Source organism: Castanea sativa, chromosome 11, assembly GCF_040712315.1.
Source record: "Castanea sativa cultivar Marrone di Chiusa Pesio chromosome 11, ASM4071231v1".
NCBI classification, from domain to species: domain Eukaryota; kingdom Viridiplantae; phylum Streptophyta; class Magnoliopsida; order Fagales; family Fagaceae; genus Castanea; species Castanea sativa.
The window spans coordinates 68,222,868-68,289,462 of record NC_134023.1 but is presented as its reverse complement, the minus strand read 5'-3'; the positions used below and the strand labels follow the sequence as shown (position 1 = coordinate 68,289,462).

Sequence of the window (66,595 nt, the reverse complement as noted above, 5' to 3'; positions counted from 1 at the left end):
CTCAAATTGTCATTGCTTATCAATTTTAATAAAACCAATGACTATGATTTTGTATAAGTTCCAAAATATCATTATTGTTGTCTTAGAATTGGAGAAATGCTTTAGATTTTTTTTATATAATAAAATTAAAGGGCAAATGGGTCAAAATATGTTTCATCATTCTATGCCGAAAAATAACCTTAAGAAAACATAATAAATTAAATCAAAAGGTTATAAAAGATGATTCATGACCTCACACAACTTTTGAGCACGACGGGCTTTGATGAAACCATCCATAAAGCTTTAATATATGCTTAGGTGCGGTTTGGATACGGATTATTGTTGCTACGTTTTGCTTTTCTGCGTTTTGTCCTTTTTTTTTTTTTCAACGTGCATGAACAGTAATCGGTACTGTTCATGCACGTTATTTCACTGTGCAGGAGACCAATTTCACTGTTCCCGCACTGTTCATGGAACTCACAAGCACTTTATTTAGAAAAAAAAAATATTAAAAATAGGTCCCACAACACTATTCACACATTTAAAAATTATTTTGCTACAGTGTTTTCAGTTTTCAGCAATAAGCTCTATCCAAACGGGCTCTAAAATGTTTACCAAAAATGCTATAGATTTGACACGATACTTTGGGAACTAATATAAAGAAACCAATGCAATAATCTAATGATACCTGTTGCATCATTACATGGTGTTGAAATAGACCATAACATTTAATCTAAAGCTCCATTAAGTGCATGAAAGCATATCTCTTTTAGGAAACGCGTAGGAAAAACAATAATGAACTATATCAGTTGGAGGTGAAGCCTCAATGTCATCCTCTGCAGCTCAAGGGTGCATAAAGTTTAAGAGAACTTTCTAAGGGATACACATTGGAAGCTTATTTGCTCTAATACAATTACAACATTACTCTATGCAGAGACCCCAAATATTTATATTAGCTCGGGACAAACTGTCAACTCTCACTTAGCAATGGTGATTCATTGTCATCCTCTGAAACAACAATTGTTAGCAATACATATGAATTGATTCTAACACTCACTAAACAAAAGATGAGTTAGTCCACTCAAAAGTCAATAGACTCATTACAAGCGATGATAACAAACTTGATAATGATTCCACACCAACCACAAATCCTTGTGTTCTTCCCTGCACAAACAATTGAGCATGCATGTCAATGGAGTGACCATGGTTCAGGTGCTTTGTAATTTATTTAGCTCAAGAAGTAACTCAACACAGAACAAGTTATTTTGATACAAGAGAATCCCATATCTACTTTTATTTCTTTTTTGTTCGGCGTACTCCTAAAATTCTCTATCAGTCAAGTGAATGTAACAATTTCATTCAATAACCATAGATAAAAAATCGAAAGAGAAAAATAATTGGACCAATTTGCCAAAAAAGCCGCCACTTTAAACTCAAAACTCACTACTATGTCATGCTGACCTGATTTGTATTGAACACATGTTGATGAATCTACCTAATATTTCCCAACTGAGTTCAAAGTTCAATCTAATGAAGTAGAAAACATCCAGGTCTAGATGAGTAGTGTGACATATGAGATGATAGCATTAGCTTTCCTTAAACAACATTATCTAATTAAGCAACCTCACTTTACGTATGACAATATCGAGAATACAAAACTAGGTCTTTCTTTATATTGGCAGTAAGAGTAGAAGTTTTTTTTTTTTTTTTTTCTTGGTGGTGAAATCATAATTTTCCAGAAAGAATATCAAGAACTATGGAATGCAGATCTGTAGGTAATGGGATCATAGGCATTTTCCAAACCTGATCATTTGAGCTTGATGCTCTTGAAATAATGGCATAAGTCTACATGTAATTTGACAGGAAAAATTGAAAGACCATTATAATTAAAAGGTGAACTGAATAACCACATTGAATATTATTTTATGAAAGAATTGAGTATTAAGCTATTAGGATTATAAACTGAATTTTATCTTATCTTTAAAGACTTTGAAAGGATTATAAGCCATTAGGAATCAAGTATTAAAAGGCACAGTACACTCAATTCTAGAAATCATAAAATAAACTTCTTTGTCACGTCCCTGTCAGAAAAAAAAAAAAAAAAAAAAAAAAAATGGGAAAGGTCAAGTTTTAAGCCCTCCCACGTGCCCCCCACCTAACCCCACTACCCATCACTCTCCACCACTCATTTTCTCTTATTTCTTCTCCCTTTTTGGCCGGCTCTCATCTTTCTTTCTCTCTTTCATTTTTCTTTCTTTTCTCTTCACCTAAACATACTCATTCCTCACCTCACCCGCCGGCCTCCTCTCCAAAACACACCATTTCACCATCATTTTTCCGGCAAGATCACCGGAAAAATTCTTAGGAACCCATAAGCATCTTCATCATTTTTTTTGAGGTAAAAATTTCTAATCTTTTGGTAGGTTTTACACTTTTGCTTGAGGATATTTTTATCTAAGTTTTGATAATGATACCCATGTGATTTATGTGCATTGGAAGTGATATTTATGTGTTTTTATGTATGGGTTTTGTATTGGTGGAATTTTGATGAGTGGGTATATATATATTTTGTGCTAAAATGGCTATTCAAGGTTTATGTATGGTGGAAAAATTTAGGGGTTTTAAGATATAATGTATGATGGTTGGTAAATTTAATTTTGCCATTGTCATTGGGTTTATTTGGAGTTAGTGAAATTCTAAATTTCTTGTCTTGGAGGATATGTTGATTTTTGCCTACATGGGTCTCTTAATGATGTAGTGTAAATCTTATAAAAATTAGTCATAATGTTGGAGATATTATGAAATGGGTTAACTTTATAAATTGAAGTTGATACCTTGGGAATAAATTTGTTGAGAAACCTTGTGAATGGTATATATTATTTTTGATGAGGGTAAATTGTAGGCTTGCCTAATTAAGTGTTTATTTGGCAAATCCTAAATTTTGGTTAGATACAATTTCAAGTTTTGTACTTATTGTAATAGGTTTACTTGATAATTGTTTAGGTTCTAGCTAATCTCCTTGGAGCTTGGAGAGTTAGGATTTTGTGGTTGCGAGGTAAGTAGCTTCTTAATGGGATACTTTTAGAAAATTTCCATATTTCACAAACGATGTTCTTGGGTCAAACACATTTTGAAAAATTATATATGGATATATGCTTTCTTAAAATTGTCGCGTTGTGACCCTATTACATATTATTATATATAAAAATGCATCATATTTGGTATTACATTTGGGGAAATGCATGAATTGTTGATATAGAAAAATGAGCATCTTTTATTTAATCTTTGATAAGGAAATTATGGATTCTATGGTATAATAGAAAATTTAAAGATGCTTATCTTGTCTTAGTATTTGAGAAATTGATAGAAAATCTTTGTGGCAAGAATGAAATTGAAAACCTTACAAACTTTGTGGAAGTAGATTATTTAAGGTTTTTCTGAAACTACTTGAATATAAACTATGTGTTTCAAAGTAACGTAACTTGTGAGCATTATATAGTTTTAACACCATGCCATGTGTGATTTTCCGGTGATCACCCGATTTGGTTTTCGTAGTCTTTGTGACAACGGAATCAAATCTAGGTCAGTGCTCTTTTACTTTGGATGACGCGTTCTTCCCTGCTGTCCATGGGGGGAAGAGGTTCCTTAATTGTGTGTGGGTGAGGCTGCTGTCCATGGGGCCAAGAGACCACATGCAAGAGAGGGCCTATTTGACGCGCTCTCTCTGCTGCCCATGGGGGGAGAGAAAAACCTTGAGGGTATGGGTGAGGCCGCTGTCCATGGGGCCAAGAGTCTGCATACCAGAGAGGACAATATCATGCCAGTTGTGAAGGAGTGGATCCCCTGACCGGTATATATGGTAGTGTGGTATATTATTGTGATAATTTGTCTTATATTAGATATTATGGCTTTGAAATTTATATTGTTAGTGCTCACATATTATAGTATATTGTTTCAAGGTAGTTACTTAGAGAAATTTGGTATTTCATTAGTTAACCATTCTTGTCATATTATTATTATTGAAGTTGGAACTTGCATTTCCCCTACCCCCATTAATTATGCTACTTACTGGGCCTAGTCTCATCCCATTATTTTTATAAACTTTTCAGAGTAGGCAACAATATTTTGAGACAGCTTTTGGTGGCTAATAGTAGTTAGACTAACTACTGATGGAGGCTGAACTTTTGTAATGGATTTTATTTGATGATGTACATTTTAGAATAGGCTTGACTCATTCTTTTGTATATTATAGTGGTTGTGACTATGTTTCCCACTGATGGGACAAGCTGTTGAAATGTAATTATTCAGACCTCTATTCTTTTGTGGCCAATGGTCTTTGTAATTAATGCTTAGAGCTCTGACTTACCTTGAGAGTATATTCAATGAAATTATTAAGATAATTTTTGATGTTGATACTTGATAGGATTTATGTGGATTGAATTGTCGAAAAGAAAAAAAAAAAAAAAAAATTTACAGGTACTTGAGATGTCTTTCTCACGCTTTGAACCCTTTGGGATTTGGGGCGTGACATTCTTAATTAAAAATTTTCAAATATGAAATATGTTCTGCTCATTAAGAGGGAAAACAATAAAATAGAATACAACCCTAAGAATTGTTTCATTTTTATAACCACGATGCCTTAGCATTGCTTTCTATGCAAAAGACAAATTAACAACCATTACAACACAAACCGGAAGAATTCTTATTTTGATAACTTCAAAGCAACCAAGCAGAGGATTTGGAGAAAAACTATGGCATATGCCAGCGAAGCAGATAACAAAATAACATAGTAGCAGATATTGATATGCTACCTTGATTGATGGCTAAAGAATAATTCACATCTTCAGTATAAAGGTATATCAATCTATTAAGTAAATAAAAGGGAACTTTTGCTCTATAATACACTTCACCTGTGAAATTATTGAACCGAATCCCACAAGCATCAGAATTTCTAAGAACTCATTTTTGTCAAAACTAAAAGTTGCATTCAGATAGTACTGCACAAGTAGTAGCATAACCATCAAGTCATTGAATCAAAAAGAAAACATTGTTTCACGAACTATCATTACTCAACTTCATGGATTGATTACATTGCAATTATCTTATGAGCAGATAAATCTAGCACTATCTTATCCTAAACTATTGATTAATAAGAAAACCATCAAACCAATACTAAAAAACCCTTTCAACTATTTTGGATTCAAAACCAATAACCCAAATAGCTAAATGTAAAACAATTAACCCAAAATAACAAAAAACCTAAATAATATTTAACACATTTTTTGTTGAGAGATAAGAATGCGAGAAAGAAAAAATCAAAAGACTGTCATTTGTTTGTCTATGTGTTTCTTGCTTTTATACATTATTTGTCTAACTAGTTACTGTTATTCCATTAAAAATAAATGAATGGTCAGGATTAAAATGTGTAAATTTTATGGTCTAGATCTAAGTGGGTACCGTACCCCAAAAATAAAGAGGGGGTATGGTAGACCCTAGGATATTTATTCTTATCAAACCTAGAGATCCATTAGTCTCCATTGTTTCATTGTTTGACTCTCTTTATATGGAAATTCGGAAAATTCTCATCATGCAGTTCGATCATTTACACGTGTTTATTAAAATAATATCATATAATAAAAAAGAATCTCCATTATCACGTGGTTGGTTGCCAACAACCCACGGGACATTTCTAGAGGCGACAATTAGGAGCACAAATAGGGACTTTGTCCTTTTAACTTTAACACTATGTAAGGAAAAGTGGAAAGAAAGGAAACGAAAGAGACAAGAAAATATTTTCTTTTGATGTGTTTGGATATAAGAAAGAAAGGAAAGAAGAAAATCTAAAAATTCTATATCTCTCATTTGTTTGGTTTGCATAGGATAGAGAAAGGGAAAATGCATGTTTTTACCTTTATGCCCTCATTAATGATGGGGAAATTTATATATTCGAACACTTGCAATTTCTTAAAAGTGTTAAGGGCATATTAGTCATTTAATAGTATAAAGTTGTGAATCTCAAAAATTATTTCCATCCCTACAAAAACAGTGGGGTTCATGAAAAAAGTATCACTTCACCTCATCAACTTTTCTTTTCCCTTGGACAACAAAACAGTAGAAATGATCAACCTTCCTTGCATTTCCCTTCTTTTCTCTTCCCTTCCCCCCTTTCCAAACACATTGTAAGTCTCAACTCAATCACATTCCCTCAAATGGTAAGGTCCATTCCACACAATATGTGCAATACACTATTGTGTTATAAACGACACACATTGAGAGAGAAAGGCATATATATTTTATTCAGTATCAAAAATAATATAACATGGTTGATGGGCATTAGAAAGGAATAAATATAGATATAATCTTATGGGTTTTAGTTAGATTAACTGATATAAGTCTCTGACGATTGAATAAGAAATTTGGAGTTTAATCTCCGCTTGCACCAAAAACTTATTAGTATGTACTACAAGTTGAAACTCTTTTCTTTTTTTTAATCTTATTCTATTTTTGTTTTATTTTATAATATGTTATCAACACGAAACTTTAGTTAGAAGCGAACTTCATAAGTTGAAACTCTATAAATAAAATCTTATTCTCATATTACTTTTATTTTACAACACGAATCTCTAATCAAAAGTAGATGTCATATGCTGAAACTGTAACAAAAAAAAATCTTTTTCTCATATTTCTTTTATTCTACAACACATCATTAACACAAAATTCTAGTCAATTCTAAGATGACACTTGTCCTCATTTTGTCTTTCAAAATGAAAGGCTTTTTTTTTTTTTTTGTGTACGTATGATCCTGTAACCTACAGTAAGTTTTATGTAAAAATTGGTAATTTAATTATCTAACTTTTATTTTATTTTTTTTATTTTTTTGGACGGAAGATAATAGAAGTATGTTAAAATGAAAAAAGTACACAACAAACCCCACAGAAAAGTAAGCAAAAAGACAACCAACGCAATGGCTAGCTACCCATTGGGGGACAAAGAATAAAAAATACAAACAAACAAGTATATTATATAAAGTCTATAGTATAGGGAAAACACGCCAGAGGTGCTCGTCAAGGAGGGAGTGCAGCCATGAACCATTGATATTCTTCAAGGAGAGAAGACGCCCTTCGGACGATCATCGTGGGATGAGTTTGAAACTGCTCGAAGTGGAATTTGCTCCGAGCATTCCATAAGGACTAGGCAGTCATGGCCCAAGTTTCCAGTTCCTTCTTCGGGAGTCTGTCTAACATCCAGCGAGCTAGGAGGTAGAAACATGGGGCTTCAGAGTTACTCTTCTGGATTTTTCATCAAACTGAGGCCCATGTATGCAGGCAAAAGGGCATTCCCAGAGAATGTGGCCAGTGGTCTCCATGTGTTGTCCACAAAGGGTACACAGTGGATCAATATGCACTTTTCGGCAGAGTAGGTTGACTCTAGTAGGGAAAACGTTGGAGCATGCACGCCAAATGAAGTTGCGGACCTTTGGGGGAGTGTTCAAAGCCCAGATATTGTTCCACAGGTCGGTGAAGTCGGAGTGCAACCTGATAGGCCGTTTTTACAGAGAAGGTCCCATTCTTGGTCTCCAGCCACATGAGCTTGTCCCGAGACCTAGAGTGACCGAGCTGAATGCGCAAAATCTCATCTCTAGTGGAGTTGTGGAAAAGATCATGGATGAGAGAACGTTCCCACTACCTAGTCTCAGGATTGAATAGAGCACTAACTTTCAGGGTTCGATCTACACCAGGTTCAAATCTAAGCGGGTTAGGCAACCATTTATGGCTGTCTATACCATTATTTTTACCATCACCAATTTTCCATGTCAAACCCTCCTGAAGAAGCTCTCTAGCCTGGAGGAGACTATGCTAAACAAAAGATGGATTGCTACCCAATTCAACGTCCATAAACAAGCAGGTGGGGGAAATATCGAGCCTTATAAACACAATAGAACAAAGAATGCATTCCATGGATCAACCTCCAAGCTTGTTTAGCTAACATAGCTAAGTTGAACACATGGATATCCCAAAACCCCAACCCTCTTTTATTTTTTGGGGAGTAAAGTTTACCCCAACTAATCTAATGATTTTTTTTCTCATTTCGCATCTGTCCCCACCAATATTTCGCCAAGACTGAGTTTATCCCATTGTACACTGTCCTGAGGATCTTGAAAAGGCTCATGGAGTAGGTCGGAATGGCTTAGGCCACTGTTTTAATCAACACCTCTCTCCCTACCTTTAAGATGTGCTTTTCCTTCAACCCCATTATTCTATTGGCTATATGCTCTTGAATTTCCTCAAACGTACCTACCTTAGACTTTCCTCCCACCATTGGTAGTCTCATGTATTTTTCACAATCACTTATGACTTGAGCACCCAATAAGGACCGGATATCTTCCTTCACTGTAGGATTGGTATTGCGGCTAAAAAATAGGGTTGTGTTCTGCCGATTAATAGCTTGCCTAGAAGCTGCTTCATATTAAGCCAAAATGGATAAGAGAGTCTGGCATTCCCTAGTACGAGATTCACAAAAAAGCAAGGTGTCATCGGCGATCAAAAGATGGGATATACGGACACCTCCTCAACATGATAGAAGACCTTGTAATTGCTGAGTTTCTGTGGCTGTTTGCAGCATAGATGAAAGGCCCTCAAGACACAAATGGAAAAGATATGGGGAAAGAGGGTCACCTTGACAAATACCAAGAGATGGGGTGATGAAACCAATAGGTTCTCCATTGATGAGGATGGAGTAAGAGGCCGTGCATACCGTCTCCATTGCCAAGTCTACCCATTGCTCCGATAAGCCCAATCTAAGCATGATCTTTTTAAGGAACTCTCATTCCACTCTGTCATATGCTTTACTAATGTCGAGTTTCACTGTCATATGGCCAACCTTGCCCTACTGTCTATTTAGCATACGATGCAACATCTCAAAGGCCACAGTGGTGTTATCTGTGATGAGCCTATCTGGGACAAAAACACTCTGGGAGCCCGAGATTACCTTTGGGACGACTATTGTAAGATGGTTGGTGAGCACCTTAGAAACAATTTTGGAGACTACATTGCATAAGCTGATGAGGCGAAAGTCCGTGATGCATTAAGGATTTTTCTTTTTTGGAATCAACACGATATGCATAAAGTTCATCTTTCGAAGGCACCTCCCCAAGTGTAAGACTGATAAAACAGCAGTGGTGACGTTGGGCCTAACAATATCCCAATAGTTTTGAAAAAGCCGGATATGTTTTATTTTTTCAAAAAGATGAAACATCAGTATGATGGCCCTATGACCAAGATGTTAGAATTCTCTCCTCACACTCAGCATGGGCCACCCACGTTTCCTCAAATCTCTGTATCATCTTTTGTCGGGCTGGCCGTGGACCTTGATTCTCAAAACTCACTTGAATGGGGTCATGATCAGAATAGGAAACATCAAGATGAGTCACCTTTGCCCTAGGAAAGATGTTAGACCACTCACTGTTCGCACAAGCCCTGTCCAGTCGCTCCTCTACAAAGCCCCTCCCCTGTCTTCCATTTCTCCACATGAATATATTGCCTTGGTATCCCAGGTCAACCAAGCCACATTGGAGCAGTGTACTCTAAAAGGCTTGCATCATGCCTAAAGGTTTCAGAAGCCCCCCGTTCTTCTTAGTAGAGGACAAGATTTCGTTGAAATCCCCACTGCACACCCGTGGCAGAGAAGTCTGGTTGTGCAGATGCCGCATCAGGTGCCATGTTTCACATTTTCTCTAGTCCTCCAGGTGGCCATACATTCCTATAATCTCCATTGAACCTACATTGAAGTAGTAATGAAAATCAATATGGTTAGGAGAGACAGTATGGGTAGTTAGTGCAACCTCATTCTTCCACAAGAGTGCAATCCTGCCGCTCCATCTCATGCTTGGGACTGTAGTAATGGAATCAAACTGCAATTCCCATTGGATAGGTTCCATTTCACTTATACTTAATTTTGTTTCCATGAAAAACAAAATTTTGGGTCCTTTTATTCTCACTAGGTCAACGAGTACTTGAACTGCACGACAGTTTCCAAGCCCCAGTAGTTCCAGCTTATAATGATCATTGTGCTTGGTGGCCTGGATTACAGCCTCCACCATTAATGCATTTGGAGAACCAACGTCCTCAATAGGTTTAGGTCACTTCTATCTGTCCTTTTCTTCTATGGCACTCTCCCTAGAAAGAGCATGGAGACTTCTCTTCGTTCTTGTGCATGTCATGGCCATCTCCTCCTCCACGATGGACTCAGTCTGAGGTCGTACAATTTTTTTTAGGTTGGTTGCTTTGGACGTGCTACCAAGGGGCTATCCATGCCATGGATATACGTTGAAGCTTCGGCAGTAGGTAGTGGGTCAATTTGGTGGTCAGGCACATGATAAGCATTAGGAGGGTTCATACTCAAGGCTTGTGTACTAGTAGGGACATAATTTGAGATTATGCATGTATATTTAGGAGAATCCTCGTGGATCTTGGTTAAAATATTCACCATAAAGTCGTCCTTTTCTGACGGGATTTTCTTTCTATATGGGTGCACAGGTTCCAAAGTCAATGGTAGGGCCTGTGGTGAATACGTAGCTGGGTTTACGGCTGAAATCCTAGATTGTGTTGACTGCCTAGATGGCTCTGTTTCACTTGCTTAGTCATGCCATCGATGTGGTGGACTGGTCGGCTTATCAAACATGGGGTCCCCACGACGTCTTGCACCGGCTTCATCCACTCGCCATACAGGTTGATTTGTTGTTTCGGGCTGGTGTTAATCAAGGTGCAGTGTTTCTTCTCATGACCCAAGTGTCCACATGCAAAGCAAAGGCCCATCAAATGTTCATATTTGAAAGCCACCAGAAATCTGTCCCCTTTCTAGGGTTAATGACCGGGCTTCCCCGCCAAAGCGGTTAGTTTAGGGGAATGTTAATACGGATGCGTTGGAACCTCGCTTAGTTAGACTCAAACGGCTAGCTATCCACCATAATCACGGTCCCAAGTTCAAACCCAATATCCCTGGTAGTTTCTTCAGTCATAAGGTCGAAGGGGAATCCCTAGACTTGAACCCATATTGGGACATGCTTGAAAAAGATATTGTGCGTCGTCATACCGATCTCCCATCTCCGTGTCACCAGTAGGTGGTTATTGAAGCTCCAAGGTTAAAGCGAAATAAGTATAGTCCTTCACCAACATCAAAAATCTGGAGATCGTTACCGAGCTTCCATACTGAGCGCAACAAGTTCTTCGCTGCCCTATGGTTGACGTCTCCCTTCATAAGAAAACGACCAACAAGACTGAAGGAGCAGTCATCCAGCGTCTGAGTTCTACGACTGGGGTTCAGAGCAATCGCCTTGCCCTCTGTCTCAATTAGTGAGATGTTTTGGAGCCTTTCGATGACATCAACATCCATGGGTAAAAGCAGTTCAGGGGGTATGAAGAGGGAGTGGGGGTATTGTGTGGAAGATGGGTAAGGAGGCAGCAGCAGGGAAAAGAAAGACTCACCCTAGGTGAGAGAGAGAGAAAAAAAATTAAACACACTAATTTATGCTTAAAAATTTTGCGCTTATCTAATAGATTAAAAATATTATGGATTTCATTCTAAACATAGCATATCTTGTAATATTGTTAAATATGGTTAGTGATAAATTAAGCAATGCCACTACACCTGTTACTTTTTTATTTTAAGCATATTAATATTAAGATTATACGTGTGCTTCTTTTCATGCTTTTATAGATTATTTTATTCTCATGGTAAGTTTACGTGTCAATAGATTTTTTTTTTTTTTTTTGGAGAAACTGTAAATAGATTAAAAAAAATTATGACAGCAAAGAGGTAGAAGTATATTGATATAGTAAAAAAAATACAAAGTAAAAGTCAAGAGGGATCTACCATACATAGAAAAAGCCAAACATAATGGCTGGCAGACCAAAGAAGAGAGTCACTAAAAGAAGCAAAATAAACCAACTACACATGAACGTGTTCATCGGTTGGGGAGGCGCACAGATAGTCGCTGGTACTCATCTAGCAAGGATGTGGATCCCCGAAGGATTGAATTGGGATGGGACTGTAAGTTCTCAAAGTGATTCTTGTTTCTCGAGTTCCACAAGGCCCAGGAAATCATCGCCCAGGTTTCTAGTTCCTTCCTATCAAGCCAATCAACTAGGTGACGAACCAGGAGGTAGAAGTTCGAAGCATCAACGCTACATTTCTACAACTTGCCTCTAACCAGAGCCCAAACATTTTGTGCTTGGGGGCACTCCCGTAGAATGTGGACTGTCATTTCATCATGCTGGCCACAGATGGTGCATATCGGGTCAACCTGGATTTTATGATGGAGAAGATTAGCTCTAGTTGGAAGAATATCGGAACAAGCTCGCCATACGAAATTCTGAACCTTAGGTGGAGTATTCAACGTCCAAAGCTTTGTCCACAGCTTGCGATCCTGGCCCGCCAGGGAGTGCTCACCACCAGGTGGCTTGGCCATTCTATCTGCAATATAGCATTACTTAGTCAAATTTGACATTATATAGATGCTTTATTTAATTGTTATTTACATATTTAATAAAAATCATGGATTCTTGATGAGATCCAATTTGATGCAGTAGACATGGGTATATGTACGTATTGTATTGTGTTTAGTGCCAAAATGCACTGGATACAAGCCCTATCCAATGCAATGAATTTTGGAGATATCATTATGTATATGGCAACCAAGCATACTAACTTGCCTAAAAGCAACAATGTTTTTTTTTTTTAATCATTTTCACGAAGAATAAAAAAATTGAGTACCTTACAATAAAATATCTCCTAAACTTATGGCATAATCTATGTTGGGTATTCATATATGAGTGAAGTCTCGCATTGAATAATAATTATAAAACTAAATAGATAATATAACATAGTTAGGCCTAAACTCATAAGCTTAAGTTAATTTATTCGGCTGAGGGAGACCTATAGCCGCGTTTTTAAAAACGCGGCTTTAGGTCCCTCTCTGGCTGTGTTCTAAAATGCAGCTCTAGGCCTCACTTTTAAAAAAAAAAATTATTCGGTTGGAGCTGTAGCCGCGTTTTTGAAAAACGTGGCTATAGATCAGCTATAGCCGCGTTTTTTTATAAATGTAGCCAAAAAAACGCAGCTATAGCCTGCTTTTTTGTAGTGTTAGTTCATTCAAAGTTGCAATATTTTAATAGTGCACCTAAAATTACAAGATTTAAAGTGTAAGTGAAAATCATTATGTATTTTACTAATTAGATTACAAATTTAAAGATGTATTAGAACATATATCATGCCTCGAATGTGCTCCTGCAATAGCAATATCAAGAACTTAAATAAAACAAATCTAACCCCAAAACTTGTCCTTGCTGGGACATAAAATAATTTCCCTTTCCATGGAATTATTTATAAATAAAAGAGTTTTATTTCTTATTTTGTTCCCTTAAAAAAAATGACATAAGTGGCTACTCTTACAATTTCTAAAAGAAAAAAAATCTTGATTTTTTAAAAGAAAATCCCAAAACATTTTATATTTAAATTTTAACACCATTGAAAGCTGCATGTGGATACCCAAAACTGTTAACTCCACTGGCAAACCAAATTCCAAAATTATTTTTCTTTATTTTTTTAACTAAAGTAAAACCCTCTTGAGGCTTCATGTGGTATTGTCCACAATGACTCATTGTTATTGTCTCATACAATACACCATTTGTATCCTATTGAGTACAAAAGGTACCATATCATTAGTATGTATCAATTGTACTTATGGATGATCAGGGGTATCAATTATATTTATGAATCGTACAATACATAAATGCTTATGCACCACTTGTAACACTTGCAAAATTTGTTGCCATTGATAATTCTTTGGATTATTAGGATGTTAGCCTTGTCCAAAGCATCCAACTGGGCTTCTAGAAAACAACTATGTGAGTTGTTTGTGACTATTTTGATGCTTTATGAAGTAGCTGATCCATCCAATCTATGGAAATCACATTGGAAAATATTCTCAAAAGACATACTTCATATTCAAAGGTGTATCTTGTAATTTAATGAGCTTAAATTATCAGAAACACAATTGAAAAATTATGTCTTATATGAAATTGAAAAATTACTTCAACAATTTGGGAAACCTCTTAGAGACTATCCATAAATGCCACAACCTGATATGAATTTGATTCAAAAGAGTACAAATAGGCTGATTCAAGATGAAATGTCGTATGACATCTTAGCTTTAAAAAAAGAACATGAATTTCTTCTTGCTAGTTTGAATACTGACCAAAAAAATTTTGATTCACTAATGCAAGCTATCTCTAATGACCAAAAAAATTACAAGTAAAGTGCATTTTGTCAAAGGATTAATCAATTAAATAAAATATGTCCCTAACAATCTCCCAATTTGGCAATCCGTGACAAAACCACAACAAAACAACTAATCATGAGAGAAGTCTTAAATTACTTACCTCATAATAACTTGTTGTATTACAAAATAAATCTATCCCTACTACAAACTCTTAAAAAAACTTTGCAAGAAAAGAGCTAATGGTATGATAGACTTTCACAGCCTGTCTTTTTGAAACACTTAAACAAAACTCATCAAGGCATCATGTGTGAAACAGAAATAAAAATTTCGTATATAAAGAAACATGCGTATAAAAATAAAGAAGAAACAACACATGTAAATGCATGAATGTAATGAAACAAGATGCTATGGATGACAAGATAAAAGAAAGATGCAAAACATGTGAAAAATAAAGCATGCAAGAGGGTCTCGACAAATCAAGAAGCTGTCAAGATACTATCGAGTTGGCAGAGAGCACATAAAATTACCTCGATAAATCAAGATATGTGTTGAGAAGCTATCGAGAAGCTTTCCAGAAATCTTGATGGATTGAGAATATGTCAAGAATGTATCGAGCAACTAGAGAGCACATAAATTTGGCTCGATGGATCGAACCTATCTGTCGAGAAGCTATCGAGGCCAAATCCAGAAAACTCGATAGAAGAAACTTGTGCCGAGCTACCGTCGAGAATGTATCGAGCAGCTGTCGAGAACATAGAAGCAATGTTTTTTTAGGAAAAACACACAAGATGAATGCAACAAGATAGCTACTCAAACGAGCATCCAAGCAGCATATTAAGCACTCAAACACAACTCAATTATAGATTTAAAGCATTTCTAGATCAAAAGACACACATACAAACTAAACAAGTTTAACCAATTTTATTTTTCAAAAATAAGTTCAGGCAGTTTTGCAAGCATATATTAACACATGTATCCTTTGTGATGGCCAAATCACATTGTACCTGCACATGTATCAAGAGTACTAAAGAATTTGCGTGTTATGTGTGAAACAAAACAAGAGTGCATAAGTGTCTAATATTATGAAGATTTAAGACATGAGAAAATCAAATTCACTCACACACAATCATAACTGTTTGATGGGGACTATCACCTTCGAGGTATATCCTATAACTCCCACATCTCCTAGAAACTCGTTTGCAACCATATTAAAAGCATTTTGATTCTTTGTTCTTTTTTTTTTTGCATATTTTTATTTTAAATATAGCATGCATGGGCATATAAGAGAGAAAAAGAAATACTCAATTATGTAAACCAAAACATCACAATTTTGCTATCCCGAAGCACATAGATGTTATACATGATTGGCAGGTTTTAGTGGTGAGATGGTTATTTATATTTTTTTCATAGGATTTTCTAGTCCTTCTTGTCAAAAAGAGTGATATGAGTATGAGACATAAGTGATAACTTAATCTTACTCATCACAAACACGAGCTACAAAGTTCACTTACTTAATTGTGCATAGAGATACTCATCTAAGCTACAAGAGATACAAAATTTAGAAACTTTGTTTCAATGGCCATCAAAGGTACATTAGTACAAAACCTTTGTCCCTAGACTTTACAATCCCTATAGATGAACTTACAACAGAAATCTTCAACCACTTTAGAACCTCTGAACTCTTCAATATATAAACGCCACCCTTTTTGCATGGATCATAGTACCCAACTAACTCCAACAACTTGAAGATGTTATTGGCTGCAAAGTTCTTCACTTCATCAAAAATGAAGATCAAGAAGTACTTGGTTACAAAACCCTATGGTGCAAAAGATGCAGTAACTTCTTGTAGAGAAAATAAGGCACTAGGTCACTTTCTGCATGTGTTCTCCATGTATAACGGCCTTTAAAATAAGTCTTATATATGTCTAAGGTTGTAAGAAAAGAAACCCTACACATACATGACAGCATGAGCTAAAAATCAAATCTGAAAATTGTGATTTCATAGATCTCAACAGATTCAGCTTCTGTCAAACTACGTTCTTAAGTCTCGATAGATACTATTTCTGTCGAGATATCTGTCGAGCTTTAATAAACAGCTTTTATTCACTAATTTCTTGGTCAAATCTTTATGGTTTTAATACTTGGCTTGAATAACATGTTGCTTAAAGTACTAAACTCATCATAAATCAACTCAATTACAAGTAAAATGCATTTTGTCAAAGGATTAACCAATTACATAAAATATGTCCCTAACAATAAGAATTTCCTTTATGTGATAATTAAATTATGTCATTTCACCGGGTACATGTAGCCACATTAAATTAGAGTTGCTTCATAAAAATAATATAATATAAAATTATTATAAGTACTATCACAATTCAAGGAAATAAAACACTCCCTCCCCCTTTGTGGAGGTCCGAACCCCTACGAGTGTGCAGAAAAGAGAGGAGGAAAAAGGCCTAGTAAACCATCATAATTAGTGAAAAAGTGTAAGCATTCGCTGCTCGACAGTATGAAGTACTGAATACACTAAGGGACAGGCCCTAAAGTGAAAGACAAGAACAAGTAGAATCAATGTGTTCTAGTTTTTGGCCTTGCACCGACCATCTAATGGACCATGGACTAAACAACCACTACTTGAAAGGGCGCGTGCAACAAGGAGCATGGTGAAGCACTGCACAAAGGTTTTTATCCAAACATTTGTGCTTATACCACAAAAGGAGTACTCAAGTTATAATTGAAACTCCTTGTAATCATTCATCACTCATGCTATCATGTCATGACCCAAGCTATCACAAATTCACAATGTCCCTCATATAAATTGAGAACATCCACCTCAAGCCCAAACCCAGTTTACCTTCCTAAAGTAATTTCATATTGATTATAAGTTGTTAATCTAATACTCCAAAATGAAAACGTACCACTCACATTACCAATGTCTAAGGGTTCATCACATGTAATAATATTAATTTAATAAGAATTTCGTTTATATGATAATTAATCGACATTGTTTCGTACATGTAGCCACATTAAATAAAAGATTTTTCCAGAAAATATAAAAATAAAATTATCAAGCATGTCACAGAAGATTGAATGTTACTCAAGGCCCACAACCAGTTTTGCTTTGATACAATTTCTCACAACCTAAGAAAAGCACTAACGTTGAAATGATCAAACAAAATGTAAATGATTCTTTCCCTTTTTTTAATATAATTTTACACCATTTTTTTATTTTTAAATCTATCTTAATTGATTGATCGGCAATCATCCTCAACCAAAATATTTTTAAATTAATAGTTGATGTCGTAGCTTTCAAGGTTGATAGGATACTTCCGCGAATAGTAGTGCATGAATTTGGAATGAACTAAAATATACATATTTTTTAAATGTTTCTGTGGCTGTTCAAAAATTGGGGGAAATTACGGATTATATAATTAAATAAATATTACACAATATATGATTGAAGTTCTAATATGACTCGCCAAGAGTCTTGTCGTTCTAATATGTATCGGCTTGATTATGTTACTGTGCTTTCTGTTAAAATAATAAACACACTTGTCGCAACACAATCCAACGCTCAAACACACGTAAAGGCTGTGTTCTTGAGCCTCCTTCATATGATTGATATATATATATACACACACACACATATATACACCTCTATTGCTTCCTTTGAATTAGAAAGACTCCAAATTTCACAACCAAAAGGCCATCTCTTCTAGCATACTTTATCACCAATGGCATTAAAACTACTTCACCTTCTCTTGGTTCTCTCTTTCATAGGTACAACAAAACAATTGCACCCACATAACTATATTTTTCGTTTTCCTTTCCTTCTTAATATATCTTGTAGTTCTTTTTGCATCAGGATATTATTCTAACACATAAATTCTTGGGGTGTTGATGCTGCCGTTTTTTCGTTACAAAACAACTGTGGGAACACCGTGTGGCCGGGGATCCAAGGTGGAGAGGGAAAAGCTCCACTAATGAATGGCGGTCTGCGGCTAAGACGTGGAGAAACTGTGAATATCAGTGCCCCAGAAGGGTGGTCAGGCCGGTTCTAGGGCCGCAGTTTGTGTTCATTTTATCAATCAGGCAGGGGTCACCGGAGACTGTGGTGGCAAATTACAATGTTCCAGGGCAGGCGGTGCACCACCTGCTACGCTAGCAGAGTTTACCCTAGATAGTCCTGTGGATTACTATGATGTTAGCCTAGTTGATGGCTACAATATGCCTGTCTCAATAATCCCTTTAGGGGTTTCAAGCTCATGTAAGCTTGCTAGGTGTGTTTCTGACTTGAACCAACGCTGCCCTAATGGCTTGGAAGTGAAGAGAAATGGACGTGTTGTTGCATGCAAAAGTGATGCTTGGAATTTAATAGGCCTCAATATTGTTGTACTGGACAATGCAGCAATGCTCAGACTCGCAAGCCTACAAGCTATTCGAATGTGTTCAAGGCTGCTCGTCCTACTGCTTATAATTATGCCTATGATGATCAGACAGGCCTTTTTACTTGTGATGGAGCTGATTACTTGATTAGGTTTTGTTAAATTTTGTGCAAAAAGAAAGAAATCTATATATATGCATATATATAGATTATACTTTCTGCTGATCAGCTTATACTATTGCAAGAGAGGTTGCTGGTTCTTTTTCTTTTCTTTTCTTTTCCTTCTCTCATCAAATTGTCTTTAAATTTTAGTAATTCTGCAAAAAAATGGGAAGATTCCCTTATTCACAATCCTCATGTTTCTGCCTTGGATGTATTTGATGAAGCAGTATCTCGTCGGTTTGCTGGGATTCATCCAGATGGCTCCTGGAAGTACTCTGACGACCCTGCGGGAGCAAGAACTTACTCAAGTGGTCACCGGTGTGGTGTCTGCCACAACGCCACCGATGATAAAGTCAGTACCAAGGAAGATAATAATCGAAATGTCAATAAAAATGATTCAGGTTGTGATGCTGTCTTTTCTTGTACCTTGTATTGGTGTTGTGAGGGTTTTATATACCCTTGGGGATTATAGCCGTTGGAGTGTTAATGACTCCCTGATAACGTCTCTGGTGGAGTTATGGACTTTAATGCGTTCCCATCGGTTCGTCCAGCTGGTCTTGTAACGGTTGGAGCTTTATTGGCAGCATTGAATGGCATTAATTCTTTTTGATGACGCGGATGCTAGTCATGTTCGTCCGTGAAGGCAGCTTCGTCTATACTTATCTTCGTCAGTTCCATATTCGTCAGTACCATCAGATGCCCCCCGGGCTTCATGGTCGTCAGTGACGATCGTGGAAGCCGAACAGTTTTTTTTTTTTTTTGCCCTTTGGGATTTCGTGCCGCATTGAATACGTTATGGCGGCGTTACGTGGGTTGTGGCCACGTGGCGTGATGTGGTTGGAAAGGGACTAACCCTTGGGTTTCCCGCCGATTTTCGGTTTTCACCTCTATTTGGTTTTTAAACTCCTTTCTTTGTACTTTACTTTTCATTTTCTTTCAAACTCCAGTTCTTCTCCTCTAAGCACCCTCTTCGTACATTTCTTTGCTTCTTTTTGGTTGTTTGCTTGGCTGTTGGGCTTCTCGCTTCTTCGAGGTAAGCTTCTTCTTCCTCTCCCTTCTTCTTTTTTCCTTCTTCGCAAGTATCTGATTTTTGTTTTTTTTTGTTTCTTGGTTCTTTCTGTGTTTTTGTTTGTTTCTCCCCTCTTTTTTGTGGGAATTTTAGTATTCTTCTTTTTAGACTGGGAGTTCATGGTCAGTAATTTAGAGGTTAGGGAAGCTTGTCCTTCAATTTCTTTTCTCTTTGCTCGCTTAGGGGGGTCTTTAGGCGCTTTTCCCAATTTGAGGGGTTTTGTTTCTGAGGGTAGCAGTTTAGGTGTTGTTTTGGGTGATTTATTTCCATTGCTCCGAGAGTCCGTCGATTGGTTTGAAGGCTTGGTGAAGAAGCTGCAGTTGATGTCTGAGGTTAGGTCTAGTGACCTCGATACTGGGTTGTCGTCTAGCAACGACCCTATGGAGGGAGATACGGCCGTCTCGACTTTTAGAGAGGTTAGGGCTTTTCATGCCCTCGTGGAGCCGTGCGGGTTAGATTCTGACGCCGTCAGTCGGTTTAGGGATAGGTTTCAGTTTCCAGAGCGGGTCCGTGTTCGTCGCCCCACTGACGACGATAGGGCTTGCCAGTTTTTCCCCGGTGAAGTGTGCTTCTACGAGGCCGCTTTCACTTGTGGACTTAGGCTTCCTGTCCACCCGTTTGTGATGGAGCTCCTGGCATATCTGGGGATTGCCCCTGGGCAGCTTATGCCCAATTCGTGGAGAATAGTGGTCAACTGTATGGAAATATGGTTGGCCGCTAACGGGGATATGATTAAGGTAAATGAGCTCGTTTATTTATACCGTCTAAAAGAGTCCAAAGAGTACGGGTATTACGAGCTAGTACCTTGGGAGAGAAGAACCAGGATCGTCAAGGGCTTACCTTCGTCCTTCAGGTACTGGAAGTCCAGATTTGTGTTTGTGTCTGGGGATGATTTTGAGACTCCCTCTAGCCAGGACTGGGGTGAGATCCCCAGGTTGCTTCGTCGGTGGGGAACCCCGACCTTAGGTGCGTCAGTCTCCTTTCTCGCTTTTTTTTTTTTTACATTTTTTTTTTTTGAGGTGATTGTTACTAATTTCCTTCGTTCTTGTGCAGCTAAACGAAGACCGAAGTTGAAAAGTAGGTACAAGGAGCGCGTCGAGGCGGCCATCACGTATTCCATGTCCATTGAAAACTGGGACGACTTGGTAGACCCGAGGACACTCACTTTCTACAACCTCGGCCCCGATCCGTCTCCCTACGTCTTTTGGAGCCTTGATATCGAGGGAAAGAAGAGTAAGCTTCTGAGTTCGTCGGTCTCGACCCTGAGGCTGTACTTGTTTGATTTGCTCTTTCTCTTATAAAATCTTTCCCTTTCGCAGAGATGACGACGAAATTCAACAAGGGTATGTATGAGAAAATGAGGTCCAAGAAAGACGAACCCTTGTCGAACCTCGGGAAGAAGGTGGTTCGTGTGAAAGGCAAAGTTGCTACCGTTACTCCGACGGCCTCGACCACACCCGTGGTTTCGGGTGCCGAGACGACGAGGACGGCTTCTCCGGCCACCTCGGTAGAAGAAATCCCGACACCTGCTTCCAAGAGGCCTCGTACATCGGATAGAGGAAAGGAGGCCGCCGGCTCGTCCACTATTTGGGATGACGAGAGGTTGGCGACGGATCGGGCTCATGGGGTCGTGAATGCTGAGGACCTGAAGGTGCTCTCAGGTTCGACTCCAGCTGAGTTGATGGGTCGTCACATCCATAAACTCGTCCAGGTAACCTGTTTGTTTCTCATGACGCCTCTACATATATGCCCCCCCTTTCTTATTTATTCCTTTGCATGCCCTTTTTTTTTTTTTTTTAGGTGTTGGGGGAAGCCGTCCATTTTTCAGTGGAGTATCAAGCTCAGGAAGCCAAGGTCGAGTCTTCGCTTTCTCGGATCAAAGTCCTAGAGATGGAGAACTCGAAGCTGAAGAGAGACCTGATAGCCGCGATGGAGGACGTTCACCAATACAAGGACGAGGTCAAAAAGCTAGGTGACGATCTTAAGGTTGAGCAGCAGCTAGTTCTGGAAAAGGACGAGCAGCTTGCAGCCGCGAAGGAAAAAATTAAGGTCGTCGCCTCTAGGGCCATCGAGGGCTTCCAGCAGACCGAAGAGTACAACTCCGTGCTCTTCAGTTGGTACTTTAAGGGGTTCGAGCTCTTGAGGAGGTATTGCATCAAGCATCCTTCCGGGGTAGATTTGGAGGCGCTGGATATGGAGGAGGTCGACAAGGAGATCTCCGCTGACGAGGCCGCCCAAGCCGCCGCCGCCGAAGCTCCTTGGGACGTTCCTGATGCTCGCGTCATCGATGCCCCTGCCCTCGATGCCCCAGCTGAAGACGATGCCGATCCGGATGTTTAAACCTGTTATTAAGAAATTTCTTTCTTTTTCTTTTTTTTTTTGAGGTGCCTGGCATGTTTTTCAGGCTCAATTTCCTGGACAACTACAAATTTTCATGTGTATTTTTAGCCCAGTGTTTATGGGTTTTTTTTTTTTTTTTGAACAATGGCCTTTGGTTTTAGGCTTTTATAATATCGTATCTACTTGGACATATTCTCCTGTATGTCAAAATTTTTTTTTTTTTGCATTCATCTTCAATGTATGTTCATCCGGTGGGAACGTCACTGCTTAAGCTTTCATCTGTACTTAGGCGCATTTTTTTTTACTTTTGCCTTCGTCAGTAATGTACATCCGTCGACGCGGAACCTCTGTACTTAGGCATTTTTTTTATTTTTGCCTTCGTCAGTAATGTACATCCGTCGATGCGGAATCTTATTACTTAGGCATTTTTTTTTATTTTTGCCTTCGTCAGTAATGTACATCCGTCGATGCGAAATCTTATTACTTAGGCATTTTTTTTTATTTTTGCCTTCGTCAGTAATGTACATCCGTCGATGCGGAATCTTATTACTTAGGCATTTTTTTTTATTTTTGCCTTCGTCAGTAATGTACATCCGTCGATGCGGAATCTTATTACTTAGGCTTTTTTTTTTTTTTTTGCCTTCGTCAGTAATGTACATCCGTCGATGCGGAATCTTATTACTTAGGCAATTTTTTTGTTTTCCGGGTCTCCGGGACTTAGTACCTGTACGAACACATTATTTGAACCATTATTTTATTAATTTTGGCGAATTGGTACATTCTCGATTTACATCTGTGGGTGGTATTTCTTCAAGTGTTCTATGTTCCAAGGTCGTGGGAGTTTCTGTCCGTCTAGGGTCTCCAAGTGATAGCTACCTTGTCGGGAGTAGTGCACGACTTTGTAAGGTCCTTCCCATGTGGGACCGAGTTTCCCGTGGGCAGAGTTTCTAGTTGCAGTCGTCACCTTACGTAAGACGAGGTCGCCAATTTCTAGTCTTCTGAGCCTGACCCTTTTGTTATAGTATTCAGTCATCTTCTGCTGGTACTTCATTGTCACGTTCGAGGCTTTGTCCCTTACCTCGTCTAAGCAATCCAGATTGATTCAAAGCTGGTCGTCATTGTTCTCCTCGCGGAATACTTCTCGCCTGGTGCTGGCAATACCCACCTCGACTAGGATTACTGCTTCAGTGCCATAAGTGAGCCTGAAAGGCGTCTCTCCCGTGGGGGTTCTTGCTGTTGTCCTGTAGGCCCACAAGACATTGGGCAATTCTTCTGGCCACGCACCCTTAGCTTCGTCTAGTCGTGCTTTGATGATCCTGAGCAGCGTTCGATTAGTTACTTCCGTTTGCCCGTTAGACTGTGGGTGCCCAGGTGACGAGAACTTATTCTTGATACCTAGCCCCGAGCAAAAGTCTCTAAATCCCTGGCTGTCAAACTGTCGGCCATTATCTGAAATAATCGTTTGCGGAATCCCAAACCTGCAAATTATATTTCTCCACACGAAGCTACGGGTTCTCGCCTCTGTGATTGCTGCTATTGCTTCTGCTTCAACCCATTTAGTGAAGTAGTCGATAGCGACGAGCAAGAATCGTACTTGTCCTTTTCCCAGGGGTAATGGGCCGACGATATCGATCCCCCATTGTGTGAATGGCCAGGGGGAGGTAATCGTTGTCATCTTTTCTGCCGGCAGCCTCTGGACGTTCCCAAACCTCTGGCACTTATCGCACCTCTTGACGAGCTCCATAGCGACTGCCTACATAGTTGGCCAGAAATATCCTGCTCTAATAACCTTGCTTACCAAGGATCTGGGCCCGGCGTGGTCTCCGCAAATCCCTTCGTGGATTTCGTAGAGGACGTACTTAGCTTCTTCCTCGTCGATACACTTCAAATAAGGCAAGGAGAACCCTCTTTTGTATAAGGTATCATTCAAAATTGTGAATCTGGCCGCCCTTGCTTTAATCTTCCTGGCCTCCATTGAGTCATGAGGGAGATGCCCGTCTTGAAGATATGAGACGATCGGTGCCATCCAACCACCTATGTTCTGGATGGGGAATACCGGGACTTCCTCGATGCTAGGGTATTTCTGAATTTCCATGAGGATCTCATTGTTCGATGGTTCTTCTTCGGACGAGGCCATTTTTGCGACCTCGTCCGCCGCTGCATTCTGGTTTCTTGGGATCCGGACGAAATCCAACTTGTCGAACCCACGAGCTAGATGTTTAATCAGCTTGAGGTGTTTCTGCATCCTTTCTTCCTTCGCCTCATACTCTTCCCTGATCTGCCCTATTGCCAGTTTCGAGTCGCTCTGAATAAGCAGGTTTTTAATCCCGAGGGCTTTGCCAAGTCTCAGTCTCGTCAGTATGCCTTCGTACTCAGCCTCGTTGTTGGTTGCCAGGAATTTTAATTGGAGTCCATATTGGAGTTTTTCTCCATCGGGGGTGTTTATAATGACCCCTACTCCTCCCCTCTTTTGGGTTGACGATCCGTCAGTCTGAATCGTCCAACGTTCCACCTCATTTTTGTCGTCGTCATCGTCTAGAAGGGTGAACTCCGCTATGAAATCTGCCAGAGCTTGCGCCTTGATGGCCGTTCTAGGATGGTATTCGATGTCGAACTGGCTGAGTTCGATTACCCAATGGACCATTCTCCCAGCTGCTTCAGGCTTGTTCATGGATTTCCTGATGGGTTGATCCGTCATTACAAGGATAGGGTGTGCTTCGAAGTATGGTCGTAGCTTTCGTGAAGCCACTATTAGGGCCAAAACAATCTTCTCAATCCTGGGATACCGGGCCTCTGCTCCTTGGAAGGCTTGGCTGACATAGTAAACTGGGAGCTGTTTCTTATCTTCCTCCCGAATTAAGGCCGCACTGACGGCCGTGGCTGATGCCGCCAAGTATAGAGAAAGGTTTTCCCCTGCTTTTGAGGGACTCAAGATGGGTGGGCTACCGAGGTAACGCTTCAGCTCTTGAAAAGCTGCCTCACATTCGTCAGTCCAGGCGAAGCCTTGCTTCAATGTTTTGAAAAATGGGAGACATTTATCCGTCGCTTTAGAGACGAACCTATTGAGTGCAGCTATCCTTCCTGTGAGCCTTTGGACATCCTTGACAGTCTTGGGTGATGCCATGTTGAGTATTGCTTGCACCTTCTCTGGGTTTGCTTCTATTCCTCTCTGGGATACCACGAACCCTAAGAACTTTCCTGAAACTACTCCAAACACACATTTACTAGGATTGAGCTTCATCTGGTACCTTCGGAGGGTGTTAAATGTCTCTCCCAGGTCGTCCAGGTGTGTCAACTTTTCTTTGTTCTTGACGAGCATATCGTCCACATATACCTCCATATTCCTCCCAATTTGCTTGCTGAACATCTTGTTTACCAGTCTTTGGTACGTTGCTCCTGCATTCTTTAGTCTAAAGGGCATTACTTTATAGCAGTAGAGTCCTTGACTTGTGATGAAAGCAGTTTTTTCTTGATCTTACTCAGCCATTTTTATCTGGTTGTAACCTGAAAATGCATCCATGAATGTTAGTAATTTATGTCCAGCCGTAGAGTCTACCAACTGATCGATCCTTGGCAGGGGAAAAATATCTTTCGGACAGGCCTTGTTCAGGTCCGTGAAGTCTACACACATTCTCCACTTTCCATTTGCTTTCTTCACTAGCACGACGTTGGCCAGCCATTCGGGATAGTAAACTTCTCGGATGAAGTCTGCCTGCAACAATCTGTTAACTTCCTCCTTGATTGCCTGGTTTCATTCGGGGGCGAAGACCCGTCGTTTCTGCTGGACGGGTTTTTTCTCGGGATCTGTCTTCAACTCGTGCTGGATTACCTGGCATGGTATACCCGGCATATCTTCGTGACTCCATGCAAATACGTCCAAATTTCCTTTAAGGAAACAGACGAGTTCATTCCTCATCTCGGGGCTTATGGTTGTACCTATCCTCGTCACCTTTGAGTTTTCCCCCTCAACGAGTTCCACTGTTTCCAGGGCTTCCATGTTGTCTTCTTTTTCTCTCTCGATCGTCCATGTGTGGTTTTCTCCTGCAGCCAACACGGCCTGGTAGCATTCTCTGGCCAAAACTTGGTCTCCTTTTACCTCATCGACTCCGTCTTCGGTTGGGAATTTTATCTTTAGGCAGTAGGTGGACGTTGCTGCCTTCCACTGGTTGAGAGTGGGTCTCCCAATGATCACATTGTATGAAAAGGGGCAGTCCATAACCAGGAAGTCCAGATGACGGGTCTGCTGCTTCGGGTAGGCGCCTATCGTGACTTTTAGTGTCACAATGCCCTTGGGGTATACCCTGTCACCGCTAAAGCTGACGAGGGGGGACTCAAATGGGCGCAATCTACCAGGATCTAGTTTCAACTGTTGGAAGGCCGATAGGTACATGATGTCTGCAGAGCTACCGTTGTCGACGAGGATCCTTTTAGTGTTGAACCCTTCAATTGTGAATGCTATCACCAGAGGGTCGTTATGGGGCTACCTGACTCCCCTTGCGTCCTCTTCGCTGAAGAATATATCTTGGTTCGTCCGTCTTTGTTTCAATAGGGGTTCCATATGGACACTGTTTACTTGTCTCTGGCATGCTTTCTTGAGGGACTTGTATGATCCTCCCATGATAGGTCCTCCTGCTATTGTGCTTATCTCCCCGATTACCTCTTGTGGTTGAGATTGACGACTCTCGTTCTTGGACGAGGGCTCTTGTTGGCTCGTGTCGCCCTCCATGAATCTGCTGGAGTCCGCCTTCTTTACGTACTTCTGAAGTTTTCCTTTCCGTATCAATTCTTCTATCTGTCCTTTCAGATCTCGGCAATCTTCTGTGTAATGGCCGTGATCCTTGTGGAATCGGCAGTATTTGCTTTTGTCCAGCACACTTGGTGACGAGTGCAAGGGCCTCGGCCATTTTAGGTGGTGTTGGTCTTGGATCTGTGTCAAAATCTTATCAACAGGCATAATTAGGGGTGTGAATTTTACCGGTCGTGGAGCTTTCTCATCTTTTCGTCTGTCAATGTCACCTCCTCGGCGGCTTGGGCGCTCCCTCTTTTTTCCTCTGCGTTCGTCTTCCTTCCTTCCATCTCTCTTTGGCTTTTCCTTGTCTACGATGGCCGCCAGTGCGTCCTCAGCATTCATGTACTTTTGAGCTTTCAATAGCATCTTCGCCATTGTCCGGGGCAGATTTTTTGCCAACGAGACGACAAATTCCCTGGACTTAAGCCCTGCTTTAAATGTTGTCAACTGGACCTTATCGTCCTCGTCTTCCACCTCTAGGGTCTTTTGAGTGAAGCGTTTCACGTACGACCGCAAGGTCTCTTTTTCTCCTTGCTTAATAGTGAGTAGGTGATCCGCTGGTCTCTTGGGGCGTTGTCCCCCGATAAAATGGCGTAGGAAAGCATTACTTAACTGCTCAAAGTTGTCAATGGACGAAGTGGGCAATCTCGTGAACCACTCTCGTCCAGCTCCCTTCAGCGTAGTGAGGAATGAACGACACATGATCTCATCAGGGGGCTGTTGAAGGCCTAAGGTCGTCTTGAAGGTGTTAAGGTGATCTTGGGGATCTTTGAGCCCGTCAAAAGGCTCAAGCTGAGGTGGCCGAAATTTAGCTGGTACTGGTCGTTCTAGGACTGCCATGGTAAAAGGGGAGTCCGTCGCTCTGACCATTTTATACAGGCTTCGATCGGTCTTTTCTTTTATGGCATTTCTTAATTCATCCATCTCCTTCCTCATCTCTTGGAGGATGTCAGAATGCTGCTCCTCTGGGGTTACCGTTCTCTGTCGGTCACTTCTTCCATGGCTATCCCCTTCGTCCTCTTGGACAGCTCTTGACCGGTTCTCTTCTTGCTGTAACCTCTGTCTCATCTCTTGATTCTGTCTGGTAAGTTCTTCGACGGTGGCTGCGAGATTTCGGACTTGCTGCGCCAAGGCCGCTGAGTCCTGGTTAGATTCCATCTGGAGCTGGTAGGAACCACGTTCTTGTTGTATGAGAAAGTCGATTTCCCACAGACGGCGCCAAACTGATGAAGCAGTATCTCGTCGGTTTGCTGGGATTCGTCCAGATGGCTCCTGGAAGTACTCTGACGACCCTGCGGGAGCAAGAACTTACTCAAGTGGTCACCGGTGTGGTGCCTGCCACAACGCCTCTGATGATAAAGTCAGTACCAAAGAAGATAATAATCGAAATGTCAATAAAAATGATTCAGGTTGTGATGCTGTCTTTTCTTGTACCTTGTATTGGTGTTGTGAGGGTTTTATATACCCTTGGGGATTATAGTCGTTGGAGTGTTAATGACTCCCTGATAACGTCTCTGGTGGAGTTATGGACTTTAATGCGTTCCCATCGGTTCGTCCAGCTGGTCTTGTAACGGTTGGAGCTTTATTGGCAGCATTGAATGGCATTAATTCTTTTTGATGACGCGGATGCTGGTCATGTTCGTCCGTGAAGGCAGCTTCGTCTATACTTATCTTCGTCAGTTCCATATTCGTCAGTACCATCAGTATTGTCATGTGTTGTCTTACTAATATATATAATTATGTAATATTTGACAATTTTAGCTATAGAAAATCATACTTGGTTCCCCCCAAATTGAATATCAACCAAAGTTTTAAAAATTGAACCAGACCGGCCGGTCTAACAGGTTAAACTAGGAAACAAAAACTAGTCTAGTCCAAAAAAAAATGCTTAAAATTTACTCCCTATAAAAAATGCTTAAAACTAGTCTAGTCAACTCCCTAGAAAATTCAAAAATTACTTGCAAAAAAAAAAAGCAAAGAAAAAGAATCCCTCAAATTACATATGTGTGGCTCTCTAGTGACCCCTTTCCAAAACAAAAACAAAAAAAAAATTTTATTATTATTATTAACAAATTACACAAACAAATCTTCTGATTATATTTTAGAGCAAAATCTAGTTTTGATTATATTCATGATTGAAAATTTCCATTTCATCGTGGTAATTGTAATTGGAATAGTAAGTATAACCACTATATAAACAAATTTGGCACATATAAAACTCTCCCATTCCAATCTTTAGTTACTATTTGCAAAAATTTAATGGTGTTTAAATTTGAGCTAGCATTATCCATTGTCAAAATGAATATGTCATCAGTACCTTACTCACTCAAAGATATCTCAATCTTTCGACCTATAGTCCCCTCCTTGTAGTCTTCAACTTGACAAAAATTTAAAATTCTCTTATGCAACTTTCAAACATCATCAATATAGTGACATGTGAGAAACATATAACTCAAATTTTGAATAGAAGTCCATGTGCCCATAGTACGACACACCCTACAACCCTTCAAGGATTTCGTTAACTTCTCTCTCACTATTATAAATGTCAATTACATTTCTAGCTACTATTTGAGGAGAAGGGATATTCTTTAGACGGATCTTAGGTTGTAAGGTAGTTACATATTCCTTAAACCTATACCCCTCAACATACCTAAAAGGCAACTTATCAATTATAATCATTTCGGAAAAGCCTTTCTAGAAGCTACAACAATAAAGGTTCTTGACACAAGTTGGAACCCTTCTTTTCCATCCTTTTTGAGTTCAAAAGCAAGGTTTTCTTCCCTTTAAGTAGATCTTCTCTATTGGGTTCTTGGGACAATTTGGCACATGAGCTAACAAATTACTAATACCACAACTCTTACTATTAGCACGATAGGATTTTTGGCAATAATTACAAATAGCCTTAGTAACCTTTTTCTACCTTTATTTTTTCAAAATGACCAAAAATAATAGAATTTTTCCTACCACTACCAGTATCACTAACAAGAACTGTCTTACTCACTTTGCTAGGTGGAACTGGAGGCAATTCAACAGTAGAAGTAGCTTTAGTTTGAGTAGCAGCAGCTTCAGCTTTTAAGTGGCAATAATACCATCACCTTGTGTACCAACTGATGTTTGGATAGAGGACGCATTAGTGGAGGTTTCTATGACCTAAAATATCAAATATAAGTATTAATAAGCTAGAACAAAAAGGACAATTGATAGTTATAATAATAATAATAACCATACAAACCAAAAAGGAAAAATAGTATACCACTTATGCAAAAAAAAAAAATTACACAAATCAAAAACAAAACAAAAATAAAGGAAAATAAAAGCTTAAATACAAACAGTAACAGTATCCTACTTACACACCCAAAAAAAAAAAAAAATCTCAAATATAAACAGTAACAGTATCCTACTTTAGACACTACATTTTGTACCCATTAATAAATTTTGATCCCCGTCTCCAATGGCGAGGTTGACATATGTTAACCAAGGGTAATTAAAGATTTCACAATACTTTGAAAGTAATTACAACTCAAGAATACTTAAATCACTTTAAAATCGATATTGAAAATTACCTTTGCTCACTGTTTTGACCATAACTTTTAATCTACAAATAATTTTTGAGTGAGGTTTGTTTCATTGAAACGTATACAACCCAAGCTTCAATTTGAATATAAATTTTGCCTGATTTAAACTCATATTTAGTGAGTTATGACTTTCTGAAATTGGGCCAATTGGGCAGTACGATTTTCTAAGTTTTAAAACCTCATTTTAAGGGCCCAAAACACAATGCTTTAATGTGGGCCGGCCCATGGACCCTTGAGAATGTCCAAAGGTCATTAAAAAGTTTGAAACCCCTAATTTTAATTTATAAAATACTCATCTTATGCCTTCAATCAAAACCCTAGCTAGAGAGAGTTATTTTTTTGCCTCCATCTTCTCTAAAACCCTAATTCTCTTTTCCAAAACTCCCACACAGCACCTTTGCACGTTTTTTTATAAATTAAAAACCTCTTTAGTTAGTTCTAAGGCAAAAACTATTTTCCCAATTTGATTTCTCAAAACCTTTTTCAAAATTAATCTTGTTCTTGAGTTGTGATTATCAAAAACTATTGTATTCTTTAATTCTCTTGTTCCCTCAACTTAATCTTTGTGTTGTAGGCACTAAGGGGCTCGTTAAACATCAACCACATTTGTTTCCATAAGCAAGGTGAGTCTCCCTTCATGGCTTTTCCTTGAATTGGATATTTTATAACTTCTTCTTGTTGTTCTTAATTGATTTATATGTTGTATATTCTATACAAATATGATTTTATTCTGTTTTCCTTAGTTTTCATTTCTACTTTGTTTCTGTGTTTCTGAGTTTCTGGGTTAGGGTTTATGAGGGCATGTCTACGCATGCATAATTCTGTATGCGCACATAGGCTTGAAGTATGTGTACGCATACAACTAACCCGCATATGCATACTTATGTATGCGCACACATACTTCAGCTCAAAAACCCTAATACAAGTTTTTCTACTTCTTTTTCTTTATTTCCTTGTGTCATATGCCTCTATTTTGACTACTTTTATGTTTTTGAGTCTCTGATCCTTTGTTTAATTGCTTGTTTACCTTTAACATGCTAGATTAGGGTTTTCTTTTCTTTTCTTGCTTTAATACCATTCACATGCATTCACATGCATTCACATGTCCGTTCATGAATGCATAGATGCTGAGATGCAATAAGGTAATTCATGCATCCACATGAACATGCATTGGATATATATTCAATGATGAGTTGAACATGCTTGGTTGGATGATGTCTTCTTGATATCTAGATTGCAATCACATGTTTCTTTGATGTTGCCTTGTTTATGTTTCTGCCCTTGTGATATTTTGTTGTTTACTATCTTGGATGAAATGATATGATATGCATGATAGATGTATGTTATACTTGATGTGAATTACCATGATAGATGTATGTTAGGGTTTCTGGAATGATTGATTTCATGTCGATTGCTAGATGTATGCTAGTTTGTGTGTGTGAGTATAGATAACAATATTGAATGAGCCTTTAATGATATTAAGACGTAAGATACAATGACTAGAAACCGACCCACAGGTCATGTAAAGTTAGGCGCCTAACACCTTCTCATCCCTATTAATTACTTAGAAGTTATACCACGCACCATTGGCGCGATGGTCACTCTATAAGTATAAGTGCTTGTGGGGTGTGGGGGGACAAGGATCGAGGTTCAAGTCTTCAAAAGGGAGTTTCACACACATATACACATAGATTAGGCTAGAATAGAATTTCTATCTTGTATTAAAAAAAATACTTGGAAGTTAGAAGTTGCATAGTCAATGTATAGTCCACTTCCAACTTCTAACTATTGCAACTTCCAACTTCCAAGTAATTAATGAATATATTAATGCATGATAAATGTATATTATGCTTGATATGAGTTACCATGATAGATGTATGTTAGGGTTTCTAGAGTGATTGATGTCATGTTGATTGCTAGAGTATGCTAGTTTGTATGTGTGAGTATAGATAACAATATTGAATGTGTCTTTAATGAGATTAAGACGTAAGACACAATGACTAGAAGCCGGCTCACGGGTCAGGTAGAGTTGGGTGTCTAACACCTTCTCATCCTCATTAATTACTTGGAAGTTAGAAGTTCCACCACGCACCATTGGCACGATGGTCACTCTACAAATATAAGTAATTGTGGGGTGTGGGGTGTGGGGTGTGGGGGGATAAAGGTCGAGGTTCAAGTCTCCAAAAGAGAGTTTCACATACATATACACTTAAATTAGGTTAGAGTAGAATTTCTATCTTGTATTAAAAAAAATTACTCGGAAGTTCCACCACGCACCATTGGAGCGATGGTCACTCTACAAATATAAGTGATTGTGGGGTGTGGGAGGATAAAGGTTAAGGTTCAAGTCTCCAAGAGGGAGCTTCACACACATATACACTTAAATTAAATTGGAGTAAAATTTTCTATCTTGTATAAAAATAAAAATAAAAAATTACTTGGAAGTTAGATGTTGCATAGTCAATATATAGTCCAATTCCAACTTCTAACTATTGCAACTTCCAACTACCATGTAATTAATGAATATACTATGCAATAGTATATTTATTAATATGCTGTAATAACTCTTGTAATGGAATAATTATTCATGTGTAATAGCAATTCGGTCATTTGGTTTCATCTTTATTACATGAATTAGTTATTACATTGGAATAACTATTCTTTAAATTGAAAAATAGTTATTCCTCTTTAAAATTGATGTAATAGCTATTCCTTGTACATATAATAGGTTTTAAAATTAGTATATTTCCAAAAATATAAATTTTCCTAATATATCATCATTTACAAGCTTTTCATATGAAACAACCAAACTTATAAATAGTAATAGTTATTCAATTACAATGTTTTTTATTCCCAGTAATAAAAATTACTATTTCTAATGTAATCTACATTCAGTGTACCAAATGTACCCTTAATGACATGATGGCAAAAGGAAAATGACCAAACCACACATTAGAGCTTATGTACTTGCATCCAAAATCCATGTAATTGACTTCAGGAGCTTAAACATTAATTTGACTCCCCCTGACTATATGATTAGGGGCTGAGTGTTGCTTTGATTTTCCTAAGCTTGTGAGGGATTAAAGGATCCTAATCCAATGAGGTTGCATCACTACAAAAAAAGGACCTATATCAACGCTTTAAAACTGCCATTATGGATTTCTAAACTGTTGGCATAGGTCCAGTTGGGATATGTTGGCTTTTTAAGTGTTACAATAGACCAAAGGGGATATACCAATGCTTTCCAAACCACCACTATAGGTCCCAGCAGTTTTGTGAACCAATACCGATGATTTTTACAAATGTTGGAATAACCCGAACAAACTAATACGACGTTTTGAAACTACCACTATACCTCCTTTTAAAAAAAAATAGGTCTAGGGCAAAGAAAGCCAGTTTTGAGAGAGAGAGAGAGAGAGAGAGAGTGTGTGTAGGGATTGCAATGGAGCTGGGCAAGGCTGAAGGATGGGGTCTTCGTCCCTGCTCTGCATGGTTTTGTCTTACCCCATGCCCGCCTCGCCCCACATGACAAGAAAAATTTTCTCAGCCCATCCCTATCCCTTGGGGCCCCACGAAGCCCTGCCTCACCCCGTAAAACTCTACTTTTTGTTAATTTACACTACAACTAGTACAATTTTTTTAATGAAACCTATTTCATTAATAAAAATATACTTGAAATTACAACTAAATTTATCCCATCAAATCAAATCAATTTTTAGAAAAAGTTGAATAATATATCTAAGTGTTTAACAAGACAATCATAAAAAAATAATAAAAAAATCTCATAGTATAACACAATAAAATAAAGGCAGAGAACCACATTGGGTAGAATAAAATAGCTAATATTGATATGTTTATTTAAATAGTAGGGTTTTAAGGTATGAAAAAATTACAATTATAACCCTTAGCAACGCGGGGCGAGGCGAGGCGAGGCGAGGCGAGGACAAGGAGGGGCGGGGCGGGAAAAACCCGCGCGAGGTGAAACAAAGAGGGGCGGGTTAAGCAAACCCGGGAAAAATTGCCACCCTTAAGAGAGAGAGAGAGAGAGAGAGAGAGGGAGAGAGAACGCCTTATATGAACTAGTGGGAGGATGTTGGCAATGGGCTTGTATTATGGTCTAAGCCCAATAGCTAGGTACACTTATGAGCGGACGCCCAACATTTGCAAAAATACTGACTCTAGAGTTTATTGTAGATCTATTTTAAGTATATTATTCTTCAAAACAATAGTACAGAAAATTAGAAAATTCAGAAGAAAAAAAATTCCACTCTAAGTACTCTCTCTTTGTTTCTTGTGTGCTGTAGATCTCGTCTATCTAGGGTTTCCATTAGTCTATACCTAGGATTTGGTATGTGAAAGTCAGCAAGAGACATGAAAAGAGGTCGTATTTGATCTATTTATTCTACAACAATGTCATCACATGTGGATTTGGCACAACCACTTTAGGTATACACAAACTTTATGCTTATACAGACCCAAGTAATTAGGACCAAAGGAGGCCATGGCTTCCTTGCCCCCCATGGCCAAGCACCCCCCCCCCCCCCCCACCCCAACTCGTTTTGTGTTTTATGCAACTAAATTCCTTCAGTTAATAAAAAAAATCATAATTAGTAAAAAAATTAGGTGCAAATCGAAAAAGAAGGAGACTAATGGCTAATAAATAATTGATGATTTAAAAATTTACCGATAAACAATTATTTTGTTTATGTACTCTTGTTAATATTTTGTTAATATTGAATGGATACTAGTTTCATTTTTCATAGTATATTTAGTCTTAAATCTTAGTATATCTTACATTCTTGATAATAATAATAATAATAATAATAATTAGCTCATAGTTTGGCCCAATCAAAACTAAAATCTTAGTTTCGTTCCTCACTTTATATTTACATATATCAATTACGTGTTTTTCTCCAAAAAAATTTCGGGTTTGATGTTTTCCAACAAAAATCAATCACAATGCAATATTTCCCACTAATTCCATAACCCATTGTAGAAATTTATTTCCTCTATTCAATTTTTTCCTATTTTCTAGGACCTCTTCTTCGCAGGCACTAGTACATTAGCAGAGGCAATGCAATGGACAATAGCTGAACTAATCAACCATCCAGATGTATTCAATAAGGTTAGGGAAGAGATAAAAGTAGTGGTTGGTAGCAGTAGACTAGTGGAGGATTCAGATATCCCAAGTCTCCCCTACTTGCAAGCAGTTGTGAAGGAAGTATTCAGGCTACACCCACCAGGGCCTATTATTATAAGAGAATGTCGCCAAGACTGTAAAATCAAAGACTTTGATATACTTGAGAAAACTATGGTGGCAATCAATGTGTATACGATAATGAGAGACGCAAACGTATGGAATTGTCCAAATGACTTTTGTCCAGAGAGGTTCTTAGTTTCCTTTGAAAAAGAAGATGTTATGAAATATATTCCTTTTGGGGCAGGAAGGCGAGTATGCCCAGGCTCAAAGTTAGCACTTAGTTTGGTACACACTACAATTGCAGCCATAGTTCAATGTTTTGATTGGAAAGTTGGTGGAGAGGAAGACCATGCCAAGGTTAATATGCAAGTTGGACCAGGCATTACCAAGCCCATGGCTCAACCACTTATCTGCCTTCCCGCTGTTCACTTCAATCCATTTACTTCTTCATTTTAATTTCATACACATGGGCTACTTAAATTGTGTACATCCTTTACGTCATATCCTTTCGTGCTTGAAAATTATTGTATAACACATAATTACAGATGTATTTCTATTTTCAATATCTGTAGATTACAATCTGTATGTAGTTTAAACTATAAAGTATTTCCAATGCATGTCATGTTTAATAAATGTTGCTATGAAATAATAATAAAAAATAATTATTGTTAATTGTCTCTGTGTTTTGCTAAAATATAAGGTAATAGGTACCTTTTATTGGACAAAGTTCCTCAAAGTCGATATATTAAAGTGTAAAAACAAATTTTACAAACTGAAATCTCTGCTAGCAGAAACTATGAATATCAGTGCCTCAAACGGGTGGTCAGGACGGTTTTGGGGTCGTAATTTACAATGTCTCGAGGCAGGCAGTGCACCACCTGTTACACTTGCAGAATTTGTTACCCTTGATAATTCTTTGGATTGTTATGATGTTAGCCAAGTTGAGGGCTTTAATATTCCAATCTCAATAGAGGCTTTAATTAATTTGGCTCATGTACGCCTACTAAGTGTAATGTAGACATAAACCTATTCTGGGGCGGAGCTATGTTGAAGGGTGGCCATGCCCCCAAAATTTTGAAATTTATATATATATATATATATATATATATATGAATGATAATTTTAATGTTTTCAAAATTTAGTCTACAAATATAAGAGCTAACCCTTCCAAATATTTGAATTAGTCCAATGATACTCTTTAAAAAAATAATTTGTCTAATAGTTATAGAAACATATCTTTGTTTTTTGCAATTCTATTTTTTATTGTAAAATATGTTCTTATCTCTGATAAATATTTAATAAAGTTTGGCACTAAATATATTTGAATTTTTTTTTTCAACACGATATGTGACGATTAACACGACATTGACTCATTAAAAAAATACTGTAACAAAAACTACACATGAAATGTCTCTTTAGTTGCCCCATAATGAGTTAGAGCAAAATAGCTTCAAATATGTTTGGAGCCTAACTTATTCCCCTAAATTTTAGATCATTCATGTTTTTGAAAACTTTATTAGTTCAATTTTTTTAAAAAAAATTACTTACTTTAGTATAAAATTTGATTATTTGTATTGAAAATGAACCTTTTTCAAAACTTCACTATGAAAATAGTAAAAATTAATTTTATTTTATAAAATTATCGCCATCAAACATAATTTTGATTCAAAATACTAAGCTTTTTTTTTGTTGGGTGTGTATATATATATATAACTTATAAAATAAAAAAGTGTGTGTATATATGTGTGTGTATATATAATAAAAAAGCGTGTCTATATATGTGTGTAGCGGTTATCTTAATAAATATATTAATGCTGGAATTTGACCCCCTCAAACAAAAATTTTTTTCTCTGCCAACCTGTTATACTGCCCTAATGAATTGGCTGTGTGGAAAGATGGTAATGTTATTGCATTGCATGAAAGAGTGCTTGATTTGCATTCAAACTATTCGAATGAGTTCAAGGCTGCTTGTCCTACTGCTATTACTTATGTCCTTGATACTCTGACAAGCCCTAATAATGATGTAAAATCTTTATGGATACAGAAAGTATGAGCAAATATATAATTAGCTAAATAAAGTGAAGATCTTTTCTATCTTTTATTTCCTCGATCTCCTCAAATTGTCTTTAAACTTAAGTATACTCATTGTTTTTTCCAACTATAAATATAGCCACTATTTCATAACTCCCCTTTGTATGACCTCAATTATCATTTGATTAATATACTCATTGTTTTTCCAACTCGTTGACCAACTTCGCTTCATCTATATATATGATTTACCTTCCTAAACTAAATGAAATGCCTCCTTTTTTTTTCTAATCGTTCTAATACCATAGATAATGAAATTGTACCCCTTACTGCCTTACATCAGATAGGTCTAAGGGTGAAGCCACACTTGTGGAAAGAGATGGGACTGGTCTTTTCTTCGGTCCATTTAGTCTACTTCGGTCCATCTCTGTCCATTAGATCTACTTTAGTCCATTTGGTCCTCTTCAGTCTATTCGGCCCACTTCAGTCCATTAGTGGAAAGAGATGGGCCTGGTCTTTTCTTCGGTCCATTTAGTCTACTTCGGTCCATCTCTGTCCATTCGATCTACTTTAGTCCATTTGGTCCTCTTCAGTCTATTCGGCCCACTTCAGTCCATTAGGTCCATTCAGTCCAATTCGGTCCATTTCAGTCTATTCGGTCCACTTACAATTTATTTGAATGACTTAGGCCCATTAAGTCCACTTTGGTCCAATACAGTCCACTTTGATTCATTTCTATATATTTGGTCCACTTCAGTCCATTAGGCCTACTTTGGTCCATTTATTCCAATTCAATCTACTTTGGTCCACTTCAGTCTATTTGGTTCATTTCAGTGCATTCAGCCTATTTTGGTCCTTTTCGGTCCACTTCAGTTCATTCGAGTTACTTTAGTCCATTTAGTCCATTTTTATTGACATGTGAAGCTCATCTTGCAATGTATAAGTTGTTCAACACACATACCATAGCAGAAATTTATTTATAACTAAATTTATTGTCCTATACATTCTCTAATAAGAACAATCATATATATTTTCATACAAGAATTCAAAATAGTTAATTGAAAAACAAATATCGCATGAAGCAAACTCTTTATGTTGATGAATCTATTGTGTAGTTGGAAGAAACACCAAACTTTTTGACTAAACAAAAACTTATAACTATCCCACACATTGTGTGGGCTTGCAACTAGCCATCTATAAAGCCCAAATCACTCACACATTACAACACGCTTTTTCAATCAAATTAAATCCCAAGGTATCACAATCCTCTCACATAAATTTCTTAATCTAATAGTACATAATAAAAATATAACCAACATATTAGAGATCTCTGTGAGTGCATTATGTGTAATAATATTAGATAAGTGTTGGGAAATTTAGACCCCGGTTAATAAAATTAACAAGTTTTAAATTCAAGTTGTTAATTAGATTTATTATGAATAAATTTTGTTAAAACAAACAAACATCAATATCATGTTTATATTATGCATAGCAGAATAGTAAATAAAACAAGATATGATGACCCAAGAAAACCAATGAAACAAACTAGTTTCACAGTAAAAAACTTGGAGAAAAACCTTCCCGAAAAGCAATTCACTATAGTAAAGAAAAGTTTCAGATCTAATACAAAATATTTGTCCCTAAACTCTACAATCCCCGTAGATGAACTTACAGCAGAAACCTTCTACCGCTTCAGAATCTCTTAACTCTTCAATATATGAACGCCACCCTTTTTCACGGATCCTAGTACATGACTAAGTCCAGCAACTTTAAGATGTTGTTGGTTGCAAAGTTCTTCACTTCATCAACAATGAAGATCAAGAAGTACTTGGTTACAAAACCCGACGGCGCAAAAGACACAGTAACTTCTTGCAGAGAGAATAAGGCACTAGGTCACCTTCTGCATGTGTTCTCCATGTATAACGACCTTTAAAATTAACTTTATATATGTCTAGGGTTGTAAGAAAAGAAACCCTACACATACATGTCAACATGAGCCGAAAATCATATCTGAAAATTCTAATTTCGTAAATCTCAACATATTCAGCTTCCGTCGAGCTTCGTTCTTAAGTCTCAATGAATACTGTTTCTGTCAAGGTATCTATCAAGCTTTAATGAACAGCTTTTCTTCATTTGTTTCTTGGTCCAATCTTCATAGCTTTAATACTTGGCTTGAACAACATGTTTCTTGAAGTACTAAACACATCCTAGATCTACCCAATTATAGGTAAAGTGCATTTTGTCAAAGGATTAGTCAATTACATAAAATATGTCCCTAACAATCTTCCCCTTTGGCAATCGTGACAAAACCACAACAAAATAATGAATCATGGGAGAAGTCTTAAATTACTTAACTCATAATCACTTGTTGTATTACAAAATAAATCTATCCCTACTACAAACTCTTGAAAAACTTTGCAAGAAAAGAGTTCACGGCATGATAGACTTTCACAACCTGTCTTTCTAAAACACTTAAACAAAACTCATCAAGGCATCATGTGTGAAACAGAAATAAAGATTTCATATATAAAGAAACATGCGTATAAAGATAAAGAAGAAACAACACATGTAAAGATAGGTGAAGAAGACATTCATCATATATATATCAAAGATAAGCACAAAGTATGTAAAAATGGTTATAAGACCAGTGTACAAGAAGCTCCCAAAACAACGAGGAGGTAAACACTCCTCCTAACAAGATTAAACACAACTCTCCTTATAAAGGCATGTATTTCTCCCCTTAACAAGTAGAATCTTAAAAAGAAACCACATTTTCTCCCCTTTTTTGTCATGATTGACAAAGGATACAAAAAACTATAAAGTTTCACCCACGACACATAAAGATGATCTAAAATGATCAAGGGACACAAGGAATCCATATAAATGCATGAATGTAATGAAACAAAATACTATGGATGACAAGATAATAGAAAGATGCAAAACATGTGAAAAACAAAGCATGCAAGAGGGTCTCGACAAATTGAGAAGTTGTCGAGATGCTATCAAGCTGGCAGAGAACACATAAAATTACATCGATAGATCGAGATATGTGTCGAGAATCTATCGAGAAGTTTCCCAAAAATCTCGATGGATTGAGAATGTATTTAGCAGACATAGAGCACAGAAATTTGGCTCAATGGATCGACCTAGTTGTCAAGAAACTATCAAGGTCAAATCCAGAAAACTCGATAGAAGAAACTTATGTCGAGTTGCTGTCGAGAACACAAAAGCAATGTTTTTTTAGGAAAAACACACAAGATGAATGCAACAAGATAGCTACTCAAACAAGCATCCAAGCAACATGTTAAGCACTCAAACACAGCTCAAATCTAGATGTAAAGCACTTTTAGATCAGAAGACACACATACATACTAAACAAGTCTAACCAAATTTATTTTTCAAAAACAAGTTAAGACAGTTTAGCAAACGTATATTAACACATGTATCCTTTGTAATGGCCAAATCACACTGTACTTGCACATATATCAAGAGTAGCAAATAATTTGCATGTTGTGTGTGAAACAAAGCAAGAGTGCATAAGTGTCTTATATTATGGAGATTTGAGACATGAGAAAATCAAATACACTCACACACAATCATAACTATTTGATAGAGACTATCACCTTTAAGATACATCCTATAACTCCTACATCTCCTAAAAACACGCTTGCAACCATATTAAAAGCATTTTGATTTTTTTTACTTTTATTTTTCTTTGCATATTTTTCTTTTAAACATAGCATGCATGGGCATATAAGAGAAAAAAGAAATACCCAATTATATAAGCCAAAACATCACAATTTTGCTAACTTGACCCTTTTGCACGAATCTCAATACGTGACTAACTCCAGCAACTTGAAGATGTTATTGGCTGCAAAGTTCTTCACTTTATCAACAATGAAGATCAAAAAGTACTTGGTTACAAAACTCTAAGGCGCAAAAGACGCAGTAAATTCTTGCAGAGAAAATAAGGCACTAAGTCACTTTCTGCATGTGTTCTCCATGTATAATGGCCTTTAAAAAAAGTCTTATATATGTTTAAAATTGTGAGAAAAGAAACCATACACATACATGTCAGCATGAGCCGAAAATCAGATATGAAAATTCTGATTTCGTAAATCTCAACAAATTCAGCTTCTGTCGAGCTTTGTTCTTAAGTCTCGATAGATACTATTTCTATCGTGGTATCTGTTGAGCTTTAATGAACAGCTTTTCTTCACTTGTTTATTGATCCAATCTTTATGACTTTAATATTTGGCTTGAACAACATGTTTCTTGAAGCATTAAACTCATCCTAGATCTACCCAATTACAAATGCATTTTGTCAAAGAATTAGCCAATCACATAAAATATGTCCCTAACAATAAGAATTTCCTTTATGTGATAATTAAATTATGTCGTTTCATCGGGTACATGTAGCCACATTAAATTAGAGTTGCTTCATAAAAATAATAGAAAATAAAATTATTATAAGTACTATCACAATCCAAGGAAAACACCCCCCTCCCCCTTTGTGGGGGTTTGAACCCCTACAAGTGAGCAAACAAGAGAGGAGGAAAGAGGCCTGGTAAACCATCATAATTAGTGAAAAAGAGTAAGCATTCGTTGCTTGACAGTATGAAGTACTAGCCACACCAAGGGACAGGCCCTAAAGTGAAACACAAGAACAAGTAGAACCAATGTGTTCTAGTTTATGGCCTTGCACCGACCATCTAATGGACCATGGACTAAACAGCCACTACCTGATAGGGGCACGTGCAACAAGGAGCATGGTGAAGCATTGCACAAAGGTTTTTATTCGAACATTTGTGTTTATACCACAAAAGGAGTACTCAAGTTATAATTGAAACTCCTTGTAATCATTCATCATGCATGCTATCATGTCATGACCCGAGCTATCACAAATTCGCAGTGTCCCTCATATAAATTGAGAACATCCACCTCAAGCCCAAACCCAGTTTACCTTCCTCAAGGAATTTCATATTGATTATGAGTTGTTAATCTAATACTCCAAAATGAAAACGTACCACTCACATTACCAATGTCCAAGGGTTCATCACATGTAATAATATTAATTTGATAAGAATCTTGTTTATATGATAATCAAACGACATTGTTTCGTACATGTAGCCACATTAAATAAAAGATTTTTCCAGAATATATAAAAATAAAATTATCAAGCATGTCAAAGAAGATTGAATGTTACTCAAGAGGCCCTTGAGACAAGGTTATATGAAAAACGAAAAGAATAAGCATTTCATTTGATAATTATATATATATATATATATATATATATATATATATATATATATATATATAAAGCGATAGTCACATTTGTACTTATACCCAAAAAATGAGTAGTCAAGTTACAATTTGAACTTCTTGTAATTGCTTATGAAACCCAAATCGCCCTATGCAACACTACATACTTTTCCAATCCAATCAGGGACGGAATTAAGATTCGAAATCGAGGGAGTCAAATATAATTTTCTTGAAGGGGGCAAATATAATTTTTCTTAGGCTTATTTTCTAAAATTTTAAATATATACCTACTATTTGATATTTTTAAAAAATTTGGGGGGACCATAGCCCCGTCAACTTCTACATGGTTCCGTCCCTAAATCCAATTGAATTTGGTAATTGTAATCCCCGCCCCCATTTAATTATGACATCCTCGTCAAGACCCACAACCCACAACCAGTTTTGCTTTGATACAATTTCTCACAACCTAAGAAAAGCACTAACTTTGAAATGATCAAACAAAATGTAAATGATTCTTTCCCTTTTTTTAATATAATTTTACACCATTTTTTTATTTTTAAATCTATCTTAATTGATTGATCGGCAATCATCCTCAACCAAAATATTTTTAAATTAATGGTTGATGTCGTAGCTTTCAAGATTGATAGGATACTTCCGCGAATAGTAGTGCATGAATTTGGAATGAACTAAAATATACATATTTTTTAAATGATTCTGTGGCTATTCAAAAATTGGGGGAGATTACTGATTATATAATTAAATAAATATTACACAATATATGATTGAAGTTCTAATATGACTCGCCAAGAGTCTTGTCGTTCTAATATGTATCGGCTTGATTCTGTTACTGTGCTTTCTGTTAAAATAATAAACACACTTGTTGCAACACAATCCAACGCTCAAACACACGTAAAGGCTGTGTTCTTGAGCCTCCTTCACATGATATACATACATACATACATAAATATATATATTCCTCTATTGCTTCCTTTGAATTAGAAAGACTCCAAATTTCACAACCAAAAGGTCATCTCTTCTAGCATACTTCAAATTATCTCCAATGGCATTAAAGCTTCTTCACCTTCTCTTGGTTCTCTCTTTCATAGGTACAACAAAACAATTGCACCCACATAACTATATTTTCCGTTTTCCTTTTCTTCTTAATATATTCTAACACTTCTAAATTCTTGGGAAAATTTTCAGGTGTTGATGCTGCCGTTTTTACGTTACAAAACAACTGTGGGAACACCGTGTGGCCGGGGATCCAAGGCGGAGAAGGAAAAGCTCCACTAATGAATGGCGGTCTGCGGCTTAGACGTGGAGAAACTGTGAATATCAGTGCCCCAGAAGGGTGGTCAGGCCGGTTCTGGGGCCGCGGTTTGTGTTCATTTGATCAGTCGGGCAGGGGAACATGCATCACCGGAGACTGTGGTGGTAAATTACAATGTTCCGGGGCAGGCGGTGCACCACCTGCTACGCTTGCAGAGTTTACCCTAGATAGTCCTGTGGATTACTATGATGTTAGCCTAGTTGATGGCTATAATATGCCTGTCTCAATAATCCCTTTGGGTGTTTCAAGCTCATGTAAGCGTGCTACTTGTGTTTCTGACTTGAACCAACGCTGCCCTAATGGCTTGGAAATGAGGAGAAATGGACGTGTTGTTGCATGCAAAAGTGCATGCTTGGCATTTAATAGGCCTCAATATTGTTGCACTGGACAATTCAGCAATCCTCAGACTTGCAAGCCTACAAGCTATTCGAATGTGTTCAAGGCTGCTTGTCCTACTGCTTATTCTTATGCCTATGATGATCAGACAAGCCTTTTTACTTGTGATGGAGCTGATTACTTGATTAGGTTTTGTTAAATTTTATGCAAAAAGAAAGAAATCTATATATATATATATGGATTATACTTTCTGCTTATCAGCTTATACTATTGCAAGAGAGGCTGCCGGTTCTTTTCTTTTCTTTTCCTTTTCTCCTCAAATTGTCTTTAAATTTTAGTAATTCTACAAAAATAATGGGAAGATTCCCTTATTCACGATCCTCTTGTAACTGCCTTGGATGTATTGTCATGTATTGTCTTATTAATATATATAATTTTGTATTATTTGACAATTTTAGCTAAAGAAAATCATACTTGGTACCCCTAAATTGAAAAAAATCGGACCGAGCCAACCAATCTGATAAGTTGAACTGGGAATCACATACCAGTCCAATCCAAAAAAAAAAATGCTTAAAACCAGTGAAAAACCGGTAAAAACCGAAAATCAGAGATAAATCTAGTTTTACCCCGGTCCAGTTTTTAAAACCTTGATATCAACTCCCAAGAAACCCAAAAATTACTTGCAAAAAAAGCAAAGAAATTTTAAAATATATATATATATATATATAAATTTTTTTTTTTTTTTAAAAACCCTAAGTGGCCTTCTAACCCATATGTGTGGCTGGCTGGTGACCCCTTTCCAAAACAAAAATAAAATATCCTTTTTTTAATAACAAATTACACAAACACATCTTTTGATTATACTTTGGAGCAAAATCTAGTTTAATTATATTCATGATTGAAAATGTCCATTTCATCGTTGTAATTGTAATTGGAATAGTAAGTATAACCACTATATAAACAAATTGGTAAACTAATAATTTTCTAGTTCTTTCCTGTCTTTGGCACATTTCAAAAATATTTAACAATTGTATGAAGTCTAGATGTTGAACATTAAGTTCCATTTTGATATATCTTAAATGATCGAGTTGAAATGAATTAAGAAATATTTATTTGTGTCTTTTACTTTGTTTATATTTTGTTACAACTTAGTAGATACTAGATTTATTTTTCATGTATTAATTTATTTTTATAATTTTAGTATTTTTTTTCTTGGATTTTTTTTTTTTTTCATTTTTTGGCTCCCCTAAGCCAAATTTTTGGCTCCATCCTTGGTCATGTGTTATTTGTCAAAGGCAAGTTGATGGATTTGTGAGGGAATTGAGGGAATTTCCTATTAAAGTATGTGTTTATTTAATTCACATCATTTTTAAGAGTGGTAGTGGTGTATACTATTTAAAAGTCTCACTCCACAAATCAAGATACGAAATTTAGTGGAAAATAATTACACAAATAATGTGATATGATGTATATTTTCAAATATAGAAAATTAAATATGAAATGACCTCTTCAATTTCACAAAGAAAAAAAAGAGGGTCTTAAAGTTGACAAGCACTAATCCCATCATAGATTATCTTTTAGAGAGGTACATGTGGGGGGGGGGGGGGGAGAGGGGGGTAAAAGCAATGGAATAAACATTTGGGTTTTGGGCCTGATCGGTTGGTACTAGTCTGTTTTGATCAGGGCCTCTAGGCCCACAAGTCAATCCGCACTGTAGTAGTCCGAGGAGTTGTCCGAGAATGAGTGTCTCCTCAGACAGGCTCGGCAATGACCCTGAGACTTGCTAAATGGGTTAGAGGCAGGATTCTGGAAAAACTGATAGGTAAAAGGGTGATCCAAGCACCCTTTAGAAGCAGGGACATGTGAGAAATATCTAAGGAAAAAGCTGCTACCACCACATTAAAGGCCCTACATCTACCTCCCTGGCCACGTTAATGGGGAAATGACCTCTGAACAGTAGAATTCAGTCTTCCTGCTATTATTTGAAAACTTCAAGAAGGCGGTGGATGGGACAAGTATCCAAGGGGAAAATTTGTATGACACGTGGATGAACCAGTGAAGAAGAAGAAGAAGCATATAAGGAAACGAGAGAGGAAAGAGAGAGTGATCTGCACTTTCTGCTGAGAAAAATAGGAACTAAGAATTGTAAACTTTGGCATAGAAAGAGAATATCTATACAAATCGTCCTCGGCTTACGTCCGAGGAGGTCTCTTTGTCATATTCGTTTATCATTTGCACAGATTGCGGCACTCTAGCCTGTTAATCAAACTTCCAACATCCCGAACCTAGATTTCAAATCCATACTCTACAAATTTTATTGTATAAGCCTCATTGGGCCTGAGCCCAACACTTGTTTTGGGTCTGGGTACAATTGTGCACTTACAGCACATTTCGTTTCTTTTTCTTCCAAAAACTAAGAGTGGTAGTGGTGTATAAGTGGGCAGGGTTATTGCCTTGATGACCCATTTTAAAAAAATGACTATATTAGAAAATTATAATCAAGAAAAATGACTATATTTTGTTCTTCCCATTTTGAAAAGATGCGTCTTGGGTTAGGTTTAAAATCAGGCTTCTTTAGCTTATATATAACTTATAATTAAAGCCTAATTCTTTGACATTTCATCAACTTTCTTTTATAATTCTCATCAAAAAAAAATTTCATTTATAATTTTGGTTTAAATGCTTCCCACTCCTATCTTTATAGATATAGAAATTGCCTTGGCAAGAAAATAGACTTTCGATGGAAATTTAAAAATTAAATATGAAAAATAAATAAATAAAATGTACATTATTCCTCTCTTTCCCTTCAAGAATACCAAAGGTCGAGGTTCAATTCTCCATGAGGGAATTTCACACACATATACACTTAGATTAGATTATAGTAGAATTTCTTATCTTGTATCAAAAAAATTTATGAAGAACAAAGTGTCTCTCCAAACTCTTCAAACTTTTCATATATCTATTTTTTTAGTGTGAATTTTTAAAATCTAACCGTTTAATTTTATGTTCCTTATATTCTTAACATGTATATCAAATTTTGTTCAAATCAAATGATATTTATTATTCAATTAATGAACTTATTTTTTTATACACAATTTTATATTACAAAAATTTGAAATTTTAATATTTATTTGATGACATAATAATTGATCTTTGATATTCTTGAAATTTTGCAAGCATGAATAATATAATAAGAACGTGCAATCCAACGGTTAAATTTTCAAAATTCACATCCGATATAAAAATATATGAAGAGTTTGTAGAATTTCTCTCCAAATTAGTTTGGAAAAAAACTTTTTTCATTTATGGAGATATATAGTTTTATGTTCTTCTTCTTCTTCTTCTTCTTCTTGGTAATTGGATTGTTACCATAATTGAGGAAATGGTGATTTTGAATAGTAGTTCTTCGAATGAAGAAAATCAGGTAATGTTATTAAGTTATAACTTCTAGTATATTCAGTATATGTAATATCTCTCTCATATGATGGACGTTACAGATTCCAATACATATCATATTTTCCATGATGTCCTTAAAAGTGTTAATTTCATTCTATCTTTTATCCTTATTTTAATTTATCTTAATTCATATCAAAATTGTATTAGTAATTTATTTGCATGTTATGTATGTAATTTCTTTAGTGGTAGAAGGATGGGATGATTAAATTGATGATTCCTTTTTGGGAAAAAAAAATTGTGGACTAAATTATAAGTTTTAGATTTGAGAAATGAAAATTCTAATTTAGACCAAAATTTCAAGAATAGAAAAGGCATTTTAGATTTTTTCTTTTTTGTCCTGTGCTATGAAAATAGCTTTTAGATTGATTTCATTCAATTAGTTTTTGTGTGATCGAAAAGAAGTGCTTTTACTATGTTCATTATTTTTGTAAGTAAAAGTTATGTGGAAAATGATTTTTTTTTTTTTTTTGAGAAAATTTTTGCCAACCCCCCTTGAAGTACGAGGAAACAACAATATTCCAAAGTATACCAAATACAATAGAATTTATATTTTCTCTTGAATTACATGGTTAAATTAGAAACCCCATCCATAAGTCAAGGACAAATAAATTAGGAGTGCTATTTTAAACAATGACAAGTTTTTCTTCTTCTCATTTTTTTCAAAATTTAAAAAATGGCACGTTAGTCCAAAAAATTATTAAGGTGCCCGAGATTTTTTTTTTTTTTTTAAAAAGGAGATTTCATTATATCTAATATACTTATCACAAAGTGGATAAATGAAAATGGAAAGAAAAAATTAGTGTTGACAAATTTTCTAGTAAGCCAGAAGGAAAGTTCTAAAAGGACTACTAATTTTATTACAGAAGTTCTACAAACTAATTTGACAATAATATAATAAATAAAATTTATAATTACTTTTTTGTATTTAAAAACTGATAAATTGTGATTAATGTAATAAATAAATTTGACAACTTTTTCATTTTTTCATAAAAAATTTCTTAAAATAGATTATTAATGTTTGCTCTAAAGACATAATTTAACCAGACCCGGATAACAGTCTATCCATTTACAATTATGTGATATCACTCCAAATGAATATGACAACAACGGTGTTATAATAAGGATCATTGTGCTTATAGTGATGAGGACATCAAAGCTGGCAGTAAAGAAGTGATGATGATTATGGTAATAAGGGGATGAACATAAGTGTTTTATTTTTAAGACTTTATGTAATCAATGCGTTAATGTAATCATAGCCATGTGCAACCGTGTTCATATGAATTATTTCTGTCTCAACCATATATCTTGGCTTTCTCAAGAATTGTGTGAAAATAAAGGAAAATGCAATCATAGAGATTTGAATTCTCTGTATGCAATAATGTTTGATTCATATAGTCTTGCTTGTTTTCTTATTATTAAAAAGAAACGGCAAACATAGAGATTTGAATTTTCTCTTTATATGCAATAATGTTTAATTCCATGCTCTCTTTGATTTTGTTCTTAATAATATATGACTCTTGTTGATTGATATAAAAAAAAATTACTAAATAAGAATGTGAGCAAAAAAATAAAATAGAATGTCATTATTAATGGTTCCTAGCTAAGACCTCATGATATCCATGAGATTCTAGGTTCAAAAACTCTCGTCAATATCTTGGGATCACCTCAATAGGATTTCTCCTTATAATAACCTGGTGTATGTAGAACAGAAAGATGGCATACACCCAAGGATTCGTTAGTTAAAATAAAAAATACAAATTTTTGAAAACACATTTGGAAACCCGTTGCATACTTTAATAAGTGTTATTGTCATTATTATTGGCTTTCTTTTATGTAATGACGGTTGAATGATTCATGTACATCATTCTTCTCTTTCCCTTCAAGAATACCAAAGGTCCCTCTAATTAAGTGTTTTCTTTTAACTAATAAAAATCTTAGAACTTCGAAATACTACTAAACAGTATATAAACAGACCACTTATATTATTTATATATATATAGTAGTAGTGCTACGCATGCTACGGTACGCAAAAATATTTAATATTAAAGTATAATATATTATGGAGAAAGCTAAGCTTATATTGCTTGTTATTTAAAAGAAAATTATTAGGGTGATTAAGATTTAAATAGCGATTTATATAAGGAGAAAAAGAGTTTGGAAAAGAAGAATATTTATACTGGACCGTTTTTCAAAATATTCCTTATGTGATTGTTCACTAGCTGATAGACAAGGGAGAAAAGAATTGGACTAGTTCACATCTACATCATGAATGATTGAAATCCACATGAAATTGAAGCCATTTCTTCGACTAATTAAAACTGAAAGGTAGATATGAAATCAATCTATGTTCCAAGATTCTATACATAGTTAATCCATTTGTCACAGTTAGAAGTTCAACTCTATATCAAAGTCCCAGTTCATATTATTGCTCTATTTTTAGTTTGAAGTAGTATTGCTTAGAGAACTGCATAATCTAACCAACACACCATTCCAACCTCACTCTAAGAGTTCGTCAAGTTGAAAGAGTGAAAAAGTGAGAGGAAAGAAAATGAGAAAAGAATAGAAAAAGTGAAATAGAAAAGATTTAGTTTTTTCTTATATGTGTTTAGTTGAGAAGATAAAAAAAGTTGAGAGATAAAAAAAGTTGAGAGATGAAAAACTATGAAAAATGATGTTAGTATAAATTTATAATTATGTCCCTATTAAATAAAATAAAAGACAATACAATTTTTTTATACACATTTATTTATTACAAAAAATTATGCATGGACATTTCACTTTTTTTTAATTATTATTTTAAAGGCACAAGCCAGATCAAAAAACTGGTTGAGAGAGAGAGAGAGAGAGAGAGAGAGAGAGAGAGAGAAAACAAAAGAAAGAAAAAGAAAAAAGTGCAATTTAAAAAAAAAAACAAAACAAAACAAGGTGAACGTGCATGTTAGTAACAAGAAAAAAAATGAACTATGGAAGAAAGTGATAAAAACAAAAGAAAGAAAAAGGAAAAAGTGGGATGAAAAAAAAAATCTTGAAACAACGTGAACATTAATAGAAAAAGAAAAAAAAAATAAAAGTTAGCAAAAAAAGAATGTACAAGGGCATTTTGGACAACTTATGTTAGTGAGTTATTCCCCATAGATTTCTCTACATTTTGGGAAGAAAATCCAGGGAGAAAACTCCTGAATCTCACCACATTTTTTTCCACTTCTCCTCCCAACCAAACACCCATTAAAACTTTTTTCACTTCTAAATTTTTCATCCTCCCTAAAATCTCTCCAAACAAACACACATTAAGGGTTGTAGACGGTTTCAATCTCTATGGTCAAACAAACACTAGGTCTAAGTTTTTCCTAGAAAATGGTTGTTAGATGAGTGTAAGGTGAAAGTGAAACAAAAATCCACCTGATTAACTTGAGTCAACCAACATATATGCATACATGGGATTTTTTTGGTTTATGTAGCTACTTGAGATTGGCCTATCTTCTCTTTTCTTTTTTAATAACATATGGAATCTTTCTAAAGAATAGTCATTTGGACTCGCCGCCTCCAATCAGTAAAACCTACAAAAAACTAACCCCACCCCCCCAAAACCAATTTCCGGATTATCCAAGGCATTCATCCCTAGCTACTTGCGATTCCCTATCTACTCTTTTTCTTTTTTTTCTTTTTTAATAACGTAGGGAATCTTTCTAAAGAATAGCCATTTAGACTTGCCACCTCCAATTAGTAAAACCTACAAACAGCTAACCCCACCCCCCAAAACCAATTGCCGGATGATCCAAGGGCATTAATCCCCAACAAGCTAAGCAACCTATGATTGCCCTGTCTATCAACTTAACACACCCTTATACCTAATGTGTAAAATTGGTAATGCCTAATCCCCTAATCTCATTTCTCTTTCACCTCTTTATCATTGCCATGATGTTGCTCTTCCATTCTATCTTTTGACTCTCATCTCTAGTCTCATCATTGCCACCCAACAACCATAATCATTATGCATGCCTCTCCTCTCTCACTCCCCAAATTTGGTCTCTTGCACTCTTCTCATTTCTCATCAAAGCATGTCATAATTAGCATGCTACTACAACAATGAGATGAACACAAATTTGATACACACAAGATCACTCGATCACAATCTATCTTACCCATGGTTTTTAAAATCAAACAGAGGCCAAATCCATTTTTGCCTCTGGTTTCCGGCTCAACCCGATTTTTGACCAATTTTGGTCAGTTTTCATCAATTTTAGGGGTTTTTCAAGACCGGACTAATGGCCAGTTCTTGGTTCAACCGGTCAAACCGACTGGTCTAATCCGGTCCAATTTTTAAAACCATGAACTTATCTCTAACTCCATGTTTTTCTGCTATGAAAATAAAGAGAATGAAAGAAAATTTTGGCTATATTTTTGGATTTATGGAATTTATATTTGCATATGGAGCCTAGTTTTTTTTTTTTTTTTCTTTTTCTTTCTCTTTTTAGGTTATTTTATGTTCAAACAATCGACTGATCACAATACATACTTCAGTAATATTGCATTACCAACATACATACCGTTGTAGAAATGCTATATTCAGTCATCACCAACCTCAGTCGAAATTTTCTAATAGAAAGGCATTAGTTTTGAGTCAAATCAACATTCAGAACATTGCAATCTGGCAGAAGTGTTTATTTACCTTTCAGCCACATTATAATGCGAGAAGATATAACCATGGTAAATGAGTCTATTTTAGCTACAGACAACTACTGTCATGTTGAATTCATAGAAATCTTAAGTTTTAACTTATCCAAAATCCATTTGCAAATTAACCACCACCAACTTCTTACAAGAGGGGGAAAATATGTCTTTGGTTACCTGTAATACAAAAAAGGTTTTGTACAACAATATTCCTGAAAGTTGAAGGTTGCGACCATGTCAGACATTAACCAACAGTAAATATTATACCCAAAGAGAGAGAGGGAGGGTGGTGGAGGAGCATCACCTAAGCTATAAAATGCAGCAGCCCATGTGGCACAAGGTCAGAGGAGACAATCCTATCAAGAACTGCAACAGCTGAATCTCCGTACAGGTTCAACTGTCTCCTGACCAGGAACAACAATCTTCGTTCCCGTGAGAAGTGATGAATTTCCTCCAGATTCATGTTCATCATTGGCAATAAGAGCCTTCTTGCTGATGATTCGATAAATTTCTGTGAGGATTGTGAGGAAAGCTGATTCAACATTAGTGGCCTCGAGGGCCGATGTCTCCATAAAGAAGAGGTTCTCCCTTTCAGCAAACTCTTTGGCGTCCTCAACAGGTACAGCTCGAAGGGACCCCAAGTCAGACTTGTTGCCTACAAGTATGATGACAATATTTTTGTCGGCATGGCCCCGTAACTCCTCTAACCACTTAGCTACATGATCAAATGACTGACGCTTGCTGATGTCATAGACTAGCATCGCCCCCACTGCGCCTCTGTAGTATGCACTAGTCACTGCTCTGTATCTGAGATTACCACCAAGAATGTAAGCAGAACATATTAAAAATATATAAAATTATGACTTGCATCCAGGAAAAAAAACATGATGGATTGGGCATAATTGTAAAGATTCACCATGTGAACCAAGTAGCCATAAGAGTAACAAATCATATTTAACCACTCACTCTCTCTCTAAATGAAATAATGCCTAGTCCAACCTTTATCTGGGATTACCACCAAGAATGTGAGCATTGCAACTTGCAGTCAGGAAAAAGAAAAGTTACAAATTAGGCTCGAATATAATACTGCTGAATTATGATGTGAATAATAAATCATATGTAACCTCTCTCTCTCTCTCTCTCTCTCTCTCTCTCTCTTCCCCCTGTGCTGAAACAGTCTCTAGTCCAACCTTCTTCTTCTTTTTTTTATGAGAGTCCAGTCCAACCATTTTTAATTACCATGGTAAGTCCCGCTCTCTATTTCATCCCATCAAAAAAATTACCTAGTATTTTTAGTCTCCACTTATTGAAGAGATCTGTATTGCCCTCAGTGATAAATTATTACACTAGCTTACAACTTTTCACTAGGGCTATCACTGATCTTCTCTAACTAATGAATGACCCTACCATCTCACTTAGCAGTGTCAGATACTCAGATTCTAGTATCCCTGTTTCATGACAATCATCACTTACCTGAACAGGCTTTAGTTTAGAACACAATTGATTCTCTATCACCAGAGTTCTACTCCAGAAACTGTAGCTCTTTTATCCCTATTTGGTATCACAGAGCACTATATCACCTCCAATCTCAACCAATATCTAACTGTATCTTCTGCTTATATTAACTCTCTAATACATAGGGCAACTGTACACAATTATTTGGCCCAACTCACTGACCGATATACATTCATAGATAATTTATTGACACCCCAAAGGACAATCATACTGGAAATGGGTTGCTAATTTATCTGACAACTAATGCAAAAGAATAAGTACTAAACAAGGCCTCTACTGTAATATACTACAAAGATTAAAACATTTTCTTCATTGCATACTTTCATTACCACCACTCACCCCCCACCCCCAATCCCCAAATTACCATTAGCCTTGTTAAATATCATCACTCATCCTAATGAGGGTATCCTAAACATAGTGATACAGAAATCATATTGAGTAGTTTTTCTTAGTTTACCAAGCAGGAAAAAAAATAGTTCAAGGCAATAAGTATAGCCCATTTGCAGTTAAGGATGACAGAAAGATTGCATAGACTTTTTTATATATGAAAACAACACGAAAAATGGAAAATATACAGGAGCCAAAATATGGCATCCTTTTTTCTCATTGTGTTCATTAAGATCACAAACTTTGTGTAAAAAAATGCCTTTTCTACCTAACTTGCACCAGCAGAGAAAAACTACAAAGTTTGGATAACAACTGAAAGACCCTCAAACACTATGAAATGTTATTATTGCAACAGCTTCAGCTGGATATAGTAATTCCAATTTCTACACTCTTCCTTGTTCGATGCTTACAACAAATTCAATGTCTTGTATGCATGTGTTGATGGACAGCCTCTAATTAAACAGTGTTGGAATAATGCATAATCCAACTGATATTTCTAGAAACTAAATGAAACATTATGCACTTAATGGAACCAACATTTTGGTTGTAATATAACTCTGAAGTCTTCACCTACTTGGTTCTCTCTTTAATAAGCCTCCCTCTCACCATAGCAAGTAACAAATTGCATTTTCAAGCATCCATTACTGTGAAGCTGTGCAGAACTCTAATACCACCCAAAAATTTGTATCCATTATCTTTAACCACTAATTTACTGATAGTGTCACACCAATAAGATGCCAACCCAATTATCAAATTGTTCTCACATCCCTCCTGACAACTCTCAAGTAAACATGAACAAGAGGATCTTCAAGCTCATGAAAACAGAGGAATATACCAGGTCATATATTATGGGAAATACATAACCTATTAGTTCCAAATAATTGGTAGACATAATTCACTCAGATACTAAAACTTATTTCATAATATTATTAGTAAAAATCAAAGTCAATGCCACTTTCATTTATAGTTTCCAAACTCATGTCCATCTACTTCAAACATATAATGAAGGGTGGCCCTCCCCCATAGCCATTAACCTCCCAAGCCCCAATGAAAGATCCCAAGAAAACTTTTATAGATAATCAAACAGCCCAGTTATCACCTTCACAAAAGATAATGTTCTACTAACTTTGCAGACATCACCAACATATAAAGCTCATAAAAAACATATCACCACATAATCTTGTATCATCTTCCTAGACCACCCAACTTAGCTCATATCTTCACACCAAAATTCACAACCCAATAGTCCTTACATTCCTCTTTCAACAATTATCCACATAAAACAGAAAATGCACATATTCAAGCTCATACAGTTATGTCCTACAAATCCATGAAAACACCGTGTTCGTGAATAGCATTCAAAGAGATCTAACCTCCCTTTGTTCGAAAGTAGCACAAAGGTAGACCAATTGGCTATTAACTGAATAGTAGTGGGTCCTAATCCAACTGGGGAGATTTGATTCATTCCAAACTCCTTAATTCATAATGAAATAATTTGCTTCGACTGATAAGAGTAGTTAACACATTCCCTGTGTCTATGTTTCTATTGCATACCATCTAGTCATATCACATTCTATTTTTCCATTTAACACACTTCTCCAGCTCCTTAAACCACACTTGTCCACTTCAATAAAAAAACCAACTAACAGCACACCAAAAGATCAAAAAATCTTTCAAAATTCAATTTTCCTCCTTCAAATTTATGAAGTCATAATTTGGTCCTCAAAATTGTTACAAAGTTATCAGTTACATCTTAGTTCTTCTACGGACACACACTCTTGCCACACACTCTGACACAACCTGCACATTTTTCAATGTGAGATTGGATTACATCACTTACAATACCTTGTCAAGTATGTGGTCCTAGATTTTTTCTTTTGATTAAATCCTTTCCAAATCTCTGCATACATGATAGAAAAAGTGCTGATGTGGCATATTAAAAAAGCTGACACGGCCTAAAATAAATCACTAAAGCTCCGAACGAAAATAAAATTTCACAACCTTTTTCACACAACCTACCACTGATATCACATTTATCATCACCAATCATAACATATCATCTCACCAATTGTCGCGTTCCTAGACTTATTGAAAATAAATTAACAAGGCAAAATATATATGATATCTTTCAATTATTTCAAATACCAAGATTATAACTTTTTTTAAAATTTATGAAAGTAATCATTACATTTATTCAACCACACAAATCCAACAATATCCAAAGCTAAAAATCCAACTCGTAAAGTCTCTTATTATCAACTCAACTCGTAAAGTCTCTAATAATCAATCAAGTAACATACCAATCCAAAATTGTAATTTTTTTTTTTTTTTTTTTTGCTTTTTGACATAAAAGTAGGAGATTCAAAAATGAGAGTATGCAAAATTGCAAATTGTAAAGTGAAAAGTAGAAGATGGTGGTACCTTTCTTGACCAGCAGTGTCCCAAATCTGAGCCTTGACGGTCTTGTGATCGATGAGGAGCGTCCTGGTTTGGAACTCGACACCGATGGTGGCTTTGGAGTCTAAACTGAACTCGTTCCTCGCGAAACGAGCAAGCAGCTGCGATTTCCCAACCGCCGAGTCTCCGATCAACACCACCTTGAACACGTAGTCGATCTTCTGCTGCAAATTCGTCATCTCTCTATCACACACACACTCAAAAATCTACAAAATCCGATCAAATTCAAAGAGAGAGAGAGAGAGATACGATCGCCGATCGATCAAGATCGGAGCTGATTTAGCTTCAAAGCGCAAAAGGCTTCGTTGTATACAGAATTTTAGCTATGGATTATTGGTTCGTGAAATTTACAGTGCATAGAGAGAGAGAGAGAGAGAGAGAGAGAGAGAGAGTTAGGGTTTGGAGGAAAAGGGAAGGAAAGAAGAAGAGAAATTGGATTTTCGAAATGGTGGAATGGAAATTGGAAAGGAAAGAAGCGTGGAAAAGAGAGAGAGACTAACGGTTTCTGAAACGGTCTTCTTACACTGCGTTTTATATTTATTTTCTTTTAAATTATTTGGGGAAAGAAAAAAAAATTTTGGTTTCTACAATTTGGTAATTTACCAAAAACAGTCACCGTATATTTTTGGTGTGATGATTACTCTACAGGTTTAAACATTTGTGGAGTGTTAAGGGGCAAGTTTTGAGGTTCAAGTTTCCATAGGAGAGTTTCACACACATATACACTAAAGTTAGAGTAGAATTTCCTATATTGTATAAAAAAATTTATGAAGATCAAAGTTTCTTTCCAAACCCTTCAAATTTCTTATATATCTCTTTTTTTAGTGTGAATTTTGAAAATCTAATTATTGAATTTCATATTCCTTATGTTTTTAACATGTATGTCAAATTTTGTTTGAATCGGATGATATTTACTATTCGATCGATGAACATAATTTTAGATCACAAAAACTTGAAATTCTAACATTTATTCGATAACATAGTAATTAATCTTTGATATTCTTGAAATTTTGCAAACATGAAGAATATAATAATAACGTGCAATCCAACAGTTAAATTTTCAAAATTCACATCCGATATAAAGATATATGAAAAGTTTGTAAAGAAACTTTTTTCATTTATGGAGATATATAGTTTTATGTTTTTTTTTTTTTTTTTGTAATTGGATTGTTACCATAATTGAGGAAATGGCGATTTTGAATAGTAGTTCTTCGAATGAAGAAAATCAAGTAATGTTATTAAGTTATAACTTCTAGTATATTCAGTATATGTAATATCTCTCTCATATGATGAACGTTACAGATTCTAATACATATGATATTTTCCTTGATATCCTTAAATGTGTTAATTTCCTTCTATCTTTTATCCTTTGTTTAATTTATCTTAATTCATATCAACCTTTTAAGGAATTGTATTAGTAATTTATTAGTCATGTTATGTATGTAATTTCTTTAGTGGTAGAAGGATGGGATCATTAAATTGATGATTGCTTTTTGAAAAAAAAAAAAAAAATTGTGGACCAAATTATAAGTTTTAGATTTGAGATATGAAAATTCTAATTTAGACCAAATTTCAAGGATAGAAAAGGTATTTTAGATTTTTCTTTTTTGTCCTCTGCTATGAAAATAGCTTTTAGATTGATTTCATTCAATTAGTTTTTGTGTGATCTAAAAGAAGTGCTTTTACTATGTTCATTATTATTGTAAGTAAAAGTTATGGGGAAAATGATTTTTTTTTTTTTTTTTGAGAAAATTTTTGCCAACTCCCCTTGAAGTACAAGGAAACAACAATATTCCAAAGTATACCAAATACAATAGAATTTATATTTTGCTCTTGAATTACTTGGTTAAATTAGAAACCCCATCCATAAGTCAAGGACAAATAAATTAGGAGTGCTATCTTAAACAATAAAAAGTTTTTCTTCTCATTTTTTTCAAAATTTAAAAAAATGGCACAGTAGTCCAAAAAATTATTAAGGTGCCCGAGATAAAAATAGAAATTTCATTATATCTAATATACTTATCACAAAGTTGATAAATGAAAATGGAAAGAAAAAATTAGCGTTGACAAATTTTCTAGTAAGTCGGAAGGAAAGTTCTAAAAGGACTACTAATTTTATTACAGAAGTTTTACAAACTAATTTGACAATAAGATAATAAATAAATTTTATAATTACTTTTTTGTATTTAAAAGCTGATACACTGTGATTTATATAATAAATAAATTTGAAAACTTTTTCTTTTTTTCATAAAAAGAATTTAAAATAAATTATTAATGTATGCTCTAAAGACATATTTTAACAAAATAACAATCTGTTATCCATTTACAATTATGTGATATCACTCCAGATGAATATGACAATAACGGTGTTATAATAAGGATCGTTTGTGCTTATAGTGATGAGGACATCAAAGCTGGCGGTAAAGAAGTGATGATGATTGTGGTAATAAGGGGATGGACATAAGTTTTTTTTTTTTTTTTTAAGACTTTATGTAATCAATGCGTTAATGTAATCATAGCCATGTGCAACCGTGTTCATGTGAATTTTTTCTGTCTCAAGACTCTCAACCATATTTATTGGCTTTCTCAAGAATTGTGTGAAAATCAAGGCAAATGCAATCATAGAGATTTAAATTCTCTGTATGCAATAACGTTTGATTCATATTGTCTTGCTTGTGTTCTTATTAACAAAAAGAAATGGCAATCATAGAGATTTGAATTTTCTCTTTATATGCAATAATGTTTAATTCCATGCTCTCTTTGGTTTTGTTATTAATAATATATGACTCTTTTGTTGATTGATATAAAAAAGATGTTTTACTAAATAAGAATGTGAACAAAAGTAAATAAATAGAATGTCATTATTAGTGGTTCCCAAAACCTCATGATATTCATGAGATTTTAGATTCGAAAACTCTCATCAATATCTCAGAGCCACCTCAATGGGATTTCTCCTTATAATAACATGATACGTGTAGGACGGGAAGACTACAGACACCCAAAGGTTCGTTTGTTAATATATATATAAAAGTTTTGAAAACACATTTGGAATGCTGTTTCACACTTTAATTAGTGTTATTATCATTATTATTAGCTTTCTTTTATATTTATATAATGACAGTTGAATGATTCACACAACCAAATAATTATTACTATTTTTCTCAATCAAAAAATAATTATTTTTTCTCACGTTTCTAAAGATTGTGTCTTGATAGAACCTACACTATGAAACGTGACCTCCTTAAGCATTGTTTCCAATGGGGTATAAGCAAGGAAAGTTGTATTAGTGAATTGATTTGGAAATTATAATTTATAATCTAAACCACCAAAATAAATAAATCTGGCCTGCATCATGATTCATGAGTAATCAATCAACTTTGATATTAATTAGAGAAGCAGCCTTTAGGACTTTGAGAAAAACTTTATGTAAAGGGCAACATAAATATTTCTTTTTTCCTATTTATATAAATCCAATACAAAATTTCACTTTCAATAAAATCAGCCAAGCATAATAATCAATATAAACAAGAAATTTTCAAAAATAATCAACATACACAATACCAAAATTTACATGAAAACCCTTCAATGTGAAAGAAAAATTATTGGACTAATATCTTCCAATACTAATTTAAAATCAATGGAGTTACCATTGGTCCTCTATAGTTTAAACTAGAGGCATAGAAGCATTAAAATATAAAAATCATTGGCACACAAATAACAATTAATTCATCAAGAAATGTTATATCCATGATACTTTCATAACAAACCTTAAGTGATAAGTTGTTATTGATTGTTACTAGTGAGCAAAAAAGTAATTTCAATAGTAAATTCAAATTAATAACCAATAACAATTTACCACCTATAATTTAATGTGCTAATATTATGAATATAGAATTTCTATAATTCATCAGCTAATAGTTGGATTTCAATAAAAATCAACAAATAACAAGTTTGCATCTCAGTTGTAAACAACCAATCTAAAAATGCTTTTGGCAAATTATACATATATAAAAATAAAAATAAAAATAAAAAAGCCATTAACGCCTTGAATAAAATGCTAAATCTTTATCAAAATTAGTTGGGCCTGGCATCTCCACATAGTATGACGGCCCAAAGAGCCCTCTCAAACGAAAATGGCTAGTTTCTGGAATACTCTTCCGCTATTGAACCAAATTTAGATGAACAAAAATTGGGGTTTTATAAAATGCATGTCAAGCTCACGTTGTTGCAATGTTAGCAGATGGTTCAACTATTACATGTTATGTTATATTTGAACCTTTAGAGCACTCATGCCATATAATAGAAAAAATGTGTAAAATTTACACAGTTTTGCCTAAAATTGTCCTACATTAATCTATGTATAATTATGTAAATTTACAAGTTTGCCACAATAACCGTCTAAATTTATAATAATTATGCATAAATTGTTTTTATTTACTCTGTTATTGCCATTATTGCCAAGAATGATGAAAATAAATAACAAAGATAGACAAAGGCTTTATATTGAAACAATATTATAAATTTGGGACTTTAATTGACAAACTTGATTGGAGAAGTTTCAAAATTTCTGAGTGTACAAGTATAATATGAAGAACAAAAAGGGCATTGCTTTACCGCTCTATCATCGTCTTCAAGCATATAATGGGAAAAGGAGTTCCGATATAAAAAGTAGAATTTAGCCTGTTAGATTGTCATGAGAATTGCTAGCAACAAGTTGTATTCTGTATGATTAAATTTAAATTTGAAAAGTGAACTACAGTATAGATGAAAGTTAATTTACAAAATAAGTAATCTAAGGCACAATCCTCTTAACTGTACTGCTGCTGGGCCTATCTATCAACTAAACAACAATAACTACAACAGCAAAGCATTAATCCCATAAACACTCAAGAATCTCACTAACAACTTGCTTCATGATCAGATCAATTCAAACGTGCTGCATTGAATCTGTCAGGTTAGTTTCCATGTGAGAGACCTTCTAGGTGTCGTATCTTCAAACTCAGACATGGGGATGGTTTTATGAAGGATTTCAAGCTGAAAAACCTCCGAAAATTCCTTGATCAAAGATGAGTGAGTGATATCAATCAATTGACAATCATTGGAATGAAGCACACCTGCTTTCCCACATCCAGTGGATGGCTGAAATTCTCCTAGCAACCCCTTAATGCTTCCAACCTGACGGTTTCGTATTCCACATGGGACTATTGAGTGAAATGGGGTTAGATCTGTGTTGACATTCAGTGCTAACCCGTGATATGTTATCCACCGAGATACTCGTATCCCAACCGCTGCCACTTTCTTATCTCCTGTAGTGAAATTGAAAAGTAAGATCAGTTACGAGAATGATAATCACTTAGGCATTCTGCATGTTATTCACCCCCCAAAAACAAAAAAAAAATTAGGATAAAGAAGGGAGAGTAACTTTTGAACAGAATGCTTACTATAAATCAAGTAACACAAGGCGAGAGGAATGAGGCTGTAGAGTGTGCCTCTTTTACAAAAAGCAAAAACTATTAATATCTATAAAATAGCAAATCGAAGTCCGGGTTTCCAATCCAGCAAAATTATAGAATATGTGAAAAAATATATGAAAATATGGTGAGGCTCCTGGAGTCATTTTCTCAGATTAAATCCTTATACACAGTGCCACCAGAGTCTTGATACTAAAAAGGATCTACACAACTAACAATCAAGCGGAAATGATGTTGAGCTATATTGTGTGCTATTTTGGTTGATAACACCATCTCAGAGTCCATTTTTAGTTCACGAAAGATAAAAGGGAAATAATATAAAAATTCAACCATAAGCTTTCAAAGGAATCCAATTAACCACTGATAAGTTGGTAACAGAAAAAATGACCACATAAAACTTAGAAACTATATTCGTCTCACATTTGCTCATTACTTGCAGTTAACGTTCAGATAATGGATTAAAAGAGATGAGAACTACAAATCTAAAGAGATATTGAGTTGAAACATATGTTGTAAATTTCCAGGTTTAAATTTCCCTTTCATGGCACCCAAATAGAGCAGAACAGAACAGAAAAAGTATACCATTTTTTTCATGAACGAAAAAGTAACCATTTAAAAACTACAAGTAATCATATTACTTATAATAGAGACTAAAAAGCTAAATAATTCAAAATTGTATTTGCAAACACAAATAGGTAAAGAGACTTTCAACATGATTTGTTCTATACAGTATGTAACCTATAAAAGTTTTTAAATCAAAGCCAATGTAAGTTCAGGAAACATGAGAACATGCAATATACACACCGGTACAACATAATGGACTGATTAGAAAACATACCAACCCAAACACCAGTAAAGCCCTCAAGTCGAGATGCCTTGATAGAGAATGTCGAGGAAAGAACACGGATGACCACCTCTTCAAGTGCCCTGAGGTACCAATGAAGATCCATCTTGTGATTTCTGAGATTGATAATAGGGTACATAACTAGCTACAGTCCAACACACAAGCATTAAAAGTTAGGTAGCAAGTATAAAAATAAAAGCAGAATTCCCCTATAATCCACTGAATTTTATTGCTTAGTGAGAAAAAGTTTGCAAGTTTATTAACCATAAAAATATAATTCAAACAACAGCAACAAAGCCTTAGGCCCCAAAATTTGATGGTTAATAACTATAGACCTTCAAAAGAGTAATCGGATTCGGTCACATGTATTCTTTTAAAGCGTCACTAGTAGGGGATGCAGGACAAACCAAAGATTTAACCTTATAAGAGTGGAAAACCAAAGATTTCAGTTACCGTGCATTGTCCTCAACTTTGTTTTTAACCTTATAAGAGGGAAAAACCGAAGATTTCAGTTATGGTGCATTGTCCTTAACTTTGTTTTTTTATATGAACACATTGTCCCTAATATCTTTGCAATTTTTTTTTTTTTTTTTTTGAGGGAGAGTTTCAACGCGTCCGCTCCTGATGATAACTTTTTATCATCAAACCAAAACACCAATCAATTTTTGGTGTTCCCAAATCTCTTATTCAACCATCAGAGACTTTACCAGGTGAGCTAACTAGATCCCACTAATGCAATTCAGTAGGCTATTCTTACAATTCATGTGCTATCCAAATTGCAAAATGAAAGTCATACACACCAACAAATTATAAATTTTAGTTATGTAATTAGCAATTTGGGACAAGTACCTGGCCAGGACCATGATAAGTAACCTCCCCGCCGCGTTCGGTTCTGTAAACATCGTAAGGAGCATCCTTGATATCGAAATTAAGGTATTCTTCTGAACTAGCTGTGCCCAGTGTATACACAGGGTGATGCTGTAAAATGATTAGTGTGTCCTGGCAATCTTGGTTTTTCTCAACCAAGGCCTTCTTCTCCTTAACAATATTTTTCTGCCAATCCCATGCCTTGTCGTAAGGAACCAGTTCCTTGTACAAATCGAAACACTCGCACCTGCACAATGTCAGTTTTTTTAAGTCTACCTGGTGAGTAAGTTTTGTACTAGTGGTGTTTGTGAAAATGCCAGACACAGAAAACTCACGTTCTTGATTGAGAGTGAAGTCGGTATGACTTTTTGGTGTGATTGTGAGATGGGCTTGTCGGAACAGTGATTAAAAAGTGAGTCGATGCTGCGAGAATCATATCTTCTTCTTGTTGTTTTTTTGTTTCTATGATTTGTGATAAGCAGAGTCCATTAATCTGTAATCTTCAAAAGAAGCTGAGAAACGAAATGGCGGAGAAACCAAGTATTTAGCTAACGAAAATCCATTTCTTTTGATGAGAATTTGAAGCACAAAACAAGAGGCGGAACCCAAAAGAGAAAGCGTAATTGGAATCCTCACTTAACGGAGAATTGTTCTATACTTATACAAAGTTGAGTTCCCCAAACCAAAAAAGATAAATGAAAAAGGAGTTTCATTTTAAGTTTAAAATATAGGTTAGATATAAAATGTATTTTACCAATCTAAAATAAAATGGATATTTATTTGTTATGAGTTGGGTTAAACAGGTCATTTTTTATTAACACAAATTAATTGACGTGTTAAATGTGTCTATTACGGATCATGTAGATTGACATGCTTATGACACGTTTTCTATCAAGTCGCTTTTGACTTGATCCGTTTATGACTCAAACTCTCTAAAGCCTAATCCTAACCCGCAAAAACCCGTGTCGTGTTCGGGTCGTGTTTGCGAGTTAGGTCAAACATTGATTCTCCTATGTGTTACTGTGTTCATGTGAATTTTGTTTGTCTCAACAATATTTCTTGGCTTTCTTAAGAATTGTGTGAAAATAAAGGAAAATGCAATCATAGAGATTTGAATTCTCTCTCTGCAATAATGTTTGATTCATATTGTCTTGCTTGTGTTCTTATTAATAAAAAGAAATGGCAATCATAGAGATTTGAATTTTCTCTTTATTTATATGCAATAATTTTTAATTCCATGCTCTCTTCGGTTTTGTTCTTAATAATATAGGACTCTTTTGTTGATTGATATATATATATATATATATATATATATATATATATATAAAATAATAATAATAAAAAAAAAAACGTTTTACAAAATAAGAATGTGAAAAAATAAATAAATAGAATGTCATTATTAGTAGTTCTTAATCTTTAAGTCCTCATGATCTGCATAAGATTCTAGGTTTGAAAACTCTCGTCAATATCTTGGGGTCACCTCAATTAAATTTCTCTTTATAATAATTTGGTACGTGTAAGACGAGAGGACTGCATACACCGAAGGGTTCATTTCTTAAAAAAAAAAAATGCAAGTTTTGAAAACACATTTGGAAAGTTTCATACTTTAATTAGTTTTATTATCATTATTATTGGCTTTCTTTTATATAATGACGGTTGAATGATTCATGCACAACCGAATAATTATTATATTTCTCAATCAAAATATAATTATCTTTTCTCACGTTTCTAAGGGTCTGTTTGGATAGAACTTATTTTGCTGAAACTGAAAACTGAAAACTGAAAACACTGTAGCAAATAAGTGAAAAAACGTGGATTATATTTTATACTGTAGCTCAGCTGAAATTACTGTAGCATATAAATACAACATATATATTTTTTTTCCCTTCCTTCTTCTCTCACTTCTCAGAGATGCACACACCGTAGCCTCTCGTTCTCCAGAAATCCACAAGCTTAGAAATCCTCCGAGCAAACTTCAATCTCTTCCTTCCTTCTTCTATCACTTCTCAGAACTCCACAGCGTAGCATCTCTATCTGTCTCTCTCTCTCTGCGCTCGTGAGAAGCTCTCATCTATTCCGATCACTCCGCCGTCTTATCGCAATCCATGGGTCGCCGCAGCTCCGGAGGTCAGTCTTCTCTTTCCTTTTCTTCAGATCTCTGTGTTTGTTTCTTTCGAAGCTGTTTTGATTTG

At 35.9% G+C, this 66,595-nt stretch overlaps 5 protein-coding genes, 1 long non-coding RNA gene and 1 pseudogene across 7 annotated transcripts in view; 5 read left to right on the top strand and 2 right to left on the bottom strand.

Moving 5' to 3' along the window:
- Positions 1 to 2,220: 2,220 nt before the first annotated feature.
- LOC142615024 (uncharacterized) lies at positions 2,221 to 4,379 on the top strand. The gene is made up of 3 exons (XR_012840642.1): positions 2,221 to 2,377; positions 2,983 to 3,034; positions 4,089 to 4,379. It is a non-coding gene; the product is annotated as an uncharacterized LOC142615024 (long non-coding RNA).
- A 13,615-nt stretch (positions 4,380 to 17,994) lies between these two features.
- On the top strand, positions 17,995 to 18,807 carry LOC142614609 (thaumatin-like protein; annotated as a pseudogene).
- Positions 18,808 to 35,653: 16,846 nt separating this feature from the next.
- On the top strand, positions 35,654 to 36,235 carry LOC142617026 (cytochrome P450 705A5-like). Its single transcript, XM_075789732.1, has one exon. The coding sequence runs from the start codon at positions 35,654 to 35,656 to the stop codon at positions 36,233 to 36,235; it is 582 nt and encodes a 193-aa protein (XP_075645847.1).
- A 7,882-nt stretch (positions 36,236 to 44,117) lies between these two features.
- LOC142617864 (thaumatin-like protein) lies at positions 44,118 to 44,934 on the top strand. The gene is made up of 2 exons (XM_075790846.1): positions 44,118 to 44,175; positions 44,273 to 44,934. Exons 1-2 carry the CDS (start codon positions 44,130 to 44,132, stop codon positions 44,932 to 44,934), a joined length of 708 nt encoding a protein of 235 aa, XP_075646961.1. The 5' UTR covers positions 44,118 to 44,129.
- An 8,021-nt stretch (positions 44,935 to 52,955) lies between these two features.
- On the bottom strand, positions 52,956 to 57,733 carry LOC142615891 (ras-related protein RGP1-like). Of its 2 annotated transcripts, XR_012840871.1 has the most exons (3): positions 57,186 to 57,728; positions 53,167 to 53,669; positions 52,956 to 53,074 (listed from the first exon to the last, which is right to left on the bottom strand). XR_012840871.1 is itself a non-coding variant. In XM_075788812.1 (2 exons), the coding sequence occupies exons 1-2, from the start codon at positions 57,398 to 57,400 to the stop codon at positions 53,222 to 53,224; spliced, it is 663 nt and encodes a 220-aa protein (XP_075644927.1). In that variant the 5' UTR covers positions 57,401 to 57,733; the 3' UTR covers positions 52,956 to 53,221. The 2 variants fall into 2 exon arrangements, 1 of the variants encoding a protein (XP_075644927.1); XM_075788812.1 differs by having other exon boundaries at positions 52,956 to 53,669; positions 57,186 to 57,733.
- Positions 57,734 to 61,909: 4,176 nt separating this feature from the next.
- Positions 61,910 to 65,039, bottom strand: LOC142615890 (octanoyltransferase LIP2p, chloroplastic-like). The gene is made up of 4 exons (XM_075788811.1): positions 64,739 to 65,039; positions 64,386 to 64,650; positions 63,531 to 63,681; positions 61,910 to 62,527 (listed from the first exon to the last, which is right to left on the bottom strand). The coding sequence occupies exons 1-4, from the start codon at positions 64,837 to 64,839 to the stop codon at positions 62,172 to 62,174; spliced, it is 873 nt and encodes a 290-aa protein (XP_075644926.1). The 5' UTR covers positions 64,840 to 65,039; the 3' UTR covers positions 61,910 to 62,171.
- Positions 65,040 to 66,292: 1,253 nt separating this feature from the next.
- The window catches only part of LOC142614422 (vacuolar protein-sorting-associated protein 37 homolog 1-like), a 3,136-nt gene continuing 2,833 nt past the window's right edge, over positions 66,293 to 66,595 (top strand). Inside the window, exon 1 of the mRNA XM_075786945.1 lies at positions 66,293 to 66,530. The gene's annotated coding sequence lies outside the window, so the exon portion shown is untranslated. The remainder of the gene's footprint in view (positions 66,531 to 66,595) is intronic.

Bases quoted from the DNA above. Each gene is read 5' to 3' on its own strand.
- LOC142617026 (XM_075789732.1), top strand. From the start codon at position 35,654: ATGCAATGGACAATAGCTGAACTAATCAACCATCCAGATGTATTCAAT.
- LOC142617864 (XM_075790846.1), top strand. From the start codon at position 44,130: ATGGCATTAAAGCTTCTTCACCTTCTCTTGGTTCTCTCTTTCATAG. The intron at 44,176-44,272 runs GTACAACAAAAC...GAAAATTTTCAG, and splicing joins CTTGGTTCTCTCTTTCATAG to GTGTTGATGCTGCCGTTTTT.
- LOC142615891 (XM_075788812.1), bottom strand. From the start codon at position 57,400: ATGACGAATTTGCAGCAGAAGATCGACTACGTGTTCAAGGTGGTGTTG. The intron at 53,670-57,185 runs GTACCACCATCT...TGGTAATCTCAG, and splicing joins GACACTGCTGGTCAAGAAAG to ATACAGAGCAGTGACTAGTG.
- LOC142615890 (XM_075788811.1), bottom strand. From the start codon at position 64,839: ATGATTCTCGCAGCATCGACTCACTTTTTAATCACTGTTCCGACAAGC. The intron at 64,651-64,738 runs GTGAGTTTTCTG...GACATTGTGCAG, and splicing joins CTTCACTCTCAATCAAGAAC to GTGCGAGTGTTTCGATTTGT. The intron at 62,528-63,530 runs GTATGTTTTCTA...ATTTCACTACAG, and splicing joins CTTTACTGGTGTTTGGGTTG to GAGATAAGAAAGTGGCAGCG.